This window comes from Schistocerca cancellata, chromosome 2 (assembly GCF_023864275.1).
Source record: "Schistocerca cancellata isolate TAMUIC-IGC-003103 chromosome 2, iqSchCanc2.1, whole genome shotgun sequence".
NCBI classification, from domain to species: domain Eukaryota; kingdom Metazoa; phylum Arthropoda; class Insecta; order Orthoptera; family Acrididae; genus Schistocerca; species Schistocerca cancellata.
The window spans coordinates 604652963-604714789 of NC_064627.1; the positions used below are offsets into that span (position 1 = coordinate 604652963).

At 39.3% G+C, this 61827-nt stretch overlaps 1 protein-coding gene across 1 annotated transcript; it reads left to right on the forward strand.

The window, feature by feature from the left end:
- The first annotated feature begins 31959 nt into the window (after window positions 1-31959).
- LOC126162254 (uncharacterized) lies at window positions 31960-40413 on the forward strand. Its single transcript, XM_049918645.1, has one exon. The coding sequence runs from the start codon at window positions 32093-32095 to the stop codon at window positions 36251-36253; it is 4161 nt and encodes a 1386-aa protein (XP_049774602.1). The 5' UTR covers window positions 31960-32092; the 3' UTR covers window positions 36254-40413.
- Window positions 40414-61827: the final 21414 nt, after the last annotated feature.

The following is a 61827-nucleotide window of genomic DNA, read 5'->3' on the forward strand; positions in this document are numbered from 1 at the left end:
CTCGCAGTCAGATGAATATGCAGTAGGGAATATTTGGAGGAAGGAACCGAATTTGATGAGAATGAGCAGAATGCTGACAATGAAGAAAACAGAATGCTAGGGCTGAAGGAATATGTTGATAATAGTGACTAAAAGTTTGTAGAGAGTCTATCACTCTATGGTAGGTACACAGTTTGATGAACTGTGTGGTCCAAGCTGACTTCAACTTTATACTCCATCCAACAGATAACTGTTATCATTTACAGTATGATGCATCTCAAAGCAAACATTCTGCAACCATCACCAGAAGGGTCCAGGCCACAGGAGTGATCATTGTAGTCTTCGTAATGACTTCATAGCATTCCCAGGGTGATCTCGTCACTCTAGAAGGCACAATGGATCAACACAAAAATGCATCTCTCCTTGTGGACCATGTTTACCCACACATATAGTTTGTTTTTCTGTTGACATGATGGTATCTACCAGCAGGACAAGGCAATATGTTACACAGCTTACAGTGTATGTGCGAGATTTGAAAAGCTCCAGGATGAGTTTATCATACTCCTACGTCCATCAAACTCCCCGAATTTAAACCTAATGGAGAATATGTGGGACCACCTCGATCAGGCTGTTTGTGCCAAAGATCCTCAGCCTAGAAACCTAGCGCAGCTGGCCACAGCACTGCAGTTGACATGGCTCCACATCTCTGGTGGTACCTTCCAGGAACTCACTGACTCTCTTTCTACATTTTTTACAGCAGTCCAAGTTGTAAAAGTTGGTTATTCAGGCTTTTGACAGGTGGCCACATTAATATGATGGGAGAGTGTGTGTGTGTTTATGTATATAGGAATAAGCACATTCTGTGAGTGACAACTTATTATTGTGAGATTATTGTTAGAACAGAATGAATCTGCAGTATGATCAAGCAAATAATTTTTGGAAATTTGTGGTAAGTCCTATGGGACCAAACTACTGAGGTCATTGGTCCCTAAGCTTACACACTACTTTATCTAAATTAAACTAAGGACAACACCCACACCCACCCTGGACGGAGGACTCGAACCTCCGAGGGGGAAGCCGCGTGGACCGTGACAAGGCACCTAGACCACACAGCTACTCCATGCAGTAAGCAAATAAGAAAAGGGGTTTGATACCATAAGAGTTTTTGAAAAAGCGCCTGCCCCACCCGACAAAGGCCAATTTCCCCATGTATAAAAAGGCACAAAATCCAAAAATTGGGAGCATATTAAAAATAGCAATGTTTTCTCTCTCTCCTATGACATAGGACTGTTCTCCTAAGTATAAATTGGTGGGCAAATTAAAAAATCGAAGTTGGCGCATTGCCATGCTGGCTAACCTGGAACTCTGGAACACGCTCTATGAGTTCAAAATCCTAGACCTGAAACTCTATGCTGTCAGATTTCCTAGGTTTCCCCACAAGGTCACCAGTGTCCCCCTGCTCCAGTTCTTGGACAAAGGGTGATTGTTGGCTCCCCCTGCAGAAAGTGGACAGTCTTATAAGGTGGTTGTCTGTCTTATTGTCCCGGATGATAGTTACACGAAATATTTGTCAGGATTTGTAAGTAGTGGGTCCTTGAGGTACGGCAATACGCGAACACTGAGAAGTAAGTTTAAACAGTTTTATTAACAAAGGCTGATTATAAAACATGCACACTACACGCACTCATCACCACTGTGTCTGACATCCTAATTACAGTCGTATGGAAAGGCTCTATGGTGAGCTAAGAAAAGAGACATATTCACGCCCAAGGCCACCCTAGTTAAGACGGCACACTGCGGACGCCGCCAATCGCTTACTCCCTGTGTTGCACTGTGGCCGGACGCATGTGTACTGACCAAGCAAATTGTCAGCATTCCAAATAGGTCAGCTGGCGAGCGCACGTACCGTATGGCTGTGTACAACCCGTAGACCCTTACGTCACTCTCACCAGAGAAAAAGAGCAACCATAGATGGCTCAAAACGACCTCCTGGGCGTTATGGAGCTACTTCGCCATTTGTGGCATCAGAAGGCATTGCAACATGTATTTCATTTACAGACACAGTAATGTTCGGTACAGAGAAGCGTGCCTTCAGGACTTAATTCTATTTGCTACTTCAATGAAGTTTAACTCATTATTGGAAGAAATCAAATTCTCATGACAACTTGACTAGAAGAAGGGATCGGTTGGTGGGACATGTTCTGTGGCATCAAGGTATCACCAATTTAGTACTGGAGGGCAGGGTGGAGGGTAAAAATCGTAGAGGGAGACCAAGAGATGAACACATTAAGCAGATTCAGAAGGATGTAGGCTGCAGCAGGTACTGGGAGATGAAGAAGCTTGCACAGGGTAGAGTAGCATGGAGAGCTGCATCAAACCAGTCTCAGGACTGAAGACCACAACAACAACAACATCCTGAACTAAATTATTGTCTTCAGAGAAAATTGATAAGGAATGCTTTTCATATGTTAATATGTATGAGTCATTGTAATAAACAGATAACATTCTCGTTAATGGCAAATGTCCAGCTGCATGAAATGTAGTTGGCATTATAGTAGGCATATCAAATAGTTCACATTATAAATCACAATATGTGGCATTCAAGATTAATCCACTATTATTCAATTATAGTGTAAAGGGTAGCTCAGGTGTATTATAAATTTTACATGTAAATGTGACATCAAGGATGTAGCTAAATGAGAAAATTATACCTTCAAAACACTGTTTAAGAAATGGATGATAAAGATGCATTAAAATTCTAGGGCAATCATCTCTCGGGGGATGATGCATAAGCAATTCCTTCTCACAGCTGTACACTCTACTATCTAAGAATACTGCCGATTCAGGGCAAATTAACTTATGACTACGTTTACACATATGCAAATCATTTTCATTTAGGGACGCAAAATATCTTCAATCCTTTCTCATCAGCAGATAATCATTCAGCACGTACTTTACATAAATACCTGCCTGTCTCCATTTCATGGGGTAAGTATAAACCTTATACATTTCAAAATTATGCTTTGATCTAGCAATGGGTATAGAGATAATAACAGTTAATTCATCTTCAATCATTAAAGAGTGTTTCGTGGTTAACTTATAGTAATCGTATAAATTGTAAGACTTAACAGGGTAAATCATAGTATAGGTTTCATCTAGCTTTCGCTCAATTGATAGTAGGATATGTAAAAATTGTTCTGGACGTAGTAGTACACTGCTCAAACAATCCCTGCTCAAACAATCATTTGAACTACTTTTTAAGGATGTTCTTAAGTTAAGGGCATCAATTCTAGCATTTGATAAACTATCAGTAATCCTTAACAAAAAGTGTTTAAATCTAAGTGTGCACTCACAGCATTTAATCCTTAGTTCTTGGATATTTGCGTTCGTTTCATTACAAACTACATGGAAATGTGAGGTAAATTGCTTTACAATCTGGTCAATGAAAACTGTGTGGTTAGTAATGGTTCTTTGCATATTCTTTAACACAATAATTTCATTAGAGAGGTTAGTTGAATCTGTACTGGACTGTTGTTCAAGAGCTAATATTTTGCCTTTAACTTCCAGTAGACCTCAACTAGTTAAAGTACAAAACACTGTATGAAGGATATTCCCTCTAAAATCAAACCCGGAATGTTTATGTCTAATTAAAGTTTTGTGTGGCAAAAGCTTTAAGAAACAGAAAATCTCTTGTTCATAATTAGCAAATGTAGAATCTACCTGCATTTTGGGTGTGATCCAGTTATTATACCAAGATGTACCCATTTCCAGAATTGTATCATTACTCTTAACAGAACGAATTACATCAATTTCCTTCTTTACAGAACTGAACTGTTGCTGGATTTCACTCAGATTGTACTTGAGTACAAGTTTTGCATTACTTGTTGAAACTACCATGTCTGATTGTGGTTCAAACAAAACACCTGTACTCTGTGGTACTATTACTACAGCATTAGTAGAATACGCTATCATAGCAAATATTAGAATAAATAAGAATAGATATGAACATGGTTAATTAGTTCTAAATACTAGAGTTAACAATGACCATAAAATCAATGAGTTTCTTGTGGTAACCTGTGGAATGAAAGATTTAGTTTCACTTGTACACTCGTGCAATAGCTTCAGTTCTAAATTTTCACAACACATTTACATGAGCACATGGATAAAATAAACATACGCATTGCACTCTCACACACTACACACGTTTACGCAGATTGTAGGGGTGTCTGGAACAGGATCACTCAGAACGTGGCGATGCCTCGGCCTCAAAGTCTGGACTGTGACCTCGCGATTCTCGCCTCCTGGGTTTGAGAACAGCAGGTCTGCCTCTCGGTCGATCCTTGTTGTCTTGTAATACTGCAGGAAATCTACCCAGAAATAGCTTTACATAATTGACATGAATGACAATCGAACGAAAGGGCAGTTGGAACTTAAGAGTGACTGGCGACAACATCTGCAATATTGGATATGGTCCTTTCCAAAACTTCTTAAACTTTTTGACTTGACTCTTCTTTAACACCACATTACTCAGATACACAAGGTCTCCAACTTGATACTGTGGCACTGCCGCTTGGCGGTCGTGTTGTCTTGCTTGCTGAAGAAAGGATTGATGATTTTACTGTTTCACTTACCTCCATGCTTCCTTTTTCGTACTTTTGTGTGCTAGATCCCTTACGTGTTCACTGCTGATTCCGGCAGTCGATCATGTAAAGTCCAAGGGTGAATGCATTCTTCTTCCATAGACGATATCATATGGTCTTAGGCCAGTTGAGCTGTGCATTTTGTCATTGTAACAACTTACCAAGTACAGTAAACACACATCCCAATGGTTGTGTTTGCTGCTCACATATTGGCTAACCATTTTAATAATTGTTCTGTGGACTCGCTCGACTTTTCCATTTCCTTATTTCCTTCAGGGTGTGCTGGTGGACTTCTTAACTGAGTTATTTGCATGAGCTTACAAGTCTGTTTAAGTAATTCACTCATAAAATTCGTTCTTTGATCACTAATTATACTTAATGGTGATCCAAACTTAAGAATCCATTCTTTTACAAAAACTTTAGCTATAGTCTCAGAGCTCCAATCAGGTAATGGTATCATGAGAAGCTATCTAGAGAAATGATCAACATTGTCAATACATATTTGTTTCCATCTTTAGTCTTAGGCAATGGTCCTACGGCATCTAGTCCTACTCTTTCAAATGGTTCACTTGTCTCTGGCAGTTCTTGCAATGGTGCTCTACTTTTTCCTACATTATTCCATCTGTTACAGGAATCACATTATGAAACAAACTCGAAAACGTCAGCTTTGGGGCTCGGCCACCAAAACATTTGAGCTATTTTAACGTTTGTTGCTTTTTTACCACAATATCCTGGTACTAAAGAATCGTGTTCGTTCTTTTATGATTTGATCTTTCATTCATTCTGGAATAACTAGGTGGATTATTTTACTAGTGATTTTGTACAATAATCCATCTATTTTAACAAAACATTGATCATTTTTGCATAATTTTCATTGTCGATCTTCTTCTTGAGCTGCCTTTAACTCTTCTTCACGACTTAATATATTTTTAAATGATTTTCAAGTCACCACATAATACATGGCTTATGTAAAAAAATGTGTTTTGTAATGCAGAAAACAGTTTAATTTCTCCATGATTATTTCTGAATTATTAAATATTGTGAACCCACCTCCAAGGCCGAGAATGCACACAGAGTGGAAATATCCATGTCATGCTATTGCTACTTGAGTGGCAACATCTACTGCCAGGTGTGAGAAGTAGAACAACAAACACAAACATCGTGCAAATGCCTGTGTAAATATTTGCCCTTGATACTTAGAATAAATACTCAAAACACGTCATGTGAAGCATAAACAAATATGTAGGGTAACTAGCGCCATTATTCATCATTTAAATCATGAACAAAACAGTTGCAGGCCTTGATTATGGTGAATGAAATCAAGAAATGGCATTTTTAAATGAGTATCTTGCTTGTGAACATGAATACCTCGTATCATATAGAAAAACTGAAATTTTTATTTGCCCATAGTGAAATAATTTTCGTTGGTGGTTACATTCTCATACTGCAGCCCACAAAGCAAATTCTGTTGAAGACTTTGAGCTTCTCTTCTTGCTGTCCATGCTTTCAACCACAATTTTTTCCATTTCTCTTTTTTTTCAAATGATGTGTTAGCCAGCTATATCTAATTAAATGCTGTTGTAAGGACAGCTAATCATTAGGCATCCATTCCCGAGAAACTGTGACAAATGTATCAAGGTAAAAGTAAGGGGAGACAGTTTGCTAACTTAATCACAGATTTTTGGACTCCAAACTTTCCAAGTGTTTAATCTTGTAAAACTTGTTTACTTTCTTCTTATATGGCCTGTATATTATATATATATATATATATATATATATATAGGGTGATTCTTATTAACATTTAAAAATCTCTCTCTCTCTCACTCTCTCTCTCTCTCTCTCTCTCTCTATATATATATATATATATATATATATATATATATATATATATATATATATATATAGGTGACTACAACCAAAGATCTTTTGTTTCAGTGCAAATGCACACCATACCCGATCTCTGACAGGAATTAGGAACTGTCAGTAAGGGGTTCATGGGCAAATGACGCCATGTTAGTAATATTAAAAAGGCTGGGAATATGGGTCAGATTAGATTAGATTAATACTTGTTCCATAGATCATGAATACGACACTTCGTAATGATGTGGAACGTGTCAGGTTAATAAAAGATGTCTGTACAAGATATTACATTACACAAAATATTGCATGACACTAATGTTTAAGTTGGTTTTTTCCCTAAATTTATATCTAAAAATTCAGCCAATGAGTAGAAGGAGTTGTCATCTAGAAATTCTTTTAATTTATTTTTAAATGTTGGTTGGCTATCTGTCAGGCTTTTGATGCTGTTTGGTAGGTGACCAAAGACTTTTGTGACAGCATAATTTACCCCTTTCTGTGCCAAAGTCAGATTTAACCCTGCATTGTGAAGATCGTCCTTTCACCTGGTGTTATAGCTATGCACACTGCTATTACTTTTGAACTGGGTTGGATTATTAACAACAAATTTCATAAGTGAATATATATACTGTGAGGTTACTGTGAGGATCCCTAGATCCTTAAATAGATGTCTGCAGGATGACCATGGGTGGGCACCAGCAATTATTTTCATTACACGTTTTTGAGCAATGAATACTTTTCTACTCAACGATGAATTACCCCAGAATATGATGCCATATGAAAGCAGTGAATGAAAGTAGGCATATTAAGCTAATTTACTGAGATTCTTATCACTAAAATTTGCAATAACCCTAATAGCATACGTAGCTGAACTCAGTCGTTTCAGCAGACCATCAATGTGTTGCTTCCAGTTTAACCTCTCATCAATGGACACACCTAAAAATTTTGAAAATTCTACCTTAGCTACAGACTTCTGTTCAAAGTCTATATTTATTAATGGGGTTGTGCCATTTTCTGTACGGAACTGTATATACTGTGTTTTATCAAAATTTAAAGAGAGTCCGTTTGCTGAGAACCACTTAATAATTCTATGAAAAACATCATTTACAATTACATCACTTAGTTCTTGGTTTTTGGACGTTATTACTATACTTGTATCATCAGCAAAAAGAATTAACTTTGCATCTTCATCAATGTGGAATGGTAAGTCATTAATGTATATCAAGAACAGTAAAGGACCTAAGACCAAACCCTATGGGACCCCGTACCTGATAGCCCCCCAGTTTGAGGAATCAGAGGTTGTTTTAACATTACATGAACCACTTATTTCAACTTTCTGCATTCTTCCAGTTAAGTATGAATTAAACCATTTGTGCGCTGCCCCCCTAAAACCACAGTGATTTAGCTTATCTAAAAGAATTCCATGAATTACACAATCAAAGGCCTTTGAGAGATCACAAAAAATACCAATGGGTGATGTCCGGTTATTCAGAGCATTTAATATTTGATCAGTGAAAGTGTATATAGCATTTTCTGTTGAAAAGCCTTTCTGAAAACCAAACTGACATTTTGTTAGTACTTTATTTTTACAAATATGAGAGGCTACTCTTGAATACATTACTTTCTCAAAAATTTTTGATAGATCTGTCAGAAGAGAGATTGGGCGGTAGTTGTTGACATCCAACGTATCCCCCATTTTATGCAATGGTTTTACAATGGCATATTTCACTCTATCGGGGAAAACACCCTGCTCCAAAGAGCTATTACATACGTGGCTGAGAATCCTACTTATCTGTGGGGAACAAGCTTTAAGTACCTTGCTGGAAATGCCATCAATTCCGTAAGAGCTTTTACTTTTCAGTGAGTTTATTATTTTAGTGATTTCAGAGGGAGAGGTTGGTGGAAATACAGTTGTTTCAAACTGCACAGGTATGGCCTCTTCTATTAGTAGCCTTGCCTCTTCTAGTGAAGATCTAGATGCTATTTTCTTCACAACATTTAAAAAATGATTATTGAAAATATTTTCAATTTTTAATTGTTTGTTAGTACACTTGTCATTCAGTTTTATGGCACTAAAGTCTTCCTGTGCTCTTGGTTGCCCTGTTTCCCTTTCAATAATATTCCAAATTGCTTTAATTTTATTATCAGAGTTACAGATATCAGACATGTTACACATGCTTCTGGACTTTTTAATAACTTTTCTTAGTACCGCACAATAGTTTTTATAATATTGAACAATTTCGGGGTCAGTACTCCCTCTTGCTGTTAGATACAGTTCTCTTTTATGGTTGCAAGATATTCTTATTCCTTTAGTTAGCCAAGGTTTTTTATATGTTTTCTTGGAATTATGTTTAACTATTTTCTTGGGAAAACTATTTTCAAATACCCTTAAAAATGTATCGTGAAACAAGTTATATTTCAAGTTTGCATCGGGTTCCTTATACACTTCATCCCAGTCTAGCTGCTGTAGGCTTTCCCTAAAGTTTGCAATATTTATATTGTTAATTGAATGCACTGCTTTGAAATTCTGATTTGATATACTGCATGGAGCTATGTCATGTACTGAAATTGCTGTGCACCATGATCTGAAAGACCATTCTCAACAGGATAAGCATTTATGTCCTTAAACATATCTTGGTCTATAAAAAAGTTATCTATCAATGTCCTGCTGTTCTTTGTTATCCGAGTAGGAAAATCAATGACAGAGCTAAAATTGAAAGAACTGAGTAATACTACAAGGTCATTCTTCCTATTACACTCTTTCAGGGAATCAACATTGAAATCCCCACAAATGATAATTTGCTTGCCCCCATCTGACAGATAGCACAATAAAGCATCCAAGTTTTCTAGAAATAGCTGGAAATTCCCTGAGGGGGACCTATACACTGTTACAATTATGAAAGTGCCATCATTTAGTTTTAGTTCAGTGGCACATGCTTCCATATGTTGCTCTACACAAAATTTTTTAGTTTCTAATTTTTTTACACTGTGGAAGCTTTTGACATGTATGGCAACTCCTCCTCTCATCATATTATCTCTACTTACATGTGCATCTAATTTGTACCCATTGATGCTAACCTTTTGCATATCAGTGACAATGTGATGCTCAGACAGGCATAGTACATCTATTACATTCTCAGTTTCTATATCTTCTAAACAAAGCAGAAGCTCATCAATTTTATTCTTCAATCCCCCAATATTTTGATGAAATATACTAACATTATTTTTCACTTTACTTTTGTATCTTGAACTTTTTTAACATCTTTAGTACTTGCATGGCTGAGTTTCCCTCTGGACCCTGCTCTTACACTAAAAAAGAGTTTCCACCATGAGACATAGTCCCCCCCCTTTAAATATCCTGCTATCAGCCCAGCCAGTTTACCCTTCCCTTTCTTGTTGAGGTGTAGGCCATGTCTAGTATAGTCCCACCTACAGAGTGAATCAACAGGAACCACACCAATGTGTGACCCTACACCAGACCCATGTAGCCATTCCAACTCCAAATTAAGTCTCCTGACAGAAGAGCTCAAATAAGATCGGTCGTGGCGCTCCAGAACTGACACAAACCCAACACTGGTATGACTCGATGTTGATGCAATCTTTGCCAGGTCACACTCTATGCTGTACCCCGGATCTCTGTCAATACTGTTGCCCGGCCCACACACAATAACCACGGTATCTTCCTTAGTAAAGCCTCTACATAGTGAACCTAAATCTCCAGCACTAGGTTTGAAAAAACTTGTGACCTGGTATTCTGACCCTAATTCATCCTACAGAAGTTGGCCCACACCCCTAGCATGCGAACTACCTAGCAACAAGACTTTCTTTCTCTTATTCAATTTGCTTCTGAAAGCTTGTTGAGTCCTGTCTACATCTACTTCTGTGAGAGGCTAATCAGTTTCTGACTGAGGCAACAGGTCAAACCTATTTCTTACACTAATAACAAAACTGTCAGAAGAATTTCTTGGCCTGTTCCTTATGCCTGTTGCCACTTCCCACCCCTGTTTACCCTTCTCCCCCCTTAACCTGCCCAGCTCTCGCCTAGCCTCATCTAACTCAGCCTGAAGGGCAGCAATTTTCCCCTCCTGTTCCACAATCTTTCTATCTCTACTGCATAGCCTACAGAACCACTGATGAGTCTCGCTCATTTTCCCAATTCCCACGCCACTACAATCGCCCCAATGAAAAAAGTTACTACATCCATCACACCAGACCCCGAAGCTAACGATTCTACGGCACGTCAGGCAATTTACACTCATGGTACAAATCGATCTTAGTGACAGAAAGACAATTAAGTTACTGGAAAACAATGAAAATACGTGTACGAAAAATTAGGCCTATTCGCGACCATGTAAACAGTGGTTCAGAAATTTATTACTGGAAATTACTTAAGAGATGACGATACTCTACAGATATAAAGGGGCAGCAAACGTATTTAGCACACTAAACTATCAATAAATGCACTTAAAATTGCGGTATGAAGTTTAATCTGAAAGCTCAAAAGTTCGGCCTGGCCGCGATATGTAAACAAAACGAACTTTACGTGATTACTGTGAAAATACGCGAGTAAGACAAAAACCTTTAATGGTACGCTTGAAGAGCACTATAATTAACGTAATAAATTAATTTATAGTGTTAAAAACAGTTTATTACTACTTAAATTACTTATCTTGTACGAGAGCTGTGACTCAGACGTCCGTATAGCAGGCGCAGGGCTACCAACCTGATGAGCAGCATGCTCAGATGGCCATGACTGTTTATGCGAGCTGCTCACATTAAGATGGAAATCCAGGTTCATGTCTTGGTCTGTCACAGATTTTCACGTGTTATCATGGATTCATATCATTTCAATGTTCAAATATGTCTAATATCATCAAAAATTTGAATAATGTATTTGTGTGACCAATGGATCAAATGAGAGGTCTGTTCTTTTCACATGTTATCATTTCATTTCATTTCAATGGCCAAATATGTGTAATATCATCAAAAATTTTAATAATGTATTTGTGTGACCAATGGATCAAATGAGAGCTCTGTTCTTTTATGAATTTTTATATATATATATAGCGAGAGAGAGAGATAGGAGTGTGGAATATTTTTGTTTTTAGTAAAAATGATCAAGGTGCTCGGTAACCTGTGCTGAAGTTTTGATGAACTTGACAAAAACGATCAAGGTCCATTTGGGGCTGAGGAAAAATGATCAAGATCTGTTTTATATTCAACGATTATCCTTCTTCTTTAATGTTCCATCTTATAATTCTGTAGCTTCATGTTACTGGCTTTCCAATCATTCAAACATTGTAAATGATTTTGAACTATTATATTGTTTGGTAGTAAACCAAAGAACTATATAAAATTGCTTCCCATTGTGCATCCATAACAGGCTAGAAAAGATTTTTTCTCAGTAAGGTGAGCAGAAACACTCATATGTTACTCATATGTTACTGTTAGTGAGATTGTAGATTAAGGTTATGTTTTAAGTGAAATGGTGGCTTCATAAATGTTGGAAAGTAACAGTGGGCTTTCGAATTCTGTACAGAATATAGTAAAGGGAAAAGATAAGTGTTGTGAGATACTTATCATTCTTCAGAAAGATATATATATATATATATATATACAAATTTTGATGACATATTTGGGCATTGAAATGAAATGAATCCATGATAACATGTGAAAATCTGTGACAGACCAGGACATGAACCTGGATTTCCATCATAATGTGAGCAGTTTGCCCAAACAGTCTCGGCCATCTGAGCATGCTTCGCATCTGACCCAAATTCCCAGCCTTCATATATATGGGGTGATTGTTATTAACATTTAAAAACCTTCAAAGCAATATATATGACTCTGAGTCAAGTGATTTAATATAGGACACATGGGGTCGCAAATGACGGGAATTACCCCAAAAGTGGATAACATATGTTGAACATGTGACATCACCAGATGATGTACCTCCCACACATGCAGCGGTTGAGGCTATTGGTCTGTTGCATTTGATCGTCCCAACCTGAGTCAAGTATTCACATTGGAGTGGCTCTGGACCCATATGTACAGTTATAGCGTGTACAGCTCAGGATTCGAGTCTTGCGTCTAAAAGGGAGTGTTTTTTTTTTTCATTGCATTAGGTAATGAAATAGAAGTAAGACTTATTATTTATTATTTACCGATCTCACTGTCTCTCCAGTATACTGTAAAGTACAGTACACTGCAACAAAAACCTACGACACTGCATCATAAGTGGGTGAGTATAAGTTTCCGAATTTTGTCGTTACCAGTAAATAACCTACGTTTTCATAGTTAAATAATGTCTGTAAACAAAAAAGAAAGGGAAAAAAGAGAAGAATCACAAAATATGAACAGCTTTCACTTGATTACAGCGAGGAGAATAGTTTTGTAATATCCTTATTTACAACAGATCACATTTACAAAAGGTCGAAATTGACACCATTTGCTCGGATGCAAATATTGAACCGCTCAATCATCCCTTCATGCCCAAGCCCAGCCCCTGCATATCCAGCGAGGTATGTCATCTTGTGACATCACATGTCCAACATTTCTCATCTTTTTTTTGGGTATCTTCCGATATTTGCGACCAAATGTGTATCACATTAAATTACTTGTCTCAGCATCATCTACAACACTTCGGGGGTTTTTAAACTTTGATAAGAATCACTCTGTATATACATATAAGGTGATGACAACCGAGGATCCTTTTTTCCAATGTGAATGCACATTGTGCCCAATCTCTCATGGGACTCAGGAAGTGCAAGTAATGGGTTCATGGGTAAATGATCCTACATCAGGCAGGTGTAAGAGGCAGGGAAATGAAATGAAATGATTGTGTGGCATTGTTGGCTGGGTGATGCCATCTCGGGAGGTTCGGGCACTGGGTTGCAAGTCTTATTTCAGGTGACGCCGCATTTGGCGACTTGAAAGTAAGTGATGATGAAATTGTGATGAGGACAACGCAACACCCACTTCACGAGCAGAGAAAATCTCCAACCCAGCCAGGAATCAAACCCAGGATTGCTGCATGGTATGCAAACACATTACCACTTAGCTAAACAGGCAGATCACACTCTGGGTATTTGGGTCAGATGGGAAGCATAATAAGATGACCAAAGTGGTGAAGGTGACTACTCATGTTAAACAGGAAATCTGGGTTCAAGGTCCGGTCTGGCACAAGTTATCAAACCATTGATTCATTTCAAGGCCAGATGAGGCTAACACCATTAAAACCTTGAACAGTTATGAGCAAAATTATAAATGTTGATGGATCTTGATAGTTATTCCCCTGTGCCCTTACGTACCTAATATTTCTTATTCTGCACACTTATGTTCATGATTGTATCTGATAAGTGCAATGTATCATATTTGATCTCCTGTATGTTGGCTAAATGGATAAATAAAAGTAGTAGTTGCGTGGCATCATAGTATTATTATTGGTTTATCATAGAGTTTGGTGTAGACTTACGTACTTTGAAAACCTCAAAACGAACTATAAAAGTAAAATTGAGTGAGCTATTCCTTAAAAATTGACAAAGAGAAGGCCTGATAAGAAATAATCTGGGAAATGAAGCAAATAGTTGACTGTTAAAACGATATAATAATTTAGTGCGAAAAAGTGTGAAATTATATCCAGTTAATCAAATCTTTATTAAACTATATGTTTCATACATGTTTAAGAAGCATCTATGTGTAACAGAGGTAAGCCTATCATTACTAAAAAAAAATGGGTCACATACTTGTTGAAACAAAATATCCCTTTTGCAGAGTCTATGCAGATGAGACATTTCCTTTATTCCCAGTCCTGTCTTTTGTACTAACTAATCTAAGAATAATATAAGCTCATTAATGCTGTCATAACTGCCTACAGGTGACATTTATTGAATTGTAAATTTCTGGAACAGGATTTCAAAAATGAATTTATCGTTTTTTGTTATTATTGGTCACACATTGTATGACACTTCTGAGGTAAGATTTCAAAGTGAGAAGGTGTATAAACTATAATGTCACTAACACACTGACAGTCTAATAAAACAAGAACTCAGTTCTACATGGAGGTATACCTAGGTAAGCATTTTGCAAATGTGAACTTTAAACACACTGTGTATATGATTTAAAAATTGAAAATGTAACGAGTATGAATCAGTATCAATAAGCAAACAAACTTTGTTTTCAGAGTTCTAGCTCCAACAGCTATCAAAGCATTAACGAATTTAAATGGATTACAAAAGCATTTTTCTTACATCACTTACTTCTCTTCTTGGTTATTTATAATATATAAACAAAAAGAAAGTTACATTTGAAAAATGCCTCATATTTTACTTATACTTATACTTTTACTTATACTTATTTAAGAGCAGAAAAATGTTTGAAAATGTCTCCCTGTCGTTGTGTTATTAGCGTAAACACTGTAATATTTACTGTTTAAAACAACTGCCATGTGCACATGACAGAAATTAGGAACGAAAGGCAATCGTAAACAATTTCTATGTAAACGATAGCCTGCTGACACTTTGGGACGTCTAACATGGTGGTGCCAGCTTACAAACAACTTACAGCTTAAGTCCGTAGTGCCACCTCCCTTTATTTTTACCTCCATGATAATATAAGCCTTACGATAAGTGAAAAATTGGTTCAGGCTATGTCAATAATCACTCACGAACACTTGTTGAGAGAAATGAGACGTTGAACGAAAAAAAAGGTTATCATAGCCTTTTTATATGTTGAAGGTCCAGCATTTGATACATTACTGGAAATGATTCACTCTACTCATTGGCGTCATACGTAGGCAAATGCGCCGCTCCAGCCCTTGGGTAAATTTCTGCCAACTATATCCCCATGATCGAAGATCAAAATAATACAATGAGAGATGCAATTCCACCAAGTCAGCGTTTATCTGTCTACTGCAATACCTTGCTACTGGCGATTCCTTCTAAGACTTGAAATTTACAAGTGCAGCTTTGCCTTAGACTATGTAATACGTAGTACTGGGAAGGTATTATACAATGGTACATGCACTAAGGCACAAAGGAATTTTTCAGGTAAGGAATGCATACACGCAGATACAGGGTGCTCATTTTAACTAGACACACTGAAATATCTCCAAAACTACAAATCATGTCATAAGACTTATAGTTCCAATTTGTTTGTCTCAGAAGATATCCAACAATATGACATTCGACCCACCACCCCACCCTGTGTGTGGATGGTGAGGATCAACTTTGAAATTTTCAGTGGAAATCCCCCCTTTTTTATTGCAGGTTACGGTTCTATAAAAAATATCTACCTGTGTCTTGTCTGACGCATTTTCTTCTTTTCGCCATAGATGACGCTGTAATCGGAAGAACAGAAGAGGGTACGCAATTGTAATTTACGTCATGCTACCCAATAGCACTTGAATATCCAATGGCATGTGGGACCAAACCTCCTTGCTGAGAGAGTAGGACAGGCCAGTATTTTATAACTTCTAATAGGAAACCCCATTTGCAATGTTGTATTCCTCTGACATATTGCACAGGAGGTTACTCAACGCCCTACCGTGGCCATGTAGCGAAATACAACGTGTTACAACAGGCAGTACACTGCTACTGGAGCTCGCGTATCGTGCAGACATAGAACAGATAGTGGCTCTAAACATTGCAGTACGTGTGCAGTGTTTATTGACTGCACACGTGCCTATCATTTAGAGAACAGACATCCAACAGGATAGTGAATTTTGCATTCACAGGAGAAAAGACTGAAATGGTCATGATTTACAGAGAATGTAGGAGAAATGTTGAGTCTTTTGTTGCTTTGTGTGCTGAGCGTTTTCTAGAGGAAGCGCACTCTCATCGGTTCTTTCACAAGATTGTGAAACCTTTTTGTCTGATGGTATCATACAGATTGGCAAAAGGAAACAAGCAAAAGTGTTCAGGAGAAGCTAAGGAAATAGCTGTACTAGTGGCAGTGCACCACAATCCATGGATAAGCGCCCAGCAATTGCACCATGATTCTGGTGTTTCCATAGGTAATATTGTCACAGCACTGTTTCATCATAAGTATCATCCATACGTGTGTCACTGCTTCGAGAACTTCATGGCTCCAATTTTCTTAACCAGGTAGTATTTTGTGGTAGGAAATTTCATGTCAACAAATGAAAATTAGCCCCATGTTCTTTGCCAAGGTATTATGTTCCAATGAGTCTACATTCACAAACCATGGTAGCATCAACTGGCATAACATGCATTACCAGAATGTAGACAACCCCCATTGGTTACGGCAAGTTGACCATCAACGTCCTTGGTCAGTTAACATATGGTGTGACATCATGGGCAACAAACTCACTGGTCTATATTTTATCGACGTCAAGCTGAGTGGACGCAAATGTCGAACGTTTTTGGATCAGGAACTACCGGTACTACTGCAGGGTTTTGCCCTTGACGTTCGACATCATATGTGGTTGCATGATAATGGTTGCCCAGCGCATTATGCAGTTGAAGTACTGGACATATTAGATCATGTTTACACTGCTCAGTGGATCGGCAAAGTAGGACCTTCTAATTGGCCTCCTATGATTCCGAATATGACGTCGCCAGACTTCTCTCTGTGAGGTGATTTAAAAGATAAGGTGTACCAGCAAGTGCAAACAGGGCGTGAACGCATAGTCAACTACATCAGAAACGTCTGTGATGACATTCCCACAGACATGCTTCTGTCCTGTGTACGATTAATTGAAAAGTGGTTTACTAAGAGTACTGCAGTTGGAATTACTATGTTTGAACACTTAACTCTAATTGAAAAAGCAGAGTAGCGTATGCCTCGAGCCATGGTCACAGTGGTGCGTCGAGTGGTCCCCTGTTCGATATGTCAGAGGAATACAACATTGGGAATGGGGATTTCCTATTAAAAATTATGAAATACTGACCTGTCCTACCCTCGCAGTATGGAGATGGGGGTCTACTTGCCATTGGATATTCAAGGGCCACTGAGTAGTATGTCGTAAATTACGATCGAGTACTCATTTCTATTTTTCTGATTGCAGCACCATCTGTGGCGAAACGAAGAAAACTCTTCACACAAAATGTATATAGATGCTAAAGAATCACAATAAAAAAGGGGGTTCTCACTGATGCACGTTGTGTCATTTATTGGATATCACCCTCTGAGACAAACAACCTGGAATTATAACTTTTTTGATCTAATGTGTAGTTTTCGATATATTTCAATGTCTTCAGATAAAACGAACAGAAGAATCTCAGTAGCACAGTCACTGTGGTGTAGTGTTTATCACACTGAACTGTTGCATGGAGGGTCATGAGTTCAAAGCTCACCTGAACTGTAAAGTTTTTTTTAATTTCTATACGCGTTTCGAGCACATTCTAGAAGTATCCACAAATGTCAAGAATCATTGTACTGGAATGTTCTGTAACTGTATATATACCATATGTGTTCTGGCCGGAGGCAGTTCGTTCCACGTTCTTGTATGTGCAAGTGCTGAATAAAACTTCGTTAAGTGAAGTTAGTGATCGTCGTTCATCTGATTACACTGTCTTCTACGTGGTATTATTCTGGTGAAGCGCCGGGTATTGGGACTTGTTGTCGACGACACAGTGGCTCCCATCAGGCCACGACAGAGCCGCCGTTTACGTGGCGAGAAAGCCGAGTTCGAACCATATTCAACAGATCGCAATCTGTCGGAGATAGAAGAAGAAGAAGACATTACGATGACAGCAACTGTGTGCAACCACATGAGGCATCCTTCCGGGTTCTCTGGTGACGATGGCCAAGATCCAAACTAGTGGCTGAAGGTATATGAGCGAATAGCCAAATTTAACAAATGGATGACACCATGTGTTTGGCTAACGTATTTTTCTACTTGGAGGGCACTGCCAAGCAATGGTATAAGAACAACGAGGAGAAATTCACAAGCTGGGAAGTATTACAGGCGGAACTGCGCAAGTATTTCGGCGACACACAACGACAGAAGTGCAAGGCTGAAGATAAATTGAAGTGCATGGCACAACGTCCAGGGGAAACTACGGCATCCTACATTCAAGACGTCTTGGAGCTGTGTAAAATAGTGGATACTAGAATGAAGAAGATAAGGTTGCGCATCTCATGAAGGGTGTTGCTGAGGACATGTATCAAGCCCTACTCCTGAAAGGACGTGTCGACAGCAGACGATTCATAAAATAGTGCCAGTATATCGAGACAATACATCAAAAGAATTACATGCAAGAAGTTTGAACGGCTTCCAAACGTCGTATCGATGTCTGCGACGGAGGAAGAATCTGTTTACAAGTGCTCTACGTCAGATAATGAGAGAGGAAGTTCAGAAGGCACTTGCATTGCACGGCGAGCAAAAAACCGAGACGCTTCAAGAGGTCATAAGGGAGGAAGTTGAACAGACATTGAACCCAATCTCTCGTCCTTCATTTCCCTTTAAAACGGTGAAAAGGTCGAGACCCAGGTGAAGTTGCGTCCCTACAATGCCGCATGAGGAACCTGTTTGGGCACCAAGGAAGACTGACGTCTGGATGACCCAGGATAACCAACCAGTATTTTTCCACTGCGGACGACTGGGACATGTGGTGCGCTATTGTCGAGAAAGGCGGCGAATATTTGATGAGGCCCGCGCCAGAAGACAGCAGACCGATCTTAGCCGACGCCAACTCCGGGACGACGAAGATGAACAAGAAGATGTGGGTGCAGGACGACGTAGGTCACCATCGCCGCAAGCTAGCCACTGGAGAGGACGCTCCCCAACACGCCGATCAAGGTCTCCATCGCCGTTTAGAATCTCCAGCCGATCACCTAGCTGCCGCAACCTCGAAAACTGAAGGGTACGACCTTCCTTGGAGGTGAGGCCGCCGAAGAGAAAAATCCTCCGCCGTCGATCACTGCAAAAATGATAGGAAACTACGTCGATATCCTCATGAATGTCCGACCAGCCCAAGCTCTTGTGGACTCTGGAGCATCATATTCAGTCATTTCGGAGGAGTACCGTCGCCAGTTGCAGAAAACCGTATTCATCGACAACTAAACATCTCTGCTGAAGATGGCCAGTGGGAAATATGTAAAACCTACCGGAAGATGTGTCATTCGGGTGGGTATAAGTGGCCATATACAGCCCTTAGAATTTATCGTCTTAGAAGAGTGTAGTCATGACGTCATTATCGGATGGGACTTTTCGAAAGCTTCTCAGGCAATTATAGATTGTGGTCGCTCGAAGATCATGCTAAATGAGATGAGATACTGTGGACAGGAAGACGCACATCCGAGTGCGTGGAGACTATGTGTGCTGGATCAAGTGATCATTCCTGTAGTCAGCGCTAGAAAGGTAAGTGTCATGTGTCATGCCATGCATCAACCTATGGATCTTGTAGTGGATTGTGAGAGAAGCATATCACTGAAGAATAACTTGGTCACTCCAGCCTCCGTCGTCTCGTTTAAGAACGGATTCGGTGAATTGTAGATTGTCAACTGTTGCCGAGAACCGCAGATCCTTCCAAGACGCTATACGTAGCAAACGCTGAGCCGTTAATTGCAGAACAGCTGAGCACATAGAAACCTCCCATGCCGAGTCTGTGGGCGAAATTAGCGCTACCACTACGAGACAAGGTCTTCTAGCTCGACTATCACCAGATCGCACTAAGGAACAACAGAAGAAACTACTTGCCATTATTCAAGAGTTCTCTGAATGCTTCAATCCACAGGTGAGGAGTAAATTAGACAAATGGACGATGAAGCACCGGATTAGCACTGGAGACCATCAGCCAATAAGCCAGAGAGCATACTGTGTGTCAGCAACAGAACGTCGAATAATTCTTGACGAGATAGAGAATATGATGAAGAATAACATCATTCAGCCTTCGCAGAGCCCATGGTCGTCACCAGTGGTTCTCGTCAGGAGATGGATGGCAGTTGGCGCTTTTGTCTTGATTACAGGAAGCTTAATAAGATAACTAAAAAGGATGTTTACTCTCTTCCATGACTTGACGATACACCAGATTGTCTGAAGGGGGCTAAGTTTTTCTCAACAATGGACATGTACTCGGGATACTGACAAATCGAAGTAGATGAGGCTGATCGTGAGAAAAGTGCATTCATCACCCTTGAGGGCCTGTATGAGTTTAAGGTAATGCCGTTTGGTTTGTATAATGCACCAGCAACTTTTGAACGAATGATGGATAATCTTCTAAGTCACCTCAAGTGGACGATGTGTCTTTGTTATTTAGATGACATTATAGTGTTCCCAGAGACATTTGATGAACACATAAAAAGACTGTGGGCCGCTCTTAAGTGTCTCCAACAAGGAGTACTGAAACTTAATCCAAGAAAGTGTCTCTTTGAAGCAAAAGAAATCAAAATACTTGGACACCTTGTGTCGAGCGAAGGTGCGCGGCCAGACCTAGGTGAGATCTACACTCCTGGAAATTGAAATAATAACACCGTGAATTCATTGTCCCAGGAAGGGGAAACTTTATTGACACATTCCTGGGGTCAGATACATCACATGATCACACTGACAGAACCACAGGCACATAGACACAGGCAACAGAGCATGCACAATGTCGGCACTAGTACAGCGTATATCCACCTTTCGCAGCAATGCAGGCTGCTGTTCTCCCATGGAGACGATCGTAGAGATGCTGGATGTAGTCCTGTGGAACGGCTTGCCATGCCATTTCCACCTGGCGCCTCAGTTGGACCAGCGTTCGTGCTGGACGTGCAGACCGCGTGAGACGACGCTTCATCCAGTCCCAAACATGCTCAATGGGGGACAGATCCGGAGATCTTGCTGGCCAGGGTAGTTGACTTACACCTTCTAGAGCACGTTGGGTGGCACGGGATACATGCGGACGTGCATTGTCCTGTTGGAACAGCAAGTTCCCTTGCCGGTCTAGGAATGGTAGAACGATGGGTTCGATGACGGTTTGGATGTACCGTGCACTATTCAGTGTCCCCTCGACGATCACCAGTGGTGTACGGCCAGTGTAGGAGATCGCTCCCCACACCATGATGCCGGGTGTTGGCCCTGTGTGCCTCGGTCGTATGCAGTCCTGATTGTGGCGCTCACCTGCACGGCGCCAAACACGCATACGACCATCATTGGCACCAAGGCAGAAGCGACTCTCATCGCTGAAGACGACACGTCTCCATTCGTCCCTCCATTCACGCCTGTCGCGACACCACTGGAGGCGGGCTGCACGATGTTGGGGCGTGAGCGGAAGACGGCCTAACGGTGTGCGGGACCGTAGCCCAGCTTCATGGAGACGGTTGCGAATGGTCCTCGCCGATACCCCAGGAGCAACAGTGTCCCTAATTTGCTGGGAAGTGGCGGTGTGGTCCCCTACGGCACTGCGTAGGATCCTACGGTCTTGGCGTGCATCCGTGCATCGCTGCGGTCCGGTCCCAGGTCGACGGGCACGTGCACCTTCCGCCGACCACTGGCGACAACATCGATGTACTGTGGAGACCTCACGCCCCACGTGTTGAGCAATTCGGCGGTACGTCCACCCGGCCTCCCGCATGCCCACTATACGCCCTCGCTCAAAGTCCGTCAACTGCACATACGGTTCACGTCCACGCTGTCGCGGCATGCTACCAGTGTTAAAGACTGCGATGGATCTCCGTATGCCACGGCAAACTGGCTGACACTGACGGCGGCGGTGCACAAATGCTGCGCAGCTAGCGCCATTCGACGGCCAACACCGCGGTTCCTGGTGTGTCCGCTGTGCCGTGCGTGTGATCATTGCTTGTACAGCCGTCTCGCAGTGTCCGGAGCAAGTATGGTGGGTCTGACACACCGGTGTCAATGTGTTCTTTTTTCCATTTCCAGGAGTGTATAACTGAATTTCATATTCCTAAAAGTATTATAGATGTGAGAAGCTTCCTCGGATTATGTTCTTATTACCGTCGTTTTATCAAAGACTTTTGTATCAAAGCCAGGCCACTCCAAGACTTGTTAAAAGCCGATGCTTAATTTATCCCAAGTGGTGCTCAACAAGATTCTTTCGATGTGCTGCGAAAAGCTCTGATGACTGGCCCTGTAATTGGGACTGTATGATGAGAGGGCACCAAGAGAACTACACACAGATGCCAGTGGATATGGGATCGGTGCTGTTCTGGTGAAAATTTCGGATGGAAAAGAGAAGGTTATAGCCTATGCTTCTTGGAGACTTACAAAAGCCGAGAGAAACTACTCAGCTACAGAAAGAGAATGCCTTGCTGTGATCTGGGCCATTTGCAGATTTTGACAGGATCTCTGTGAATGGCCATTCACAGTTGTTACAGACCATCATTCATTTTGTTGGTTGACAAGTCTTAAGGATCCAACAGGACGAGTCGCCAGGTGGGCACTACATCTCCAAGAGTATAACATTACCATAGTGTACAAAAGTGGAAGAAAACACAAAGATGCCGACTGTCTCTCAAGAAACCCAGTGCAAGACCATCAAGACTTTGATGAAGATAGTGACTGTCTCGCTGCACTCTAGGATCTCTCTGCTGAGCAGAAAAAGGCCGCCAAGATATCTTAAATTATGCTTGCCTTAGATGGGTCAGAGGATGTGAAAGGACAATTTAAGGTAGTTAATGGATTACTTTGCAAGAAAACCTTTGATCCGTTTGGAAAGAGTTGGCTACCAGTGATTCTTAAACACATGTGCTTAGATGTTCTACAGAAATTCCTTGACACACCTGAGGCCAGACATTTAGGATTTATTAAGACATACGATAGGATCTGCAAAAGATTTTTCTGGCCAGGTTTATTTAGGAGTGTCCATCACTATGTGTCGCACTGTCGAGAGTGCCAGAGGAGAAAGGCATTCCCTCAGAAACCACCCGGCCGACTCATACCAACTCCACCAGCCGAAACGCCTTTCCACCGTGTTGTGATTGACATCCTAGGACGATTTCCAACGTCTGCTAGTGGTAATAGATGGATTATTGTTTGCACTGATTATCTGACACGCTATGCCATTACAAAAGTAGCCTAACCATTCGAGGTAGCCAAATTCATTGTAGAAGACATTGTATTAAAACACGGTGCCCCAAGGTCGTTAATTGCGGATCGAGGGAAAGTTTTTCAATCGAATCTTGCGACAGAGATGAACAGTCGGTGCAACATTACTCATCACATGACAACTGCCTACCATCTGCAAACTAACGGGCTTACTGAACACCTTAATAAGACCTTAGCCGACATGCTATCAATGTGCATCAATGTTGAGCAGAGAAGCTGTGATGAGGTGCTACCTTTCGTGACGTTTTCCTACAACACCGCCAAACAAGACACCATTGGACACCGTACTTCCGTTACATCCTGATGATGTGGACGACATCTACATCGACCAGGTGTTAAACAGAGCTGGTGACCTCGTCAGGATCTTCACTCCTTCTCGGAAGGTTGGTCTCTCTGAGAAGCTCCTCAGGCGCTACTTTGGACATTATAAGATTGTAAAACAGTTGTCAGGTGTTACTTATGAAGTTGAAGATTTCGACCCCGACACAAGACGATGAAAGATCAGAGATATGGTCCATGTCCTTCGAATGAAGCCCTATAAGGATCCTGCAAGCCAGGGTAAATTCGAAGCTCCAGTGACAGGCAACAAGTGGAAAGGTGACGAAGAACGTAGTGGCAAAGGAAGTTCTAAGAAGATAACTTCCAAGGCGAACATCAGTCATCAGGAGTCGGAGTATGCAGGACCAATGACTCGTTCCTGGTCTAGGAGGACATAATACGGAGATGCTGTTCTCTTAAGGAGGGAGCAATGGCGCAGAAAAAGCGGAGTAGCACCGTCACTGTGGGGTGGTACAGAACTGTTGCATTGAGGGTCGTGAGTTCAAAACTCACCTGAACTGCAGAATTTTAATTTCTATATGCGATTCGAGTAAATTCTAGAAATATCCACAAATGTCAAGAATCATTGTACTGGAATGTTCTGTAACTGTATATATACCATATGTGTTCTGGCAATTCGCTTCGTGCTCTTGTATGTGCACATGCTGAATAAACCTTCGTTAAGTGAAGTTAGTGTCATCTAAATACATATATATATATATATATATATATATATATATATATATATATATATATATATGTGTGTGTGTGTGTGTGTGTGTGTGTGTGTGTGTGTGTATACAGGATGTAAACGGTATAAGGCGCCAAAATTATACAGATGGTACATCTCGGTGAGCTTGACTAAAAAGTCTAATGACATTTTCTTGTATCATGTACTTTATTTTTGTATTATTAAAACCTAATGTTCGTAGGATAGATAGTATACGCATTTCTGTTTACGTAGTCAACCGACAGTACACGGCGTACCGAGATTATTGCCTACAATGACGGGGCGGCCAGAGAAAGGCAACGAGCCGACCAGGGGATTGAAATCATTAGACGTGTACAACGACGCGGTGTGATAATCATGTGGTACTGAAAAAAGGAATGTAAACGGTTTTTGGGTTGTCAAGAATGTGTAATTCGTTTTACGTGAATTGAATACAACCAGTCTGTTTCTCAACAAGTCGATAACGAAGGTCGTAGTAGTAATGACAAGCTAATATTAAACACAGTATATTTCCATTAGTACAAATTCAATCAATCACCAAGTAGACAGTTGTGCATTAATTACAATCAACTATTTCACCTTTTTGCGGCAATGCCATAACGGATACTAAATTCACATTATTTTCCTTCTGTACAACAACATCGTAACGAAAAGAAAACACATTACTTCGTTTCCTCTTACACCAATACTACAATAAATGTTCGACATAACCACCATTCGCTTCTACACATGCTTCATTACGGCGAACCCAGTTTCGTCGCACTCGTTCACACACATGCACATTGTCCTTTATGGTATTGGCAGCATCTAAAATGTTCTGCGTCAATTCGTCCACATTACTTACTGGCTCAGCGTAAGCAAGTTCCTTCATATGGCCCCAAAAGTAAAAATCCAGTGGATTTAAATAAGGGCTGCGTGCTGGCCATCGACGTGGACCCGAACGCCCGATCCATTGTCCTGGAAATCGACTATCCAAAAATCTGCGTACTCTGTGACCAATGTGGGGTGGAGCACCATCGTGGAGGAACTACAGGTTATGACGTATGCCTGACGGAATGTCTTCTAACAACGTTGGTAACAGAATAGTTACCAGTCAAACGTGCAGGTAAAACATAGGGCGCAATAATGTAATTATCGAGCATACCCGCCCACACATTTACAGAAAATCGTCGCTGAAAATGTGTTGCCACTACGTGGCGAGGATTGTGCACACTCCACGAGTGCATGTTATGGAAATTAGTTATTCCGTCGCGAGTGAAAGACGCTTCATCTGTGAAGAGTATTTTGTTGACAAAATCATGCTGTGCACTGTGTAACAAAAACCACTCTGAGAATTCTCGTCGTAGAGGGAAATCTTGTTCTTCCAATGCTTGTACGCGTTGAATGTGGTAAGGCGGCAGACGCTCCTCCTCTTGCAAAGTGCGATGAACGACAGTGTGTGATATACCCACGTGGCGGGCGATGCTTCTAGTACTCTGAGAAGGATCCTCCTGGATGCGGTCCAGAATTCTTTCCTCAGCTTCCAATGTACGATCGGCGCGTTGTGGGTCTCTGCCTTCTGTGCGGGGCAGTAAAGAGTCAGTATCTCTCAATCTAAAGAAATTAAATACGTACTCGTCAGTTGTATTCTGTCATGATGTAACAAAAACGGAAAGCATATCAGAACAGAAGATACGTTTCGCATATGGACGAAAATTTACAAGGTGCAGATAACTACTGTACTTTTATTAAGATGTAAAGGCATAATAATCGCATACAAGTAGAGAATTACAATGACACAAACCTTTGGTGCACAGCAGCAAATGTCTTTCGTGCAGGAGGTCGTCGTTGTGGGAAGCGTTCTCGATAAATTCGTACAGCTGCCCTCGCAACACCTTTTGCCTCGCCATAAATTAAATTCATATCGCATAGATCAACTATAGTAAACCTCCTTTCCATCCTAACAGTTAACAGAGTTGCAATAACATCTACACAGGTTACTCGCCTACTGTCATCGCTCCGTGTATTACAATGACGCAGCCACTCAGGCCGCAGTTTCCTATGTGTTTACGATTTACGCTCGCGATATCAATACGCGCAGCTGGCAATAACAGGAACTGATTGCTTACGTACGTGCGCGGCCAAGTATCTACTTTTCCAAAACCATTCTCCTGAGACGAACTGTTTTTTTTTCTGGGGCAACCGTAGGAAATACGCAAACACGTTACTAGACTTTTTTGCCAAGCTTTGCGAGATGTGCCATCTTATAATTTTGGCGCCTTATACCGTTTACAATATACATAGGGTGTTACAAAAAGGTACGGCCAAACTTTCAGGAAACATTCCTCACACACAAAGTAAGAAAATATGTTATGTGGACATGTGTCCGGAAACGCTTACCTTCCATGTTAGAGCTCATTTTATTACCTCTCTTCAAATCACATTAATCATGGAATGGAAACACACAGCAACAGAACATACCAGCGTGACTTCAAACACTTTGTTACAGGAAATGTTCAAAATGTCCTCCGTTAGCGAGGATACATGCATTAAGATTAAATCTAACTTTGGCACAGAAAGGGGTGAATTATACTGGCACTAAAGTCTTTGGTCACTTACCAAATAGTATCAAAAGTCTGACAGATAACCAACAAGTATTTAAGAAGAAATTAAAAGAATTTCTGAATGACAACTCCTTCTACTCCATAGAGGAATTTTTAGATATAAATTAAGAAAAAAAAAGAAAAAAAAAACAAAAATTATTAAAAAAAATAAAAAATAAAAAATAAAAAATAAAGAAAAACAAAAAACACACATAAAAATAAAGTTGTTATATTAACTTAAGTATGTTGTTAAATTAACCTAATTATGTCATGTATTGGAAAATTCGACTCGTTCCACATCATTACGAAATATCGTATTCATGATCCATGGAACTAGTATTAATCTAATCTAATCTCTAATCCACCCTCCGTCGCATGGAATCCCTGATGCGCTGATGCAGCCCAGGAGAATGGCGTATTGTATCACAGCCATCCACAATACGACCACGAAGAGTCTGTACATTTGGTACCGAGGTTGCGTAGACAAGAGCTTTCAAATGCCCCCATAAATGAAAGTCAAGAGGGTTGAGGTCAGGAGAACGTGGAGGCAATGGAATTGGTCCGCCTCTACCAATCCATCGGTCACCGAATCTATTGTTGAGAAGCGTACGAACACTTCGACTGAAATGTGCAGGAGCTCCATCGTGCATGAACCACATGTTGTGTCGTACTTGTAAAGGCACATGTTCTAGCAGTACAGGTAGAGTATCCCGTATGAAATCATGATAACGTGCTCCATTGAGCGTAGGTGGAAGAACATACTGACGAAACTAAAATGAGCTCTAACATGGAAATTAAGCGTTTCCGGACACATGTCCACATAACATCTTTTCTTTATTTGTGTGTGAGGAATGTTTCCTGAAAGTTTGGCCGTACCTTTTTTGTAACGCCCTGTATAGTGCTTGATATGTGGTGGTACACTTTAGAACGACGAAAAAAACCACAACTCTAGATTTTGAGGTGTGTTATAATAGAATTTTTGCTGTGGTGGGAGAGATGTAAAATAAATGGTGTATTCACACTTTTAAAGTTTTCAGAAAAGCGCTAAAATAACGTTTTAAGAAGTCTAAATTTCAAAAAAATCCCTGGAAGGTCACAGTACCAAAACCTCTTTTTTACAAATCAGGCACTATATATACTTCTATTCATAATTTACCATTAATTACTTTTTTAAAAAACCATCTTCTTCATGGTTGTTCCCTATATTTTGTGAGGAACAAACCATACAATTCTTCATTCTTAACACTTTTTTTGTACTCATCTGCCCTACAATGAAGTCCAATACTGATGCTCCTCTGTCTTGTCTTGAACTCATTTTCAACACAATAATGTACCTAATCTCTTTGGTTTGCATACATTATAGCACATAGGAGACTGTCAAGAATATTACCAATACTGCCCACAGATTGTACAATATTTCCAGGCAGTGAAGTATATTTCCAAAATTTGATGGTCTACATCTATATTTACACTCTTATTTGTACTCTGCAAATCACTGTAAAGTACATGCCAGAGAGTACATCACACAGTACCAGTAATTAGGCTTTCTTCCTATTCCATTCATTTATTGAGCACAGGAAGAATGACTTCTGTGTGTGCTGTAATTAATCTAATCTTGTCCTCACGATCCCTATGTGAGGGCTAAGTAGGGGGTTGTGTTATATTCTGAGAATCATTATTTAAAGCAGGTTATTGCAATTTTGTAAGTAGTATGTCGTAGTGTAGATTTTGTTTATCTTCAAGAGTCTGCCAGTTCAGTTCCTTCAGCATCTCCGTGCCACTCTCCCATGGGTAAAACAAACTTGTGGCCATTCATACTACCCTTCTCTGTCCATCCCTCTGTGTATGCTGTCAGTCCTATTTGGTACAGGTCTCACACACTTGAGCAGTAGTCCAGAATGGGTTGCATGAGTGATTTGTGAGAAATCTCCTTTATAGACTGACTGCATTTCATCAGTATTTTACCAATGAAGTGAAGTCTACCACCTGCTTTACCCACAACTGAAACTATGAGAGCATTCTATTTCATATTCCTACAAAGTGTTACACCCAAGTATTTGTTAGAATGGTGGATTCAAACTGTGACACATTGATATTACAGTCATAGGATACTAACTTTTTCGTTTTGTGGAAGCCACAGTTTTACATTTCTGAACATTTAAAGCAAATTTCTTTGCGCCACTTTCAAATTTTATCAAGATCTGACTGAATATTTGTGCAGTTTCTTTCAGACAGTGCTTCATTATAGTAACTGCATCATCTGCAAAAAGTCTGAGGTTACTGCTAACATTGTCTACAAGGTCATTAATATACAACATGAACAGCAAGACCCCCAACACGCTTCCCTGGGACACAACCAAAGTTACTACTACATCTGATGATGATTCTCCATACAAGATAACATCCTGTGTTCTCAATAGCAAAAATCTGCAATCCAGTCACAAATTTCACTTCAAATCTCGTATGATCGTACTTTTGACAGTGAGTGTAGATGTCGTACTGAGTCAAACGCTTTCCAGAAATCAAGAAGTACTGCATCTACCTGACTGCCTTGATTCAAAGCTTTCATTTGTCATGTGAGAAAAGTGCGAGTTGGGTTTCACAAGATCCATGTTTTCGCAATCCATACTGGTTGTCATGGGGGAGGTCATTCCGTTCGAGATACCTCATTATGTTTGAGCCCAGAATATGTTCTAAGATTCTACAACAAATGGATGTCGAGATTATTAGATGGCAGTTTTGTAGACCATTTCGTTATCCCATTTCTTCTACCTTTCTGTGAACGAGTGCGACCTGTGCTTCTCTCTAAGAACTTGACACTGTTTTTATTCGAGATATCTATGATAGATTATAGTTAGAAGATGGGCTAACTGAAAATTCACAATCGTATGGAATCTTACAAGGATTCCATTGAGCCCTGGAGCTTTGTTCAGTTTTGACGATCTCAGCTGTTTCTCAACAACAGTGACACTTCAATTGTGGGAGGATTAAATTGGGGCACTTCTCCTCGGTTTTTCATTGTAAAGGAATATCATTTGAAAATGGAATTAAGCATTTCAGCTTTTGCTTTCCTACCCTCGATTTCAGTTTCTGTACCAATCGTGAGTGATTGGACACTAGCTTTGGTGCTATCAATATTGCCCCTAGACGGTCAATGTTATTGACTAAGTTTATATGCGAAACATCTCCCGAAAGAAGAAAAGCGAATATCTAAAATCGTCTGTTGTGTTTACATTTGACGGTCTGAAGTGGATTTGATAGCCCACTTAAACATGGCGCTGGGAAACAGCTGGTACAATTTCTGATTTAGTCAGCACAATCGCCATTTGCCTTCAGGTAGATGAGATGTAAACAGCTTTAGTCTACTATTTCTACTTCAGTGTACAAAAAGTCACTCCATCCATATTAGTCGAAAATTTTTGAAAACAAGATTAAACCTGAGAGCCGAAGCACGTTTCAAAATCGGTTGCGTTTACATAGGAGCGAAAATCGATTGCGGAATTGGAAAACTGGCAACTAGAAGAGGGTTTCCAGTACTGATTATGAAATGTTTGCATAGCCTATAGAGTATAAATATCTACAGAGTGAGCATAGCCTACTGAGCATGTTCTCAACATCAAACGGGGCTTGTCACGTGGTACTGGGACATCACTGCTTGTCTGCAATTTGTGGTAACAGCAAAACTTTAATATAACACATATTCACCTGCTTTGACATACGTTTCTACACGTTTTAGTAGTAACAATAGCCATGGTGCTGTATTGTTGTTACTACAGATGTAAAGAGAAGTACACGAAAGAAGGACCGGCTACTTTTCATAGCTACGCACAACAAATTTCTAATAGTGAATATCATATTGATGTGAGGTGCTTTATATGTTTCAAAATATCGAGACGTGTTATTATAATGTCTCGTATTGTAGAGCTAATTTCTGCGTTTTTTTTTCCCCATGTGTTTACGAGAGAAATGCTAGATGAATTTGCAACTGCGTTTAATCTGCCAGATGGTGTAAACTGCTTATTTACTGTAGCAATTTCTTTGCTACAAATGCGTCCCCCCCCCCCCCCCACATTTCTGCGATGCATCGGCGCCCAATACTGTGTCATTGTGATGTAATTAATTAGAACGCAGATTCGACAACATGAGTAAGCGCAATAGAACCTAAAAAGGTATTATTGGCTGTCACTTCTTTTCCCGCGCCCGAAAAAACTTAATTGGAACTGAGCTATGATACTGTGGCGAAAAAGCACAATACCTTTGCTCTTCACAGCTTTAAATCTACTTCAGTTCCAGGTATAAAATTGTTAAGATGTCTATAAAACGCATATACAAAGTTCCAGGATAGTTCTGAAGATGATCTATCTATTCTAAAGAAGTAATAACACTCAAAATACGCTAAGCGTTATACGGACTAACATACATCGTCCCAATACCAATTGAGTTGAACAGCAGGAGATGTTGCGGACAGATTTCTCGTTCTACGCATCCGAATGTTCACTTCATAGATATTTATACTCTATGGCATAGCCATCCAGAAGCGGTATTGGGAAATCGGTTTACGAAATCCGGTTTTGGGAGCCCCACGTAAACGTGGTGATTACGTGTATTTCACAATATTACCGACCGTTTGGGGGGGGGGGGGGGGTGGCGCTTATACCGTGTTATGAGATACGAGAAGTCTAAATAAATTGAATTAATCTGAACTGTTTGGCGCCATTGTTTGCTGCATGACAGACCACTGGAAGTGTAATTCTTCTTCTTATGTATTTTGATTTGACCGACGACGGAATTGCAGTTTGTCTTTGTTGTTTTGATTTCTTTGTATACAATGAAGATCTTTGTACACAGTTTACATATAATACCGCGGTTTGTGATAGTTGTCGAACCTAAACAGTGACAATGTAGCTTGCGTGTGTGTGTGTGTTATCCTGCAAATTTTATAACTTGCACATGATATCAGAAAACCTTTGTAATAATGAAGATGAGTTCTAAAGGGACAACAAAAAGACCAAACAACATGACTCTTCATATGGAGTGTTATTCGGAAGATCTGTCACCAGTTCAAATCGATAGACGTAATAAAGCAAAGCAAAAGAAGACGGAACTGAAAGAAGTAGTAGAAAACTGGAGGAGAAGTGAAGGGGATTTAGTAACCCGTATTAGCGACGACTGCTTCGTTTTGGAACGGCTATGTACACCATTACAACCCAAGTCACACGTGTCGAAACCTGTCGCGTCTGTGGATGTAGCACCATCCATTATATCAGAGCAACCCATCATGCTGCAGCCACGGAATGTATCGTCGCTTGTGTCTCACCAGCCAGTTATGTTACCTAATCCAATAAACAAACACCAAACAAGTGTTCGTGGCCAGACAACTAATAGTGTCATCACCCAACCTTGCGGTTTGCTAGTGAGAGACACAAGACGTACCCGAGTTATGGGTGTGGTTAGTGGTTCTCAACCTACATCATTAGCTCCTCACATGGTAACAACAGCACCAAGTATGCCAAAGGCAGTACCACTCTCCTCTGTTGCAGTACCAAGCTTACAAGTTTCATCTCCAATGCAAGCTCCAGGAGTCATAATGAACAGAAACATTTCACTACAGAGTAACAATATTTTACAATCTCCAACAATTCGTCCGGTGAATACTGTTGGTATTGTTCTACAAAGCACGAATTCAGCACCATCAAGATACCCAGCACCTGTGCGTGTACCATTAAGTGAAAATGCTTCAGCATCCAGGCCAGTCAACACGACTTCAGGAGGTATAGTTACACAACATACACCATCCATCCGTGTTGCACACTATGGACCACGTCAAAGTCCTGTTAGGTCTCCACGTATTCCACAAACATCGCCTACACTCAGGAGCCGCAGTCATGTTGCCTTAGTAAGAAATGTTCGGCCGATGATGCCTGCACCTCGTGTTACAGTTCCTGCACGTTCGTTAATGGTACAACCAGTAACTGTAGGAAGACCACCTGGTGTACCCGCTAATAAAAATCCCAGCAGACTTCCAAATAACCCACAAGTCCCCCCACCTAATAGTGCAAGCGGCGCTCCAGTGGTTGACCTTACATGTGATGACAGCCCAAGTGAGATTCCTGCTGACACTCGTGAAATAACTTTCAATAAGTTAATAGGGAAGACATTCCCATCACTTGTTGTGACAGCTCGTCCCAGCATACGGGTAAAAGAAGTTACTGCAGTGCAGCTGTCTGAAGACCGTACTGAATTAGACAAAAAAGTGAAGAAAGTGTTGATGTTCACGCCAACAAAGTTTTCTGAATGGATGATTCAGGAAGGGTTAGTTCGTAGTGATCAATACTGTCAAACACATGTAACTCCATATGGTGAGAAAATACCTTTAAAATTGGGTATATACTCTGATGTCAGTAAGTTTCCATTCAGTGGTGGATATGTTTGGATTAGTGACTGTTGCCCACAAAGATTTGTTTCTGTTTTCAGTGGTTCAATATTTGAAGGATCACCTCATCCTCCCACTGTACTTGTTAAACTCATATATCACTGGGTTGTACAGACAAGTATTCAAAATGTTATTCAATGGGTTAAAGTAGACAATCTCTATGTGAAGGGATTTTACACACATCTGAGAAGCATTTGCACAGCTGCAGTGGCTGAGAAGTTTAGCAGAATGGGTGGTCCAAACAAAAAGATTGAAATAGGAGTAGTAAGCCTGGGAATAACAGCACATGGTGGGAAGTCACGGAATGTGAAAGTAGAAGTTCTGGGAATTATGGATCCAGTTAATAAAATAGTGAGGTTACAAGCAGTAGAGCCCATTAAAATGGGTGATCCTGATTATCAATCTCGTTTTATAAAACTTCTAAATCCTGTTAAGGAATGGGTTGATAAAGACTCTATAATCTTAACAGATTATACTGTGGACAAACCCACTCTCCAAGCTATAGGATTCAAAACTATTTACCAGGTACCTGCAGGCGAAGAACAAACAGCCCAGAATAAATACAGCAATCATAATGTTATGAATTACTTGCGGAACAATGTTCCAAAAATGTTTCAAAATACTCTCTCTCTCCTAAGCAGGCAGATAATCCAGCAGTTTTTGGATGAGCTTGTTTGGCGTGAGCAGTGGGGATATACACCTTATAAAGGTTTCCATAATATGTTAACTCATATGGCGGAACAAGTGAAATTGGATTCCAATGAAAGTTTGCTTACTCGTTTATCAAAAATTGCTTCAGATCCATTTAAATGCTGGACATACAGTGTCTTAAAAACCCCGCCCTTTACTCCAGCGGGAGTTCAGTTTCCAGCAAAATTAAAAGACTCAGAAATACAGCAGTCAGCTAGCCAGATACCAGGTGATGCCAGTACACCACCTGCTGTTAGTGGCATTGATCTGCTTCCTCAGAGCATACGCGAGACTGGACCCACAGATCCTGCAAAACCTCTGAAAAGTGTAAAGAAACGGTCAAGTGCATCGGTTGAATCTTCAGATACAAAACGAATAGCTATTGACAGTGCTAGTCAGCCAGCCACACCCACTCTAAGTGCAAAGAAACGGCCAAATACATCAGTTGAATCTTCAGATTCAAAACGAATAGCTGTTGACAGTGCAAGTCAGCCAGTTACACTCCCTCTGCCAGAAGAAATGGTACAACTGGAAACATTTTACTATGGACAACTGCCAGGGGAAAAGCACATACTTGAAATGGAACATAAAGATACAGATGGCATTGTTTGTCAGTCATGTTATCAAACTTTTCCAAATAATACTGAATTGTTGCAGCATTTGATTTGTCATGCACAGCCAAATGGCAAAGACCTGCCAGAAATTAACATTAATTTACAATGCAGGTACTGTTTGAAATTCTTTGCAAGTCAGTATGCTTTGCAAGTGCATCTTGAAGAAATTCATTTTAATAATTCCACAAGTCTTGTCTGCCGTATTTGTGAGAGAAAGTTTCGAACACGGGTTACATTAATATCTCACATGCACACAACACATTTCCAATTAGAAATGCCATATGAATGTGGTATTTGCAAATTTAGGTCATCCTTACACAAAGATGTTGTAAACCATTTCCATGAAACACACATTAACACTATGAAGCTGCAGTGTCCATTCTGTCTAAAGGTGGTTGCACTTTCCAAGACAAAACAGATACTTGCACAGAATATTTTCTTCTTCATTAATCATCTGCAAAAGCACCAAAGAAAATCTCTTTGTATGAAATGTAGTACATGTGTATTATGGTTTGCACATAAAGATATTCTTAAAGAGCATCAAACAAGAGATCACAGAAGTTTTTGTGGTAGACAGGATGAAGTTATTCCTTTTATGAATATTACTGGTTTTGATATAATGATGCCAAAGCCTCCTCCTGCTGCTACAAAACCTTGTCAAATGATATCTATTTCCAAAAATGTTTTTACTAGCTCTCCTAATTCAAAAAGTTTGTATACTTCTAAATCTTTCACAGACCTGAAAATTGTGTGTGTTGATGAGGATGCTTTGTGTAATGAATGTGAGGGGAGAGTACTAGAGGACAACCATTTTGCAACTGAAATATCTTGTGCATGTTGTTCGTATGCGACTTGTTGTACAAAGGCAATGATGGACCATGTGTTGATATTTCACCAAGACTCAATAAAGAACAGGTCACAGTTCAACATGGGCCGAGTAAGTAGATTAGAAAAACCCATGTACTGTGTGTGTGGGTTCACATCCTCCAGTGGAAATTGTTTAGCACGGCACTTAGCACTGTGTGATGAGAAGACAGCGTACCCAGAGCCATACTGCCCAAAAATTGTTGAATTGTCTTCTGCTTCTTTCCCTCCTCTTGTCACCCTTGATGATACAGATAATGTAAGTGAAGACCCAAGTGACCGTTGGCTTAAAGCATTTGTGCCCCCAAGGAAAGATGACAGTGACAATTCAAGAAGTGCACCAGATAAAAAATTACTAGAACCACAAGAAAAGTTTACAGAACATAGTGAGCCACCAAGTGTTCTCAACATTTTAGGGCTGATGCAGAAACCATCCTCTGATGTAACTGTTGTAAACAGCAGTGCACCGAATTCCCCAAAGGTGGATGACAAACAGTTTCCTGACCAAGAAGAGAGAGAAACAGATCCTTCTTAAGACCGATGGGAGTATCTCATAAAGAAGTTGCATGAAGAAGGTAAATTTCCTTAGAAAGTGAAGTATGATTCCATAATAATATATGGACACACAAAATTACTTACAACCTCAGCTAGATATAGTGGCAGGTACCATGTGTGATCTAATTTCATTTGTATTGTAATGATGTGGTGTCACTGAATTCAGCACAACATATGTTATGTGAGTTCTGTGTTGGTGTTAATTTTCATTGTGAATAGTTTTTGTATGACTACATACATGTTCTACAGCACTTGAACCCTTTAAAAGTACCTCGCATGACGTCAGTGGTGTTATGTTGATTGTCTTTGTAGCGACAGAGAGGTTTATCACATTAGTGGATTAAATTCATTGCAGACTGATGTTGCTCTGTGCATAATGTTAGTAATGCTTATATACATATGTTCGATGAGTGTATTAGACTAAATGAGGCATCTTTTGAAAGTTTTTGTATGGTGTCATTCATTTGCAATTATTTAATATGAAGAGATATTTGAATCAGGCACATTTATAATACAAAAGTTTATTTTAGTTACAGTGCAGCTTTCTGCCAGATATTTGTCACTTTCATGTTTGAGAACATAAGGGGCATTATTTATATATGTCAGTATTAATGTACAGATATTTTGTATGATATGTCACTTTTTACAATAAGATATTGGTAAATATTCTTATACAGTGTTTGCATTCATTCATGTTGTCACACATCATGTTCTGTTAAATTAATCATGTGGGAGATGCAACAAATTTAAGCAGCTTCTTTAGAATATTTTCTGGTAACCGCTAACTATTATTAACGTTAGGTGACTTTTATATCAGTGTGTATGAAGGACACATTTTTGCCTGTATTTACTTTATATGTGATGCCATAGACTGAAAATAGAGAAGCTACAGCATTTTGAAAGGAAGGTATGGACTCAATTTGCCGTTGATGCCAGAGACGGAACACTACTCCCTTGTAGCAAGGATGATGAAATAATTGCCTATAACATTTGTGGATGAACCAACCCAACATTCATCCCAGTGATTTAGTGAAACCAGTGTAATGCTATCATCATCATCAGTTATTTTACATGTATATCATCATCATCAGTTATTTTACATGTACCCAAAATTTGTTCCAGTGTGTTCTCGTTCTTTTCTTATTTCACAGAATGCAGCAAAGAATATCCATGGGTATCTGCCATGCATTTTCCTGGCTACACATCTCATCCATTTCGTTTCAGTCACAATAATATATTTTATCCCAGTCTGTTCCCCGGTTGTTTTGCTGCTTTGCTCGTGTTTTGTATTAACTGTCAGTGTATATTTTTCTTATATGTGAAAACCTAAGTTTTATCACTAGACACCTGTGTCTACCTGCCATGATCCGAAACTGATAATACATGAAATATGCTTCCTATTCAGAAACTCTGCTTGATTAAAATCTATTTTTATTTATTTTTTGTGAAAAGTTTTGGTCGATATCTTGTACTTCATAGAGAGAAAGTGGAGTGTCTAAAGTTTCTTAATGCATGGCAGGTTTATTCCCTATGAAATATAACAATTACTTCCTCTGAAGAAATTTTTAAATAATTTTGCAAGTGCCTTTTGGACTACTTTGCCTCTAATTTTAACCATTGCAATTTAAACATGCTTATCTTCTGTGCCATAGTTTGTTTAGTTTGGCGCAGTGTATCATTTCCCTATACCTTTTCAATATTTGGACTGTTCTGTTAGTTTTCTTTTGTTTTGATTTCTTTATACCTGCATCATCTTTTGTTGTTTTCATAAATATTTTTGTTAAATAATTGCTCTCTTTTGTCTATATGTATAAGCTTAATATTTTATACATAAATTACAGAGGGCAACAATCAGTCGTCCTTTTTTTGCAGGTTTTATTTGGCAAATCCACATTTCGGCTAGTGCCTAGCCATTATCAATGCACTCTAGTCTAGATGCATGTCAGTTCCCCCGTTGTTTGGGAATCAGTCACAGTTCTTTGAATACTACTATATAAAAGCTTTTATACAGTAGTATTCAAATAACTGTTACTTTTATACAGTAGTATTCAAAGAACTGTGACTGACGCCTGAACAACAGGGGGCTGACATGCATCGAGACTAGAAAATAGGGCATTGATAATGGCTAGGCAAATAAAACCTACAAGAAAAGGATGACTGATTGCTGCACTCTATAATTTATAAATGACACCACAGTCGCTGACTGCACCCACTTTCCTAATGGAAGGTAACCTGATTAATATTTTATGTTGCTGAACGTTTTACTTTATGTGATCCAATACACTTCCCTATTTTTGAACAAATTCTTTTTAACTATGTATATTTTTTCACATCTTACAAGTGACTTATCATTTGCAGTTTGAATTGGTTTAGAATTGTCATATCCGAATAATCTCTTTATTGTTTGACAAAATATAATCAGTTTCACATTTGGTCCTTGGCAACTCTTTCCTAGAAGAACGCACCAGAGGCAAACGTGTTGTGTTGCTTTTAGTAACTTTTACTATTTTGTTATCTCATCAATGTTATATCAGGATGGGAATTAAAATTCTATTCATACCTGTTACATCTCTAGAGACATAATAATTTTTTTTTGTGAAGTTTACTATTCAGTTACAAAGAAAGTTGTCATAAACCTGAAGGTTAAGGGGGACCACCTATGGTTTAGTGTGGACTCCAATTCATGGTGAAAAAAAGCCCCATTCACAGTAAGAAACATTTCCAAAGGCAAAGACATGATAAGTGACACTTAAAATGTGTAGGGTGACAGGAGAGGAAGGGTCCTTTTTCCAGGCCTTTAGCTTGGAGGTGTAGCAACCAATAAGCTGCCAAACCATACCTTTACTATTAATTACGTACTTGACATTTCATTGAATATGATAAATACTGCTTGTTAAAAGTTACAGCCAGTATGAACTACATAAATGGAGTTTTATTTATAACTAACATGATTTCTTACAGTGCTTATTGGATTATACAAAACCAGATTCCAAATATTCAGTGATAATGCAGGAATATCTATATACTTACTTTATTTTTCTGGAGGTTGCCAATTTCTTGTGTATATCTGTGAAGAACTTGAAAAAAGACATTTTAATAGACTAAAGAAGTCCACTTTGTACCCAACATACGTATGCAGAGTAGAATCTTATTTATGTATGTTGTAGTGTAGTCATAGTACAGTGAAGACAAAGAAAGTGTGTGAAAGGGGGCAGATAAAGATGGTAAAAAATACAAGCTGAACACGACTTTGGAACAGCTCATCATAGTGATAATTTGGTTTTAATTTTTTTCTATTTGGTATTTCCAGGACTATGGCAGTTGTTATTACTCTGCAAAATCCTTAGCTGAATAGTATGAGAAGAGTTGCAGCTTTCTTCTTCCAGCATACATATATAACATAGTAAATCCCATAATAAGTGTCTGTGGAAGTAGCTTAGCACTAGTCATAAATTATTGTTACTGAAGTAGCCCGGAGTATTAGCGTCTGTCTTATAATGTGTAGCTTGACTTGTTCCACATTCTTGAAGGCTCTCCATCATTATGGATTGACAGAACATGATGTGTGATTGAATTCTAAATGGCCACTTTGTTAAAGAAAATGAAATCTGGTAAATAGTTGAAGTAAATATCCCTTTATTGGTAAAATACTGAAAAATAATCCGTATTTGAACACCAGTAACATTAGGTTCACAGGAACTGCCAAAGAGTCAACAGTGTAGCAGGGACTACTATATCTACAAAAATTATTAACATATTATCCAACTGTGTGGCAAATCTGTACATGGCACTAAGAGCAGATTTTTTTTGAGACCCTGAGTTTCCAAGGAGCTGTATGGCTAATGATTCATTGAGATATAGAAACAGCAATTTGATTATTCCTTTTATGTATAGCAATTACCCATTCCCTTTGCAAAATCTGCTGAGTTTTATGATGTTCTGACACACTATAGAATTATCATATGACCCCTTTTTTTCATTTCTGATTGTAATAATATAGTATCACACAGTAGCTCAGTAAAGGGCATTTTTGGAAAAAAAGCGAGTTTGTAATATTTGTGTAGATATGAAATAAAAAGAAGATAATATTGTAAAACTTAATACCTGTGTATAGCATACTCTGCTCGTAAAGTAAAGAAAGAGAGCTGTCTAAAAGACTTCTTATATGCTCACTGCATAAGACCCTTTGGAAGAGTACCATTTTCACTCAGAATATCAGCATGCAGTCTGATGATCAGCAATTCGCCTCCTTACCCCACAGGTTTGATGGTGAAAACTATTTCCACCACCAGTCTTTAAACATGATGCCTTCACTAGAGTCCCACCTCCCTTAGGCATAACAATGCAAAGCATAGTTTTGGTCCTCACTTGATGAGTTACTGTACTTCACTACACTCATTAATGTGTTTAAAAATGCACCATTTAAATATAGTTGACAGAGTGTACTACCATGAACCTTCTTGTTGTTGCGGTCTCTAGTACAAAGACTGGTTCTGACTCAGCTCTCCACATTAGTCAAGTTGTGCCATAAATTTCTTTTCTTCTTAGTTTGATACAGTACTTTCTCATTAGTTGTACGATCCACCTGTTTAACCTTGAGCATTCCTCTACACCACCACATCTTAAAAGCCTCTATTTTTTCTGAACTGCTAATCATCCATGTTTCACTTTTGTAAAACGCTACAGACAGTGTACTTTCAGAAACAATAACTCTTAAATTTATATTTGAAGTTACCAAATCCCTCTTCTTCATAAATTCTTTCCTAGCTATAGGCAGTCAGCATTTTATTTGGTCTCTACAACAGCTGTCAGCAATTACTTTGCTGACCGAATAACGAAAGTCACCTACTACTTCTAGTGTTGCATTTCCTAAACTAATTACCACAGCATCATGTGATTTAATACATCTACACTCCATTACCCTTGTTTTACTTATGTTGATGTTCATCATATAATCTCTTTTCAAGACACTATTCATTCCATTCAACTGCTCATGCAAGTCATTTGCCGTCTCTGACAGAATTACAGTATCGTGGGCAGACCTCAGAGTCTTTATTTTTTCTGTCTGATCTTTAATTTCTGTAAGACACTGCTTTCATTCAGTTTAGTGCATATGCTAGGATAAACACACAATGAAACTCATATACACTCAGACAAAAAATAGGATGCACCACAAAAGGAATTATCCGAATGGACCGGAAATCAGTAGATGAGATTCGACACGCAAGTCCCCAACTTGAAAGACTTGACCCAGGCGAACGGTATACCCAACAGGAGGCCTAGCCACACGGCATTTCCATTTTTTAATAGATGTACATGTACAAACAAACAAATGAATGATTACAATTTCAGAAAAACTGGATGATTCATTCAAGAGAAAGTGCTTCACAAGTTGATCAAGTCAATAACACAGTGTTCCACCTCTTGCCCTTATGCATGCTCCATTGGTCATCGGAGCTCAATTCGAAGACCTGTATGGAGATGCCCCAGACAACGGTGGGATACCACCAGGTGGCCTGACAACAACTTTTCATAGCACGACCCCTTTGGTTATCATCCACAGCACCCTTACACTACAGCATATGTTGACAATATTCCATACCCCGTTTTGTTACCCTTCATGGCAAGCCATCCTGGGCTCACATTTTAGAAAGATAATGCCCTCCCACACACATCGAGAGTGTTTACTGCTTGTCATTGTGCTCGTCAAACCCTGCCTTGGCCAGTGAGGCTACCAGATCACTACCCAATTGAGAATGCTGGAGCATTGTGGTAAGGGTGTCAACCATCTTGGGATTTTGATAATCTAACATGCCAGTTGGACAGAATTTGGCATGGTATCCCTCAGGAGGACATCCAACAGCTCATATCAATCAATGTCGAACTGAAAGACTGCTTGCATAAGGGCTGGAAGAGGACCAACATGTTATTGACTTGTTCGGTTTGTGAAACTCTTTCTCTTGATAAACCATCCAATTTTTCTGAAATTGTAATAATTTGCTTGTCTGTACATGTAAATCACATCTACTGATTTTCGGTCTATTAAGATAATACCTTCATGATACATCACCCACCCCCTCCCCTTTTTGAGTGTATTTACGTCCTCTAGAAAATTTTAGAAAAAAAATATTACACTTGCAGCAAAATGTCACTGCTTCATGGATTCCTCTACCATACTGTTTCTCCTTGTATATATCCAGATGAAAGCTAAATGTTCTTTTTCAGAAATGACACTGTTACTTGACTTGGAAGTACCCAGTTCTAATCCTGGTGGTGGAAGAAATAGTTCATTACTGGTATATAGCTGGCAGGTGGAGAAAAATGGTGGCATAAAATTCCGGATCACTTCACTGTGTTCCAGTATCCTGTGTTAAATTCCAAGCTAGTGCAGTGTGTAATGCAGGAATGCATGTGGCACTGATATTTCGGTGATTTACTTGTTGCTGTTCGAGAGGAGTAGCATATATTTGCATATATTCTGACAATGAGTTGTCCCCAATCCCTTCTCTCATTTTCATGTACTGCAAACATGACATTACACTGTACATGCACAATTCACAGTCAACTTAAACACTTATGATACAACTCACATTTTGCAAAGAAAGAAAACCTACCCTAGAAGAGGCTGAACCTATCCCTCATGGTCTCCCAGTCAACCATCCCATATGACTTTACTTATGAAGTCATTTTTCTTTTTCCATTTAAGTATGCAGCTTTACTGTATGATTAAATGATGATGGCATCCTCTTGGGTAAAATATTCCGGAGGTAAAATAGTCCCCCATTTGGATCTCCGGGCGGGGACTTCTCAGGAGGACGTCGTTATCAGGAGAAAGAAAACTGGCGTTCTACGGATCGGAGTGTGGGATGTCGGATCCCTTAATCAGGCAGGTAGGTTAGAAAATTTAAAAAGGGAAATGGATAGGTTAAAGTTAGATATAGTGGGAATTAGTGAAGTTCGGTGGCAGGAGGAATAAGACTTTTGGTCAGGTGAATACAGGGTTATAAATACAAAATCAAATAGGGGTAATGCAGGAGTAGGTTTAATAATGAATAAAAAAATAGGAGTGCGGGTAAGCTACTACAAACAGCATAGTGAACGCATTATTGTGGACAAGATAGACACGAAGCCCACACCTACTACAGTAGTACAAGTTTAGATGCCAACTAGCTCTGCAGATGTTGAAGAAATTGATGAAATGTATGATTTGAGATAAAAGAAATTATTCAGGTAGTGAAGGGAGACGAAAATTTAATAGTCATGGGTGACTGGAATTCAACAGTAGGAAAAGGGAGAGAAGGAAACATAGTACGGGAATATGGAATGGGGCTGAGAAATGAAAGAGGAAGCTGCCTGGTAGAATTTTGCACAGAGCATAGCTTAATCATAGCTAACACTTGGTTTAAGAATCATGAAAGAGGGTTGTATACATGGAAGAACCCTGGAGATACTAAAAGGTATCAGATAGATTATATAATGGTAAGACAGAGATTTAGGAAACAGGTTTTAAATTGTAAGAAATTTTCAGGTGCAGATGTGGACTCTGACCACAATCTATTGGTTATGAACTGTAGATTTAAACTGAAGAAACTGCAAAAAGGTAGGAATTTAAGGAGATGGGACCTGGATAAACTGAAAGAACCAGAGGTTGTACAGAGTTTCAGGGAGAGCATAAGGGAACAATTGAAAGGAATGGGGGAAAGAAGTACAGTTGAAGAAGAATGGGTAACTTTGAGGGATGAAATAGTGAAGGCAGCAGAGAATCAAGTAGGTAAACAGACAAGGGATAGTAGAAATCGTTGGATAACAGAAGAGATACTGAATTTAATTGATGAAAGGAGAAAATATAAAAATGCAGCAAATGAAGTTGGCACAAAGGAATACAAACGTCTCAAATGTAAGGATGTAGAGGCTTATCTCACGTGTGGTAAGATAGATACTGCCTACAGGAAAATTAAAGTGACCTCAGGAGAAAAGAGAACCACTTGCATGAATATCAAGAGTTCAGATGGAAACCCAGTTCTAAGCAAAGAAGGGAAAGCAGAAAGGTGGAAGGAGTATATAGAGGGTCTATACTCGGGCAATGTTCTTGAGGACAGTATTATGGAAATGGAAGAGTATGTAGATGAAGATGAAATGGGAGGTATGATACTGCGTGAAGAGTTTGACAGAGCACTGAATGACCTAAGTTGAAACAAAGCCCCGGGAGTAGACAACATTCCTTTAGAACTACTGACAGCCTTGGGAGAGCCAGTCCTGACAAAACTCTACCATCTGGTGAGCAAGATGTATGAAACAGGCGAAATTCCCTCAGACTTCAAGAAGAATATAATAATTCCAATCCCAAAGAAAGCAGGTGTTGACAGATCTGAAAATTACCGAACTATCAGTTTAATAAGTCACAGCTGCAGAATACTAACGTGAATTCTTTACAGACGAATGGAAAAACTGGTAGAAGCCGACCTCGGGGAAGATCAGTTTGGATTCCGTAGAAATGTTGGAACACGTGAGGCAATACTGACCCTACGACTTATCTTAGAAGAAAGATTAAGGAAAGGCAAACCTATGTTTCTAGCATTTGTAGACTTAGAGAAAGCTTTTGACAGTGTTGATTAGCAGTTATGAGAGTCGAGGGACATGAAAGGGAAGCAGTGGTTGCGAAGGGAGTGAGACAGCATTGTAGCCTCTCCCCGATGTTATTCAATCTGTATATTGAGCAAGCAGTAAAGAAAACAAAAGAAAAGTTCGGAGTAGGCATTAAAATCCATGGAGAAGAAATAAAAACTTTGAGGTTTGCCGATGACATCGTAATTCTGTCAAAGACAGCAAAGGACTTGGAAGAGCAGTTGAACGGAATGGACAGTGTCTTGAAAGGAGGGTATAAGAAGAACATCAACAAAAGCAAAACGAGGATAATGGAATGTAGTCGAATTAAGTCGGGTGATGCTGACGGAATTAGATTAGGAAATGAGACACTTAAAGTAGTAAAGGAGTTTTGCTATTTGGGGAGCAAAATAACTGATGATGGTCGAAGTAGAGAGGATATCAAATGTAAACTGGCAATGGCAAGGAAAGCGTTTCTGAAGAAGAGAGATTTGTTAACATTGAGTATAGATTTAAATGTCAGGAAGTCGTTTCTGAAAGTATTTGTATGGAGTGTGGCCATGTATGGAAGTGAAACATGGACGATAAATAGTTTAGACAAGAAGAGAATAGAAGCTTTCGAAATGTGGTGCTACAGAAGAATGCTGAAGATTAGATGGGTAGATCACATAACTAATGAGGAGGTATTGAATAGAATTGGGGAGAAGAAGAGTTTGTGGCACAACTTGACTAGAAGGGATCGGTTGGTAGGGCATATTCTGAGGCATCAAGGGATCACCAATTTAGTATTGGAGGACAGCGTGGAGGGTAAAAATCGTAGAGGGAGACCAAGAGATGAATACACTAAGCAGATTCAGAAGGATGTAGGCTGCAGTAGGTACTGGGAGATGAAGAAGCTTGCACAGGATAGAGTAGCATGGAGAGCTGCATCAATCCAGTCTCAGGACTGAAGACCACAACAACAACAACAATTTAATGTTTTAGAGGTTGGTTGTGAATATTTGTGATGAATATAGTGAGCAATTCCTAGGATAAAAATAAGAAAATATTCCTCAGAATATATGTCCTACAGTGTGTCAAAAGTGAAACGTAGGTATTTGCACAAAATGTGCTACAATATATCCAAACGGAAGCAGAGGAACACAGCAGTCAGTCGTAATCACACTGGTTCATTATTGTTCTTGCATATCCATATTTCAGCTATAAATAGCCACCTCCAATGCTAAAATACAAGGAAATTACAGATTCAGAACTGATTTACATAAAACAAAAAGTAAACCACCACATCAACCAATGTAAATGATCCATTTTCCACCAGTCCGCCCCCCAGTAGCTGAGTGGTCAGTGTGACAGAATGACAGTCCTAAGGGTCCGGGTTCGATTCCCAGCTGGGTCAGAGATTTTCTCCGCTCAGGGACTGGGTGTTGTATTGACCTAATCATCATCATTTTGTCGCCATTGACGTACAAGTCACCAAAGTGGTGTCAAATAGAAAGACTTGCACCCGGCGAACAGTCTATCCTACGGGACGCCCTAGTCACACGACATTTACTTTTACATTTTCCATCAAACTAGTAAAACTTCATTCATCTATTAGCCTCAGGGGCTAAGTATAAAGCAATGTGTTATATCGTTCTTTGCAAGCAGCGCACCACAGTTGGAGCTACACCATACATCACATAAGAAATTTACATCAGTAAGGGCATTAGTATATTTTCATTAATTGCACCTGATTAAAGTAGCCTTGTCATGGTGATCCACAGTATTTTGCTATGATGTTAACGGATCTGCAAAAAATGATTTTATGAACTTTTATTTTTTTAATTAATTGTTTAGTGCATTGTTTAATTCACTAAGGTAGTTTTTGTGCATTCCAATTGGTATGAACTATATTTTATCAAGAAGATTTTCAAAGATATTTTTATTTCGAATATGATGTAGGTAACAATTTTGTAGGGGACTGTTGTATGAACCATACACCAGCAGTTATTTGGTGACATGTACTCTTGGGAGTTTGTTGGATTATAACTCACTCAAATTGTATATTGACCAAAATGAATCATTTCTGTTGGATGACATGATGTTTTACTTTGTGTTTTATGTAAATCAGTTCTGGTTCTGTAATTTCCTTGTATTTTAGCACTGAAGATGGCTACTTATTGCTGAAATCTGGATATGCAAGAATTTTCCTTGTAATAGTGTACAGTCACTATGCACTACAGTTCCATATGGAATCAAAGTTGGCATACTGCCATCTATGTCGCATACTACTCTAGTGATGAGTTTGTTGCATCTAATATCCTATACATAGTACAATATCATATACATTGACCCTGCTGTTACAAAAATTAAATACAGAAGAACTACTGAAAATTGTTTCTCTGGTCATACAGCTTCTAGTGAGTAAAAACAAAAAATAAATAAAAACAATTGTGCTAGGCAGTAAGGAAAGAGGCAAGCATCCTCAAGCACCACTGTAGTTTTGGCAGATGGCCTGTTATTTGGTATGCAGAATCAGCAATAATACACAATGGTTGATGTTGAGTGCTATCCAACTGTCAGAATATTTTTGAATGAACAAGAGTCTACAGATGCAGTAGCAAATTAAGCTTTACTTTGGAATGCTTTTAGAAGAAACATTTTTGGTGAGTATTTTTTAGCATGAAAAAGAGCAATGAATGTTACTAGCAAATAATTTGATTGGTAACACGAAGAATTTGAGCTTATCAGTCAAATGCAAGGATAAACCCAGGAGAAAGATCTGTGTTCTTATTGTCTGGTGCTTCGTCACTACACTTGATTTGGGAGACTTCTACCTCGGCTAGATCACTCAGGACTAAGGTTGTAAGTACAATCGATGAAATAAGAGTCTTTGCTGTTAAAACACTTGTTTCAAGGGAACCCAGCTGTAACTAAATGCAAGCAACACCTGGAAATGATGTTGTCTTACATGATGTTTGTGAAAGCCATTAGTTACTCAATGCCAACACGTCACCTGGTAATTGTGTGTCCTAAAGAGCTCATGTGAAAGTACAAGCCATTTGTCTCAAAGTATGAGGGTTATTTGGGTAGTAAGATAAGATTTCTTAAGAAACAAACCATCACAGATTTTTTTCAAAAATCTTTTTATTTCAGTTTTTTAAAAGATTTACAATTTTATTTGAACATTTGTCACAACATTCTACAAGCTTTTGTATCCCTAAGTCAGACAACTGCTATCTGTGAGCATATCCAGTCTTCAACTGCTTCTTTCACCTTGTCATCTGTTCCAGAGTACTTGCTGCCAAGAAACTTCATTAGGTAGTGGAACAAGTAAAATTCACTCGGCACCAAGTATGGACTGCATGGTGGGTGGACAGTCTGTTCCCATCCAAGATATCTGATCAGATTTTGGGTGTGACTGGAGTCTGGCATTGTCATGCAGCAACAGAATTCCAGATGTCAAAAAGCCACATCACTTTAGTTAGTCAGGGTAGCAAAGTAAGTGGCTGTGTTTGTTGTTGTCACTTGCTGCATGAACTCAACTAAAATGACTCTGTGTCTATCCCAAAACATGGGTGCCATAATCTTCAATGTTGATATTGTCTGCTTGGTCTTGATTTTTGACTGATGATGATGTGACGCCATTCCACAACTGACATTTAGACTATGGATCATGTGAGAAACCTGCAGCTTGTCCCCAGTGACAATGTTATGTAAAAATGGATCACCTTCCTAATGAAATTTCTCCAAAAAATCAAGAGCACAAGCAGTTCTTTCAATTTTATGTTTCTCAGTAAGCAGCCTGGAAACACAATGTATGTACAATTTGCAAAATTGCAAATTTTCAGAGACAATTTTGTGCAAACAAAATTCCAACATTAAAGTTGAAATTGTGAATCGCCAGTCTTCACAGATCTTTTCGTTTATGGCTTTGACTAAATCTGAGTTGAGTGATAGTCAGCCTGTTCGCAGTTCATCATGGATATTTTCCCATCCATCTTAAAAAGCTCTCAACCACTTGCATTGGGACCATACACTTGACGAATTTCCACTGCTGCAATGTTCCTTGCTGTCAAAAACTAAATCACTGACCGTATCTCACATTTGGCAAGCTGATTAATTATTTTAATCATTGTGAACTGACACTGTAAACAGCACATTGTGACAATACCAATTCAAATGGCAATGTTTAAGGAGCAAGGCATGCCAGGAGTAGGTGTGCATCCATGTTTCAGTGCTCACGTGACGGTCGATTATCTACAGTGATTCGGACTTTACTTTCTGAATAACCCCCGTAATAACAGTCACAGAAACAACTGTAAGGATGTCAATAAAATGGATGTACTGTAAATCATGGTGTGTAATGGGAGTATACAGGGTGTTTCAAAATGAATATATGGGTTTTAAGGCTTTGTAACATTTATTATATTTAACTTACAATTATGAATAATACATCATGTGAAAGAGCAACTACAATAGTTTTTCTTAAAAGTGTTCAATGTCAGCACCATTGTCACATTGAGTTGATAGGCGAGTTCTTCCAAAACCTTGATCTCTATGTCTGTAGCAACTGTTGCAACACTGCTGTTTCTGAAGTCGGATACCTCAGCTGGTAGCAGAGACATATACACATCATCCTTTATGAACCACCAAAGGCATGGGATCAAAACGTGTGTGAACATGAAGGTCATATAAAACGAGCTCTGTCATCCAGTGCCTTGTGGCCAGTCCAACGTTCGGGTACAACATTGTTTAACCAGTCACGTGCTGAGTTATGCCAGTGAGATGGCGCACCATTTTGCTGCCAAATAAAATTCTGCGGTTCAGCTTCTTCCAGTTGAGGAAAGAGTCATAGTTCTAGAGCATGAAGATGAGTAACACCAGTTACAGTTGCTTCGCTGAAAAAGTCGATAGGAGTCTTGTTGCAACTGTACCATCTCATGAGGATTTGCTGATCCCCAGATACACACATTACGTGTGTTCACATTTCCATTTAGGTGAAATGTCGATTCACCACTGAAGATGACACGATCCAGAAAATTTTCGTCTCATGCAGAAAAATTTCGTTTGCGAAGTTGTCACATAAACCGTAGTCTGTAGGCTTTAAAGCTCGTGACAACTGCGAATGACAAGGACAATTTCTTGGGACTGTGCGTGATAGACTCTCACTTGTTCATGATGTTTTTTATTCATTCTTGGTCATTCCATAATCTTCCCTTTGTGCACAGGTATACAAACAAATCTGTTTGAGTTGCTTTTTCATTTGATGTATTATTTATAATTGTAAGTTGGATGTAATGAGTGCTACCAAGCCCTAAAACCCATATATTCATTTTGAAACATCCCGTATTACTTGTTTTGCTTTAATCAAACTGTGTAAAATCCAGGATGGAATGTAACAATATTATGAAAAGGAAAGTTGCCACTCATCACACATAGCGGAGATGCTGAGTCGCAGATAGGCACAGTATTGCGCCTATGTGCAACTCATCATCTCCGCTATGTGGTGAGTAGCAACTTTCCTTTTCATAATATTGTTTTGCTTTAAATACTTCAGAGTGAGTTACTAATTAATATTCTAAAGGGTGATTTTTGCCGTGGTCCAAAATAGATGAATTTTGTGGAAATAAAAGCAATTATGTTGTACTTTAATTCCATTCTTGCAGTCAGCACACCTAATCCTTCTATTTTATTGATTGCAGTTTGCCACACTTGGGTGCAGTTTTGATAATTAATAAATTTAAATAAGCTGAAAACTATATTCAGTGTCTAATGCTCCCCAATATGATGCTAACAGTTTGTTCACCACACACGTTGCCTTGAGTAATTAATAAGGGAACTGGACAAAATATTATGTCATCCACTTTAAAGATCACTCTGGTTACTTTGGAGTGTGGTAGGTTATGTAGAACTGGTACCAGTTGGTTATATGACCCACTACTGAGGTAAGTCATGGCAGTTAAGCGCACATCTGTTAATTGTATGGAGTCAGCACAGTAATATGGATTGGTACGAAGACATGACGGAATAGCCGAAAGGAGCTATTGTGTTGGGACCTGAAAGTGCACCAACTCAGTGAATTGTTTAGCCAGCAGTGTTTGGAAGCTGTTGTTCAGGCTGGAAGTGGCTGTGTTATTTTAGAGTGTGTTTTCTGGACCATGACTCATTCAGGTCACCAGAATTCAGTATTCTCGGTGACGAAGTGTTTTGCTTTCTCTTATATATTCATATGAATAAAATGGGGACACTCCTGTCTTCTGATGACAACGGCGTGCTCACAGGGCTGCAGCCGTATGTTCTTGGTTTGACAAATCCTTGAGACTCCCAATCACAACTTGACTGGCTGTCTCAATGACCCAATCTTAATGCCACAGAAAATTCTTAGGACTATTTTGAACAACAGTTGAAACAACACTCAACATCCTCGTAGTATGGTAACTCTACATGATCCAGTCATCAATGAGTGGCTTCAGCTGAGTGTAGCATGCTCAAAGAAATATATGGACACCTTTTCCCAGTAAACTGAAGTCATAGGGACTATAGGCGGTGTTAGGATGATGTCTCCTGGAGGTGACAACTTTTTTTGCCCGGTGTTTTTGATCATATATAAAAGAGAAACTGATCATAATAAATTTAAGGAGGTCTTTGCACACAAGAATCATGGAGCCCCATAGTAACAAAACTAAGAAAATCAGCCAATTTGAAAAATCACACATTTTCTTCAAAAATCGTGAAAGATAGGAAGATATGAAGGATCTACAAGTTCAAGATATGAAGGATCTATAAGTTCTATTTGGTGACACCAAGTTGCAGCATTTCCAAACAAAATTTGCAAAAAAGTACAACAATATTATTATTATTAAAAAAAAAGAAAGCAAGGTTTATGGTGACCATAGAAGTGAGTCCAGCAAAGTGTAGTAAGACAAGTGGGGTAAAAGAGAATATCTAGGCTAGTGTAATACACTAATAAGAGGAAATGGAATTTTAGTAAGTGGGTAAAGACTGTATGTGAGATGGCAACTCATCCAGTGACTAATTCATTTTCCCTGAAGAGAACACAGAAGTCAATTAATATAAGTATTAAGGCATTTAATAAACTGTTCACTTGGTCAAGGGAATGTTAAATATCATTCAAATGTGACCATTGTATAAGAATCAAGCAGCAACTGACATGAAGCATTACAGACACATATTATTGGCCTCAATGATTGCCAGAGTGCTCAAGAAAATCGTCATAAAGTTTAATCGTTATTATATAAATATAACGTGCTAAACAATTTTTGGACCCTTTTCTTTCTTGTATATATTAATGATATAACACAGCCACAAAATGTGAAGTTAATACTGAGTAGTTAGTAACGCAAATCATTGCTGTGGCCATGCAATACACACACAATGAATCACAGTATTGCATATGTGTAAGACGTGGATCAGTGGTCAAGTGCTATGTTATGGAGTGAAAGGTGTTAGTAGAATGTATCCAGTCTGTAGGAAAGGGAAAAATTTACTTAAGTTACGAAACAGCCCACAGTAAGGTTAGTGTGTCAGCACAGACATAAATAGTAAATACCAATACCAACACCTGTTCATGTGCCTCAACAAGCCAAATTATAGTCTCCGGTAAGCCTATGCCTTTCGGAGAAGGAGCTCCAAAGGCTTCAAAGACTGCCACTATGCCCCCAATAACCCCAAAAGAAAAGTTCTCACCTGCAGTGGTCCACTGAGTCACAAGCCATCCTTTCCCTTCTTCTTTTTTTTTTAAAAAAAAAGAAAGAAAGAAAGTTACCACAACAAGCAAGTCAAAGTCCAGGAGAGCAGAGGCTAAAGCAATATACATGAAATCAGCACTCGGCACTCCAGCTTTTTCACAGTGAGCTGCAGACAGTAGTAGTTTTAAAAAGATTTTCATTAAGTTTACATAAAATTTGATCATAAAGTATTTTACAAATAATAATTATTATATGCTTTAACTTGCTGTAAATCTGCTTTAAAAAGTAAGTTCCTTTCCTTCTTTATAGATCACCATTACTTTTGAACCAGTGGACAGCTATAAAATTTCACTGCTAAGAGAGATATAAAAGTGTACAGTAGGTAAAAAAAGGTTGATTACCTCTGCTTTCAAGGATGTTTCAAGTCCCTCTAGCTCACCTCCGGTTGCAGTGGGCTCCCCACCAAGTTACAAGGGTAAAAAAAAAGGAAGATTACACCAACAAACAATGGGCAGACCACAGTGGAATTTAATGGCTCTAGAAATCAGGGGGAAGAACTGAAGTTCTTAGCAAAGGCTGAACTTGCATGTATATCCCTTCAAGAAATACATTTGAAGGCTACTGACACCCCTGTGCTACAAGCTATCAGCTACATAGAAAATACGATCTAAGTGGCAAAAGGGCTTAGGAAGCCGTGGCAGTACTCATCATTGAAACACTTTACTTCTCACCTGTCACCCTACCACATTACAAGCAGTAGCTCTCACAGTACATGCAGTGTCATTCCAGGTCACAATGTGTTCCGTTTATCTCCAACCACAGGAACCCTAGATAGGAAGACACTTTTCAAACTGATCACCCATCTTTCCCTACTGTTCCTCCTTTTCAGACATTTCAATGCACAGAGTACTATATGGGACTGTAACTTGACCTGTTTCAGAATTCAAGTGATTGAAAGTATATTAAGATCACAGAACTTATGCCTCCCAAAACAGGGAAAATGACACATTTTTGTCAGGAACAGGGTCATTTTATGCCATTGATCTCACTGTTTGCTCTCTCAGATTATGCTCAGTGGGAAATTATAGGCAACCAGTGACCACTTCCCAGTTACTGTCTGCCTTATACAAAGAACAGAGCCAGAAATGAAAACATCCAAGTGGATGTTCAGCAAGGTAAACTGGACACTAAAGACAGTTAGCTGTAGTTGAGCAGTGAGGCAGCATCCAGGATTGGGTAGACTGAATTACAAACAAGATCAACTGATTTATCCACACCAAAATCCTCAGGCTATCAAAGGAAAAAACCTGTTCCTGATGTAATGATCAGTGTCATTATGCAACAAGGAACAGGTGCAAAATGCTTGAAGATTCAGCCACATTCTATCTGAAGAGAATCATGTAGATTTTCAGCTAGCAATAGCCCAACAGACAATTAGTGAGAGCAGGAAGCAATCGTTGTGAACTTCTTAAGTCTATTAACTGGTCAACATCCACCATAGTGCGGAAATCATTAAGGAAGATCTCTGGGAAAAGGATGCCATGTCCATTAGCAGCCACATGAAGCAATGGAGCCGTGAAAGTCACACTAGCGGAGATAGCCCAGACTGTGGCGCAGCTCTTTTATGGCAAAACATTGTCCATGAATCAAGTTCCAGGTTTCCAGACCTACAGAGAGCAAGGGAGAGTCTACAAACCAATTTTAACGCCAACAATGAAGAGACTTATGACCTACTCTTCTCAATGTGAGAAATGGACACAGTACTATCTGCCATCTATTGGTCATACTTAACACATGACATATGACATGCTGTAACATCTTATCCTTGGATCTAACAAATTTTTCTTAACTTTTAAAGTCAAATGTGGAATGATAGTCAATATCCTAAACCTTGGAGGGAATCAATAATGATTCAGTTCCTTATGGGAGAGAAGGACTGAGTTACTATTGTGTTGCTCTTACCAGCTGCATAGGAAAGACACTAGACTGGATGGTCAACTCCTGCATGTATGGGCTCTAGAAAACTATTAAGCTGCTACCAATGTGGGCTCAGACAATATAATTCCACTCTTTAACAACCAAATCCTAATGGAGGCAACTGTGTGCATCACTATGTAAGCAGCATTTAATAGCAATCTTTTTCAATATTGAAAAGGCGTATGACACTATTATCGTCTGTCAGTTGCATGAATAGGGATTTCATGGTCAACTCCCCATTTTTCTGCAGTCCTTCCTTTTTTAAATTCGGGTTTATGAATCTCAGTTCTACCATTATTAAATCTACCTGAAACCTCCCTTTGTCTCTAGGTATACTCTGTGTATACAACAGTCTTTCACAATTTTTAAAGGACATGCTACAATGATTACATTGTAATCTGTGTAATATTCTACCAGACAGTTTCCGTTTTTCATTCCTTTGCCACAGTTAAATTTCTCCAACAATTTTTTCCTATTATTGAATTCCAGTCCCCCAAAGAATTTAAAATGAGTTTCTAAAATTGCTTTCTGCAAAAACATTGTCTTTCCTCAAACATGTTTCAACTTCTTTCTGACACCTTCAGTGGATCTCATGTTATTTCTGAAAATGCATTAATTTTAAAAATGGAATTGTACAGGTTGATTTGCATTTAATCATTTTATGGATTGACAACATTACACATTTTCTATCATATTGTACATCTGTAGTGTGCTCTTTGTGGACCATAATTATACACACTGTTTTTTTCCCCTCTTTTATTTCACTTTCACATAGAATGGTAAACTTCCTTAAAGGAAAAAATTACAAAGTACATTATGTCAAGCCATAAAATGATTAAAAATGGTTCAATCCTATCTTGGAAAGAAGCTACCAACCCCTCAGATGATCCATCAAATTACATTGTTGTCTCCTTTAATACTCAGAGTAATTTCTTTAATTATTTATATATTCTTTCAATCTCTTCAGCAACTGTGGAGATAAAAGGGATATATAGTTCCTGGTAGTTATGAAATATAGCTTTTAGGGCCAAATAATGTCATTTCAGTGTCTGTGGAGGAGTATGCTTACCACCAAAGTAGTTTCTCCAAAAAGCATCGGAAACATATGTGTCACAAAATTAATTCTTCTTTTGTGGGCCTTTGGAAGTATACTTACTATCAACTAAGTGGTTTTACAAAAGTTTCAGGAATACATCTTACCACCTCTGGATGTGCCTGACACTGTACTAGGTGTATCAAACTTCTAAAACAACCACATTCTGTTTATTGTGAGACCACTGCTGTTGTCACTTGTGAATTTAGAATACACTCCTTCATTTCTTCAGAGGGAAGCTAGGAAATCCACTTACCATCATACTTCTAACAGCTCACAGATGTTCCGTGAGAGATATACAAGGTCTGTTCAAAAAATTCCAGAACTTTGTCCACAAATTTTTCTGCACTACCGTTTACTTATTGTACATGGTCTTCTTCAAAGTACTCCCCTATACAATTCATACACCACTTGCTGGATCACATAAAGTGCCATCTGCAAATTTTCTTTTACTTCTGCAAATTTTTGTTCTTTGAACTGGGTTTTCAACTTTGGAAATAAAAAATGTCCCAGGGGCCGGGTCTGGAGAGTATGGAGGATGAGGCAGCACAGTGATTTCGTTTTGTGAGCAACAGGCACACACCAACAGGGATGAATGTGCAGATGCATTATCGTGTTGCAAGAGCCATGAATACCTCCTTTCAGGCCCTTTCCTTCTCACATTTTCTCACAGGCATTGCAACACATCCACATAATACCATCGATTAACAGTTTATCTCTGCGGCACAAATTCATGATGAACTAATCCTTCAGAGTCAAAGGAAACTATCAGCATGGCTTTGACACTTGACCTGATGTGACGAGCTTTTTTGGTCTCTTTCCGGTCTTCACTCATGAGCTGTGGGACGAATTTGGTAGCAACATGATGCTTTCCAAGATGCTGTGTCAGGACTTCATAACATGATATCCAAGTGAAATGTTACATTCTTCCAATGCAATCTCTCTAACAGTCAGTCTTTGATTGGCATGCGTAATTTTGTTGACGTTCCTGACAACGGTAGATGTTGAAGGGTGTCCTGAATGAGGATAATCTTTAATTTCCATCCAGCCATTTTTAAACCATGTGAACCATTCGTAACACTGAGTTTAGCCCCTGAAGCACTCATCACCATAGGCTTCCTGCTAGAGTCCTGCATGACCGAGTAAGCGAGCACAAAATACGAGATGGGGCGAGCACACCCTAACTGGATAGGCTGCCCGCACTAGTTCTAGTGACCGAGCATAGAAGCCGTGACCGAATACGTAGCACATAACTTCAAACACTTCATACGTTTCATTATCCGTGTGAGACTGCAGCCAGTGCGGGCTTCTCATTTGTGGTCTCTCTCTCTCTCTCTCTCTGCAATCATGCAGCGCGAGGAAGCCAGTGCAGTTAAGACGTAAGATTGAAACCAATGTTTACACATAGAAGAAAGGGAAGGTCTAAAAAGCCAAGTATGGAGTACATTTCTGTTAGTTGTAGACGAAAACAGTGCGTCTACTGGGTACGTATCGTGCATAAACTGCTCAACATTAGTGTGTTTCCAGTCGGAAACCACTCATTTAAAGAAACATAGTTGCAAGAAACCTCACAAAGGTACAGCTCCTTCAGGGATACCGGCAGTAATAAAAAATAGTATTACAGCAAAGTGTGATGCAATCTGTGCTAACGAAGTGAGACCTTTTAATGCTGATTCCAGTGAAAGTTTCAGAGAACTAGGCAAAGAATTAATACATCTAGGTGCGCATTATGGAGAAGTTAACGTGGCAGATGTCAGCCAGTTAAATCCGGGACGCGTTAGTGATTTACTGATCAACAATAACTATAATTTTGTTTCTGTTGCAGACAAGTGAAAAGTATGACAAGTAGACAAGTGAAAAGTATGACAAGTTAGGTCTGTAAATATTGAATGTTCTTTGTATGCTTTCTTTGTGAAGATGGTTGTCTTTTAGATTACAGGGACAGCACTTATTCAATGTTTCCTGTTAATGAAAGGAAAAATAGATCTTCTGTTTGGAAATGACACTCATCTTCTATCCGCGATTGTATTGAAATATCATTTTACTTTCCAAATGCTTTATGAATTTAGCTGTGTCACGTACCCGTTCTTGGAAATGTTACTTTTGTCTTAAAAGAGAGAGAGAGAGGGAGAGGCGTTGGATTTGTACAGTACAGTACAGCGCAGCGAGCCGGGGCGAGGCGAGGTGAGACGTCGGTGGTGACCGGTCATGCTCGCTTATCCGCGTGTCCGGAATCCGGACATCAGACATGGGGCGAGTACGTGACCGAGCCGAGTCGTGTGGGGCCGGACACGAGCGGCTCGGTCCCCCCGTCAACAGGCGAGCCGTGACCGGTCAAACATGGAGCGTTGCAGCACTCTACTTCCTGCCTCATTTGGTGTTTCTCCGTAAATGTTTTCTTGAGTTTTGCACAAAATTTAATGCAGATGTGTTGCTCCTCTAACTCTGCCAATTCAAAATTTGCAAACTGGTTGATACAACGTACTTCTCAGCACAGCACTGAACAATAACTGACAGACATAAAACAATGAAACTTCTGGGAGTTACACATTAAATACAGGAGTGTGCAGGGACACCAACCACATTTCATTCCAACCCACTATTGGCACGAAATTATGAATGTTCTGGAATTTTTTGAACAGACCTTGTACATGCCGCCATAGTACTTAGTTCTAAATCACAAAAATAGAATTATCAAAAATATAGTCAATGGGTCACAGTTCCAAGATGAAGAAAAAAATTAATTTCAATGATTAGCTACAGAAACTGCACCAGCAAAAGGGTTAAATTTCAGTTATTATGTATGGCAGTAAAAATTTTCTTTCAAAAAAATCGGTTACAAATACCATACATAACAGATCGTGCTACACACACTAAATACTCAAGACCATTTACTCACAAAACTATAATCAATAACCAGTATCCAAATCTTAAAACATGTCACTTAGTAGATTATCATTAAATATATCACTCAGTTTGAACCTAAACTGGCAGCTTTTTATGCAGGTTGCATCTTCCATTCATGGCACACTACTAAATATACTGTAGTAGGCTTCTGCATCTATACACTTGCTTTGCAAGACACTGTGGAGTCCATAATAGAATGTACTTCCCGTTCTATCAGGTATTAAGGTTTCTTCCCATTAGATATGCATATTGAGTGGAGGCAAATGACTAATTAAATGCCTCTATGCATGCTGTAGACTAATGGATACATGGATTTGAAATTATTGGATCAATGGTCATCAGTGCCCTTTCTCCAGATTGTGCTACTGAAGTGTGAGCAATTATTCTTGTTAACACAAAAAGTAAACACCATATAACTGCAGCCACAGTAATAAAAAATTTCATATATCATCTCCACTACGTAAATAGTACTAATAAAACAGTGGATGCCATTAAAATGGCTGGTTGAATGAAGAAATAGTAAGATGAGCCAGCCACTCAAAAAGACATTAAAACCATTGTCCGACTAAATTGGGGCAGAGTCCTGATGCCACACAAAATATCAATAATTTCCGTAACATTGTTTTGTCATTTCCTAAAATTGAGGGCAGGCCTCTCAGTAAGTCAAAGTCTTCCCTGTACAAAACACATGATGTGAAGACATGGTGCACCATGAGTCTGATGCTGCAAACACTGCATTCTGGTGGATCTTACTGTCATTGGGCAGCGTCTGATATGAAAGCCCACGAGGACCACTTCATCCCTTCTTGGACGAAGGGAGGTGTGCCATGTTCAAATAGTTAGTTTGACCTACCGCAGCTGTTTGTTGGCCATTCCAGCCACTGACTTTCCCACTCAGCCAACACTCTTTGTTACTCAAGACATGATAGACTGTAGGGGGACATTAAGGTGAACAGTGGTATTTTCTTGGCAGACTGCTTTTGCTACTCTGTCAGCTTTCTCATTCTCCTTGATTCTCATGTGTCCAGGGGACCAACCAGAAGGCCAACAATAAGGGGCAGTCAGACGGAAATGAGACAGATGGGAAAAAGTAATCACCATAACTGTTAATAGGTTTATTCCACTGTCTGACAATCATTGCTTTCATGGAAAAATGTTTGTAGTTGGCTACAGAACCATGGTTGCACCATAGTGTGCACCTCTTCGTCCAAAGCAAACTGACAGCCACAAATGTCTTTCTTCAGGGCTCCAAAAATATGGAAATCATGTGGGGAGAGATCATCACTTTATGGAGGATGTGTAATAGCTTTCCAGCAAAACTTCTACAACATACTGAAAACAACCTTGGCAACATGTGGGCAGGCATTTTGTTTCAATTATGCTGATTAAGTTTCGTTTGGAATCTCTTACACATCCTCTATACAGTCCTGATCTCTCCCCATGTGATTTCCATATTGTTGATTCCCTGAAGAAAGACATTTGTGGTGTCAATTTGCTTTGGATGAAGAGGTGGACAATTGTGTACAGGCATGCTTCTGTAGGCAACTGAAAACATTATTCCATGAATGCACTTACCATCTTGTCTCACTGTGGAATAAATGTGTTAATAGTTATGGTGATTACTTTTGAAATAATAAACAGTTTACTTACTTTTTAGGATTCCATACCTTAGGTGGTAAAAACAGAACCCTTATAGGATCACTTTGTTGTCCATATATCTGACTGTCTGTCTATCTAACATTTTTCTTGTGAATGGGTGTAGGTATCAAGTTGAAATTTATGTCTCATGCTAAGGTCTACAGTCTCTTGGTAGTGTGAAAAATTTAAGCTTCTAAGTCAATCAAAAAATACAGGCATTTATGTCATATATTCCAAGACTCACAAACTCAATTTTAAAAGCATATAGTGTGTTCCCCATTGACCTAGAATCATGAAATTATGCAAGAAGCACCATTTCACAGTACAAGTAAATGAAAAAGCCTGAAAACGGTTAATTTGTAATTATATCACATAAAAATGACTTTTTTTGTGATTTGTTGGCCATCTGTCTGGGAGTGTAAATAATTTAAGCTTCAAAGTCAATGAGATAAAAAATATGGCCATACACACAGTACAACATATTTTGATGCCCACAAACTCACTCATCAAAACTTACAGATGGACCTTCTATAGACATGTCAGCCTGAGGGGTTGAGCAATAAAGCACATGCCTGGAAATTGATAGGTCTTGGGATTGAATCTCACTCATACCACAGCTTTTTCAGTTTTTCTTTTAACCTAGACTTCATCTCTCAACAATGCGAAGTTACCAGAAACAACACATAGTTCAAATTCCACATTCACAGTATGTCCCCTTTCCCCAGTTGGATAACTGGAGTACTTTAGGGACATGCAAGCCACCACAGTGTCATCCAATAGAAAGCTCCTACCAGGCCATTGAGCCACACAAAATCATTATTATTATCTATATACATAATTAAGTTTGTCTTAAACCCTCAAAGCATGAGTCCTACTTGTGCTTGTCCAGTTACATTTCCACCTGTCTTGTTTCCATTTGACTGCCCATTATATTTGATGTGCATATGCAAAAGGTGAATAGTGTCCTGGAACATCTGACTATCCTATCCGCTGGGAACATATGCTGAATAGCCTATAAAGCACTAAGAGATACAGTGCAGACAAGGAACATCCTCCTCCAAGAAGTCTTGTGCACCAGTGTGTTCTTGACTGACCACAGCTCTGCATAGTACATAGAGAAGTGGCTTGGTATACATATTTTAATGATACAATGAGGGAAGATAATGGAACACCCAACATTATCCCCTTGCTTTCATCCACCAGTAAAAACCCAATGTGCTCACTACACTCTGATAAAATGCTGTTAAAAACACTTTTTAAAGCTATAGGCAGAGTGCTGATCTTGTTGTACTCTCCTATGTCCAAGTTAAGAGTATGCCTGCCAACCATCCATGGAGGGTATTTGCTCAATCCCTGTTTAAGAACTGATATGTCTGCTACATCAAGTTGCTCGAGATAGTCCTTCGCACAAACAGAAAAAGGCTTAGTTGCCTGGAAATTGGTAAACCTTGACCAGATGGATTGTTCAGCCCAGATACCAGCAACAGCATGTTTGGAGATGGACCTCACTTTGTATACTAGTCGTACCATGAGGAGAAGCAAGCTCACCACACTCAGCTAGAAATGGGACTGGTGTGGTAGGCTCTTGTGACCATTCTAATGCTTGCATGATAGACTACATCCAATATCTTTAAATGGAAAGGT

Excerpts from the sequence above, each read along its gene's own strand:
- LOC126162254 (XM_049918645.1), top strand. The coding sequence starts at position 32,093 with ATGAAGATGAGTTCTAAAGGGACAACAAAAAGACCAAACAACATGACT.